Source organism: Impatiens glandulifera, chromosome 1 (genome assembly GCF_907164915.1).
Source record: "Impatiens glandulifera chromosome 1, dImpGla2.1, whole genome shotgun sequence".
NCBI classification, from domain to species: Eukaryota; Viridiplantae; Streptophyta; class Magnoliopsida; order Ericales; family Balsaminaceae; genus Impatiens; species Impatiens glandulifera.
The window spans coordinates 29617855-29689943 of NC_061862.1; the positions used below are offsets into that span (position 1 = coordinate 29617855).

The window sequence follows — 72089 nt, forward strand, 5'->3', positions numbered from 1 at the left end:
AAGTGCAACTGTGGATAATTAAACGTGAGTTATATTTTTAAAATTACTTAAATAATTAACCAAAATATATTTAATTTACTTTCAGAAAATTTATATTATAAATATAAAAACATTTTAATAATTCATCATACATCATTCCCAAATAACCTTAAATTTCTTTTATCAATAACAATATTTTTTTTTTATAAAATACTAAAAATCCAAGATCAAACAATCTCTTAATATGTGCACTGTCCTCATGTAGTTATTTTAAATGAGCATGATGTTTTGTTATAGCTCCTGATATTCTATTTAGGATCAACTTGTAATATGGTTATGAATTATGATAATGTCTGGAGTTTTTATATTTATTTATTAATCCTCAAAATATTTGGTATCTCTAATTTTAAAACAAATAATAGATGTACTAAAACAAAGTTAATATGTACAAAGCTCTGCCTTTTCATTGGAATTCCTGATAAAAATTGGCTATGTTTAGCAATAATAATAATAATAATAATGAATAATAATCTTCAATAAATACAACTATAAATGGTTTAAAAAGAAGGCAAATTTTATCTTCATCTCAAACACTCTGAAACTTATCAAATGGATTCTCCTGAAACAATTAAAGAAAGATGATCAGTAAGAATGAGGATCTATATATTGTGTTATATGCGACAAAGACTGACAAAGATAACCCGATTTCCATTTGCAATCCTTACAGTTACCAAAAAACTCGAATTTCCTATACTTTTTCCCTAATAAATAACTGAATAAGGCTGATTAAGTACTTATGCAAGAACTGAACTGAACTAAACTGATCAGTTTTTAGTCCAATATCCTAATAACCAACAATCAATTAATTATTAACATGAAAGAATGTAACCAGTATCACCCCAGCAGATAAACTAAACAGGAGAAAAATGATCAATTTTGATAAACCTGTCCAATTCAAAACTCTCAATATGTATTCCATTTCTCAAATGCTAATTTAAAAGCTAAAAAAAAAGTGGAATGATGCTATATAATATACTTACATCATTACCAAGAGGAGATTTGCCCAAGCGTGGCGGCTTCCTTTGAGAAGAAGAACCTTCACCACTAGAGACAGAAGACAGTCCCTCATTGACCCCATTAATGCAACCCTAAGATATGCCAGAAATCAATACCCTCGTTAAAAAGGAAACAGGAAATTTGTTATCAAAATGATTGTGTTTTAGTAAATCTATCTGTCATACCCCGCAAGAATGAACATTTTGAACACCATCTTCAAAGAGGGAAGAGTAATATCCTGGATCATAGATAGAGCCTCCAAGAGCATCATCTGAACCAGAGGTATGTCTAGCTATAGCATGAGTTGTAGGACTAAGAAAACTATTTCGGGCATCAAAATATGCATCTCGATCTACATAAGAAACACCCAATCTGTACATTTGAACCCATAGAAACGACGAACTCAATCTCACACAGAATCCAACAATCTGCATTGATAAGGTCAGCTTCACTGATAATATCGCAAATGGCCCATACGTCTCCGAAGAGATATTCCTGAAACATAGAAACAATGACATAGTTGGTGATCACTCGTTCTCTGAAAACTAAAATTGACTGTGATATTTGAAATCAGACATCTTTAGCCTCTAAAAGAATATGGCACAACGAAAGGAACGTGAGACCTCAAATGTCTTCATTGTCACTAAGGATCATGGTAAAGTTTTAAATATTTATGCACCTATTATAAATAGCAAATCAATAATTGATTCCGGTGCCATAAATAGCGAATCCTGTTAGTATTTAGGTGTCTTATCATCGCTTATCCGAATCAAATAAGTCCTTTATGAATAAACCTATTCCTAACAGTTTGCAGGAAGCTTTAGTTCTTCCAAAATGGAAAACTGCCATGAATGAAGAAATGAAATCCTTAGAGAAAAAATGAGACATGGGATTCGTAGATCTACTACTAAGATAAAAAATTAGTTGGATGTTGATGGATCTATACTGTAGAGTATAAGGCAGATGGAAATATTGAGAGGTTCAAGGCTAGACTTGTAGACAAATGATACACTCAAATGTATGGGATTGACTACCCAAAGACTTTTTCAATAGTAGCCAAAATCAACGGGGTTCGTGTTTGTCTCTAGCTACAAACCTCAACTAACCATTACAACAATTTGCTGTGAAGAATGCTTTTCTACACAGAATTAACATAAGAAATATATATGGATGCTTTTCTAGATGAATGGTAAAGAAGAATCAAAATCATAAAGTGTGCAGGTTAAATAAGTCTTTGTACGAGTTAAAACTATCACCGAATAGATAACATGGTTTGGAAGGTTCACCAAACCGATGAAATTGTTTGGCTACAATCAAATCAATTCAGATCAAACGTTATGTTGTTCCTGAAAATCAGCATGATAAGGATACAACTCTAGTTGTCTATGTTGATGACCTGATTGTTACAGAAACAAAACTAACGAAAGAAAAGCCCGATCAAGAAGGTCTCCTTAAATACTTTCTTGAGATTGAAGTGTCTCAATTAGAAGATGGGTTATTCTTATCTCAAAAGAAATTAGGTATTAAATCTTTTATAAGGTCTGAAATTAATAGATGAACCCAGTCAAGTACATGTTCATAAAAGAGAGGAACTAAAGTTGGAAGATTCATGTACTTAGCGCGCTCACTAGGCTTGATCTTATTCATTTAAGAAAATATATATGGGTTTGAAACTCAAATACATGCAAAGTTGTGTATATCATGCAAACTACAAGGGATGCCAATTTGTCCAATTTCAAACATCTATCAATTAGTAATTGTATGATCATTGAATATCCAAATAAGGAATGATTTGTTGCTAAAGCAGCTACACACCAAATTTCAAACATAGGACTGTCACTGTTATCTACATTGGATGGCAAATAACAATGGCATTTTAGATTATTGACAACAGCAATGATAAGGACCTGAGGATTACGGCTTTAGTGCTTATGAACAGGCAAGGAAACTGCCACTTTTCAGATGAGAAATAAAAGGCAATAAATCTCATCAGAAATCATGCAAGTTGCAGCATCATGTTGAGAACATCAGGAATTCTCTCTATGATTCTACTGGGACTATGTTGAGAACAAAGGGAAATAAAGAACATAAACACCTTTAAAATTATTCGAGAGCTAAGGGAACTCACCAAATCTCATGAGTAAAGAGCGTGAACCAGAAGATATCAATTATGATGGAAAAGAATAGAAGGACAGCATAGGCCCTTGAAAGGCTTTGACTGCTACTTTCAATTGCAACCAGTGCAAACAGTCCAATTGACAAATTTATCAACAAAACTCCGTTGTACAATGCTCCCAGAGATCCAACCAATGCACAACCAATCTTTAAAAAGAAAAAAACAGTAATCAGACTCATAGACGAAAGGTAAACAAAGGTATTTTGAGGGATAGATAAAGAGAGGGAAACATACTTGAATGTAAATGAGAATCACGGCAAGGGATTGAATCCTATCATAATCGCGAAGCCATGAGTGTATCCGATTTCTTAAATCAGAACAAAGCATCATATACCCGAATCCCCTAATAGAATACCCAGATCGAAAAGCGAGCTTCCAAAGCGGAAGAATTCAAGATTGCCGAGATACGTAGAGAGAAAGCGGGTAAAGGGTAAAGAGAAACGTCTACATTGATACCAGTACCAGAACAGCGGTTTAAAATGAGCGGGATAGTCTTCTGCTTATTGCCGCCCGAAGTCTCTATCATAAGTTATCACAGATTTCTCCTCCATTTGCTTTCAGTTTCTTTTACCCATCATCACTCGTGATATTTATAACCTGTGGCTGATCGTAGAGTCTCAAGGCAAATCAATGAATTAGAGAGAGAGAAAGAAAAGGGTTCTTCTTTTCTTCACCCTTTATTTAATAATTAATCTTTGACTTCGTTTTCTTAAAGTATAGTGAGCCAAAAGAGAGCTGAGAAAGAAGATTGATGAATATGATCGATCGATCCCTTTCTTTCTCTCGTCGGCTGGCCCTCCTTCAATTCAAATTGACCAAGTCTTCCTTTGTCAGAAGTTTAAACAATAATCAATATGCAAATGCTTGCAGAAGCTAGCTGTAAGTTACGCAATGTGGATGGATGTTAATAATACATTAAGGATCTTTGAATTGAACCCATAAAACAAGGACATTTAATTCTTTCAAATTTCATCTTCTTCTTTTTAAATGTGTCAAAGAAATTGTAACTTTTTAACGAAATTATTGAGTTATTTTAGTTTGAGATTCTTGGGTTATTTGATAAATTTGAATATAAAATATCACCTCATCTAGCCTAACGACAACAAAAGTCTAAGTTCGAACCCGTCAGACAACAAGTTGTGTCTGGTTAAATAGGTTTGCCTAGTTAAACAAGTTGTGTCTGGTTAAATAGGTTTGCCTAGTTAAATGGATTTGCAGATTACACCTAGTGACCACATTTTTTAATTTGAGTGTAAAATGACAGTTTGGACATGTTGGACGGGTATATCAGTTAATGGAACATAACATATCTATTGGTAATGCAATCATTTGAAAAAGGAGGATGACACAACAACTGAAGTGAGTTCTTGAAACAAAAGATAAATGTTTTTCTCTAATACACAAACAGAGGTAGCAGCTGTCTCATGTAAAGATAGATGATTACAATTGGTGAATAAATAAAAAACTATTTCCTGATCTGGGTGAAGAGTGAAGATGGAGCTCCACCACCTGCAGCAGCATTGTTGCTACCAAAAGAAGAGAAACCAGCGCTTGGTTGTTGTTGTGGGTTGCCAAAAGCACCAAATCCTCCACCTATAATTTTATGTTAAAACATAAGATAATATTGACTTCATTTCAAAACACTTCTTAGTGTTTAGAATCTCACATTTTAAAATTAAACTTAGCCATAAAAAAAAAACATTAAAAATCTCACCTGCCCCAGCACCTGCAAATCCGCCGCCCCCACCACCAGAAGAAGCAAGATTAGCAAATCCGTTGCCGCCACCGCCACCACTAGAAGCAATGTTAGCAAATCCACCACCACCGGAAGTAAGATTAGCAAATCCGCCACCACCAGAAGAAGCAAGGTTAGCAAATCCGCCACCACCAGAAGAAGCAAGGTTAGCAAATCCGCCACCACCAGAAGAAGCAAGATTAGCAAATCCGCCACCAACACCACCAGAAGCCATACCACCAAAGCCACCTGTGGGTGTGGCGGTTGAAGGACCGCTGCCGAACCCACCACCACCACCAAAACCAGAAACAGGACTTGATCCTCCAGGTAAGCCACCAAGTTGTCTCGACTGCCCAAAAGAACCGAGAACCGACCCCAAAGCTTGCTGACCAGATCCAATTTGTGATGGCTGACCAAATCCCCCACCAGATGACAGTTGTGGTGAGATGCCAGATCCAATTTGCGCCGACTGGCCAAATCCCCCACCAGACGAAGGTTGCAGCGAGGCTCCAGATCCAAATTGACCAAAGCCCATTGGCTGAGAAGGCTGTGGAGATTGAAAGCTAAATGATGCAGGTCGAAACAGCTCTCCACTAGGAACTGTCATAGTAAATTGACTGCTTGTCGGAGTAGTAGACCCAGGTGTAACACCAAAGGGATTTGGTTTTGATGCAGCAAGGTTGGGAGAAGAACCAGAACCAAGCCCAAAACCAAAACCACTTAGACTCGACAAATTCATTTCATTTGCTTGATTTGTCTCTGGAGCTTCCTCCTCCATCTCGTCTTCATGGGTGACTGCAGTTTCTGAACTTAAATTCTTTCCATCAGTACCAAACCCAGATTTCAAGGAAAATGCTGGAGATTGGAAAGCTATAGCTTGCGGCTGTTCTGGTTTAGAATCAACAGCAGAAACAGATTGAGGAATCGAAAAGCTGTTGAAACTCGGCTTTGAAGGCTCAGGTTTCTGGATAGGTGGAACCAGAGCGGAAGAGCTTGTTGGTGGAACCGGAGCGGAAGAGCTTGTTGGTGGAACCGGAGCGGAAGAGCTTGTTGGTGGAACCGGAGCGGAAGATCTTGATGGTGGAACCAGAGCGGAAGAGCTTGATGGTGGAACCAGAGCGGAAGAGCTTGATGGTGGAATCAAATCTTTCAACAAGTTCTTGTTGTCTTTTTCTTGACTTGTTCCCTTAGGAGGTTCAGTTGGAATGTTGATGGAAGAAACGAGGGAGGTTACACCCACTGTTTTTGCAAGTGGAGTGGAAGTAACCGATGGCTGTGAAAGCAATGATGTTTGAGCACCACCTGAACTGGCTCCAGAAATAGTCGGAAATTTTCCGAAAGATGGCCCTAGGGAAGAAGCCGAGGGAGCTGATGAGGAAGAGAATAATGAATGGACTTGTGGAGATGATGATGATGATGTCACACTAGCATCATCCTTATTTTTGCTAGCGGATATGGTATTCGGCTGCGAAATTTGTGGTTTCAGGCTTGGAATAGCATTATTGGCAATGACTGAATGTGAAAATGGAGACTCCATATTCTTCCGAGTTTCTGATAATGAGGTTTGGGTGATAAAACTGTTTTGCTTCACACTACCAACTGTAGATTTACCAAGAGAAGTTGCTTCTTCATTTGATTCTAATATTTCATCAAATTTCCTGGTCATTTGAAATTTCTGTTCATCTGATCTCTGAGGAAATGAGGGTGCCTGATTAGACTTGTTGATTGAAACTAAATCAGGACCAACAACAGAGGTTAATTGGGAGTTTGACTTGTCTGGAGTCAGAAAGAAACCAGATCTTCCAGGTCTTCGATTGATGGCAAAAGCTTCAGATTGGGGAGTTGATAGAGGAGCACTTGCAGAAGAGTCAATATTAGAAGGCACTCTCATTTTAGGAGATGGTTCAAGAGATTCTGATGCATGCCGCAACTCCTTATACTGTAATAAGCCTGCAAAAAAAAAGAAGCAAAGTTATTTAGAATTTCTTTTCTCAAAATGGATTTATCATGAAACTAAAATCATTACAAGTTTGTTGCTCACTTGGTGCAGCTGACTGAAATTGATTTGGAGAGGCTGGGGTGGTTCTTCGTTGCTCTGAACGACCAAGTCTTGATGACTTGTGTGGCTCATGCATCAATAATGATAATCTATCTGCTGTCCCCTTCTGGTTGTCATCATGCAAAACCATCCGTTTGACTGTTGTTCTTGGAGGCTCAAAGCTACTCCAACTCTACATAAAGTATGCACAAGAAACACTATAAATGTGAAAAATATAGGTCAAATTCCTGAACACAATGGTTAAACACATGAACTAATCTTCCAAAACTCTAGTAAGCAATACTCTACAATAGTAAACAAGGATGAGACTTCTTTGAGATGATAGGAATTTGGGCCTTGTTTGATGATGGGTTATTTGAATTTAAATCAAGTTACCCCTTATCTCATCATCAATCACTTGATCAATCAAATTGTTCAAATCATCAAAAAAATACTAAATACCCTTATTTTATTTTTATAACATTTTAAATATTATAAAGGATATATGATCATTTAACCCAAATAACCCTAAATAGTCCACTTTTTCATAAAACAGTGTTTTTTTCAAGAAAAATACTAAATCAAACAAGGTCTTATAACCTTTTGGCATTTCTGTTATCTGTTTTCTTTTCCCTTGCTTCTCTTTGTTTGTAAATTGTGAATGAACCTAGAGGTCATGCCTATTTTAAAATAAAAGTTGACCTTAAGAAAAAAGAACAAGTCAGGACCACTGTAGTAAATAATAGTCATATTTAATGTTTGTACTGCAATACTGCTCCCACCCTCTTAAGAATCAAATCCTAGAAATAAACATAATAACAAGAAAATGATAGATTGTTTTCCATTTCTGTGGCATGAGAAATCATGAAATGCACATCAATGTTTGGATATATGAGAAGGAAGATTAATATGAAAAAAAAAAAGAAGGAAATTGAGATTTGTAAATAATACTTGATCCAGTGAATCTCGTCTCCTCCTTGCAGTCTCGGGATCAGAAGATCTCATAGCACTTGAATGGCTGGAGTCATTCTTACGAGTAACAGATGATGAAAGCAGTGATAGTCTACTGTTCAGTGGAGTAACACCAGCTTTCCCATCTGGAGAACTGAAAGAGGCATTGTTGCAAGAAATCCCAATGGATTCAAACAACTCCTTTTTCACATTCTGACATTTTGGAGGAGGTGATTCTATACGCAACGTAGTCATCTGTTTAGAGAGGCATTCAGAGAGCTGCTCTGCAGCTGCCAGTTGTAAGCTCATAGTGTTTAATGCACTGTGTAAGGATTGAACATTTCTGCAATTAATGCACCCAATTAGCAAAAAGTGACAGTAAAGCAAAGATGAAATGGAATGGTAGAAAACTAAAGAGAAGTTATATTAATAATAGTATATAGCCTCTTTTTTCAAAATAAATAAATAATATTATATAGTCTCTCTAACATAAAGTACTAATATCCTAATAAAAATCTAATTATCTTCAATCATAACATAATAATATTTTATTTTTTGAAAATTGAATGCTTACATTAATTGATTTATCGCAATGCTTTTAAATCATAATATTTTAACAAGAACTGATGGACCTTGTTTTATAACACATTATTGAGCAGGAAAAAAAAAGAACTCTAACCCTAGAACGTTCGCTTTACCTGCTGGGAGAATCTCTCTGACTAACTTGACGGCCACTTCTATCACCAAATCTTTCTAGCTCAAGAGTGTTAAAATGCCTTTCCAATTCTACAAGTTTAATTGTCAAATCCTAGGAAAGGGAGAAAGCAGTGAGTAGTATGATATCGAATCACACAGATAATCTACTAAATGAAATGATTATCAACCTCATTCACTTTCTGGATTTTACTCCGTTTTAGCTGTAGCTCAGAACTCAACTTTTGGCGGTTCCAAATGTCCCAATATTGTGCATCTGCAGCTTGCTTAATAATGCCTTCCATATAAGTTTTCCTTGATAAAACTAGAAAAAAAGTTTAAAAAAGAACGAAAAAATAAACCATTAGTTTATCCTGGACAAAGTCAGACATTCAGTCGCAAATAAACATGCAGATTCAAAATACTTCTTGGTATCAACAGTTTCAGCAATACCAGTAGCAAATAATTACAAAAGTACCTCTAACTGTGTCATCAAGCAGAACTTCAATCTTCCCCTCCTGATCATCCATCGTACTCTACATAGACAGGGAATTGACATATAAGTTTTGTTGATATCTAATAGTAAGATAATGTAGAGAAATGAAGAGAATCTAAGAATAGAAAGATCTTCATGTAGACAAGGCAACTTTACAATCCAAATTCTGGTGGTGAGCAAGCGACTGGGTTGTTAAATGAATGACAGATAACAATATTCAAATATTTAGATACACTATTGTCTAATGGATTTAGAGATCCTTAAGAATCAAAACACTTGGATATTTGAAAAGAAAAATGAATGAAGCCAGGAACATGCATAAAGAGAATGGAAGGCAAAGTGATAACAACATTAAGCCTTCACATCTTAGTCCATGTTTCGGGCCTGATTTGGTATTATTAGACTCTTCAGGTATTAAAATGTTCCACAGAAAGCAGGTGGGGAGAGAAAGGCTCAGGGGTTTCTTCCTACAAACTTTCGCCTCGATTAAGAAAGGAGGGTATTGCAGGATGGAACTTTTCTTATTTGTTCGGGATTTAATCTTTTTTTTCTGTTTTGTAAACTTTCTTTGATTTCCTTTCCTGTAAAATAGTGAATGCACTGTGTATTCACAATCTTTTAATGCTATAAAAAAGTTGACCCTCTTTAAAAAAAATAGTCAGGTATCACTATAAAAAATGCAACAAGAACCTGCTTCTTAGCTACAGTGTTGTCTTCAAAGAGATGAAATGAGAGACTAATGTCCTTAACCCTCAGATAATACACTGCTTTCAAGTCCCTGGAGACCCCAAAGGAACAATAATACATCCACAAATCTCCAATTTGGAACCAAGGAAAACTATACTTGGAAAGACAAATAAAATAAGTACCATGAAAGTGATAAAAGGAATGTCATTTAAGGCACAAAGATCTTGCAGAAATGAACAATATTAAACACTGTAACATTAGAAAATATCATCAAATGAGAAAGTAACCTTCCACTGTGAGACTCGGTTAGAAAGCGTTTGTAGTCCTTTTTCTAGATCTGCAATTATGCTTGTCTCAAGTGCAGTGCAGGAATCCAAGAAACCACCTGATCCTTCTATACAGTCTAGAAGGGAATCCAGTTCTTTTACCATATCGTCGACCTAGTAAAAAAATATTTAAAAATAAGGGAAACTCTTTCTATTCCCACGAACATTCAGATCCAAATTGCATGACAGTACAATCAATCACTTTCAGATCCTTGCATGCAGAAGACAAATTGGCACAGATAACAAGATACAGTTCAAAGTTATAACCCATGGAACCAAGACAACTAGAATTTTATAAATGGCTAGAACTTGTTTATGTTTCCATAGAAATTATAGGTACCTTTCTATTAGGATTTCCATTTTTTTCTCGCTTTCTTGTTTACTGCGAAATTCCAACTTCTATGTTCAAAGTTATCATCACTAAATGAATCAGCTTCAAATCAGATGATAATCGGGATTCAACTCTATCAGTTGGAATAACACACCAATGCAATATCAAACTTATAGAAACTTAGTCCTACCCTTAAGCTCCAAAATTTAGAAAGGTAGCCCACTCCTTGCGTCTTGGTTTGCATAATTGTTATAAAATAGTAAAATACACAGAAACTATGCAAAGTAAAACATTAGCAATGTTTACAAAACATATTTCTTGGAGACAAAGAAACCGTTTGGAAGCATTTTATAAGATATTGACACATATGGGGGCTTTACATCAAATCAGACTCAAACAACAAATGCAACCCAAGACCTGATTGTGTATAGGCTAAAAGTGAGAATATGAAGAGAACAGTTATGCACAGCAAATAAGAAATGCGCAAAAACATGAATGAAGAAAGGCTAAAAAGTAAGAACATAATTGTCAAATTTAAATGAAAAACAAGTTGCCAGAACAAGTGAGAAAAATGAAATAATTACATTGCTGAACTTTTTGGATAGGTTTGGCTCAGCATTCAACTTCCTTGATGGAAATGTGGTGCCCTGATTATCTTTGCTAGAGTGGTACTTGTCCTTTGGAATATTTCCCAATGCTAAATTGTCTTCAGGTAATAATCTTGAGTTACGCATGGCAGGTACCATCTCAACTTTTCCAGAAGCAACTTTTGTCTGCAAGTGTGCAGTTCCTCCTCCAGATAGATGTGCCCTGCTCAAACTCATACCAGAATTTTCAGATCGCGTGCTGGGAACAGAACTAGAAGGTACATTGGCAAATGAATTTGGAAAAATGGGATGTGGAGATGCTGAAGGCAGTGAAGGAGCAATATTTGATCCACTAAACGATATACCAAAGTTAGATTCAATTTCCGGTCTTTTCTGAACAGCTTGGTTTTGCAAAGCAATAACAGGTTTTCCAATCAAAATATCAGGGTTGGATCCAAAACCAGGTGACTTTTGAGCCCCTGTCCTATTATAATCTCCAAACAAAGATTGAGGCCCCTTCGCACCAGAAGTCTGCACAGAAGATGATTCTACAGTTGGCTGCGCACTAGGATATAACTGTTTAGCAGGGGCTTCTTGCTGTAACTTAATTGGAGTTTTAAAATCAGGGGTTGTTTGATAATCTTTCTTGCTTTCATTTCCAAAAAATGGTCGAGAACCCTGTACACCGAAACTCTTAACAGATGCTGGTTCTAGTTTTACAGTTTGCTGACTACTAGGGTGCAACAACTTAACATTCTCATCTTGCTGCATTTTTAGGGAAACCTCCTGCAGTAAAGAGGTTTCATCTGCTGATTCCCCAGCACCAATCTTCTTCAAAGATGTCTGATCATTCACCATAGTAGGAATTTCACTGCCTCCCTCAGAATAAACACCTTTAATATGTATTCCTTGGGATTGAGAATTCACATCTACTTCTAGCATAGTTTTTTCATCTTCGTGGTTAATTGATGTACTATTGTCCTCTTCCTCATCAAACACAACCTTGTGCCGATGTGAAGCTCCCGAGACACTGTAAAAAAATGGTTAAATTTTGCTATTTTTTTAGCAGAGAAAATTCCAGAACAAATTAAACAAGCTTATAGATGTCTGAGACAATGGAAAATTGAAAAAAACAATAAAAAAAAACATAACCAACTTTCACACCTTGCCACATTGTACATAACAAGCTTTCCCTCTGATGAAAGACACATAAGGATGCATTCAGGTGAAATTTCCTTATATTCGTCTCCAATCTTTACCTCAATTTTCTCATCATGGGAAACCCTGTCCACACACAGACCCAATACCATATTCTCATCGTCGTTTTCTGAAACAAAAAGAGGTATTGAACAATGAGAGTACTCAAGACAACTAAATGGTAAGAAAACATATCTAGCAGTGATAGATGTGTTGTTTAAGATAGTCTACAGAAATTAGGAATTATAAGCTACATACAGCATCAATTAGATCTATCACAGATTTAAATAATAACATTACACACAAAAATAAATGTGGAAAGTAAATGGAACATTACTAACTAGTTGATTAATCAAAAGCAAGCCAATCTTGGCTAGGCACCTTGATACTCAATCTTCGGAACCATGGTCTCTCTTGGAATGTCGATTACTGCAGGTTCCATCGTCTCATTATCTTGAGACCACCCCAATAAAACAACATGATGATCTGTATTCTTGCGATTAGCAGTAAGTGCTAGCTCCCTGCCATTAGCAAAATGTAAGCAATCAATTCTATAGGTCCTGCAGGAAATTACTGAAGCACCAGGACATCAGAACTAACTTTAGAAACATCATAAAATTTGTTCAAGAACTTATGCAAGCTAATTTTTATGTTTGCACAAGTACTCAAAAGAGGAAAAGCATTCGCTAGAGCAGATAACTCTACTACCAGGTGGATTTGGTTAATATTCAGTCACAAGGTCTAATGAAGGCTTGTAGGTTAAATTCAAGTCCAATATGGGTTAAGGTAGCATAAAAGTTACAAAGAAAACTTGATGTTCAAGGATTTGTCTATTCAGAAGCGAGATAAAAGATATGAAGAAAGTTCAAGTTGTGTTAACTCTCTAACAGGGAAGGAATTTTTATGTTACATTTTATTGCACTGAAGAATGAGAGGTGGATAAGGGACCTCCATATTTGGAGTCTGATGGATCTCCAGGACATAAACGTATAGAGATGATCTTACACATGAAGTTTGTTTTTTCTTGGAACTTGAAGCTAAGGGTTATAAACATGAAATGGCTATCCATAGGAACTTGAATTCTTATGGTCTCACACATGATGTGTTCTCTCAAAAGCATGAATAACTACTAATCTAAAAGAGAAGAAAAGTGGTCAGAGTAAAAAAGAAATAGGATTTTGAGAGATGTATAGTACATGTAATGACAATAAAGTTTGTTACAATAAAAGTTACAAAACTTAAGGAAAAAGTAAAAGAAACTTGGGGCCATGGTCAGTTAGAAGACAGCTAATAGACATAGCACAACTCCATTGACCTAGTCCAAGGGCCATATCAGGGGCCACTCCCATTAGTATCAGACATGGCTGGAATGTGGAAACTGCACAAGTCAAAACAATATGACATGGAGGTCTAAAACCTTCAAAAGGGAAAAAGTGGAAATTTCTGGAGCACGTGTTTGATCCTATGGAGATCAAAACAATGCTATGAGAAAGAAGCAGTAGAGGGGATAGTTTTTACATAACACAAGTAACTCTAGTACGAGAATGAAGCCAGCAAGAAATAAAGAATACAATAAATACCAAACCTGATTTACAAGCTTACATACCATTGATCTAAGTAAGCGAAGTGCATATATGGTCCACTTCCACAAGGGAGTATATCTTCAATGATAACTTCAAAGACATCACTGAAGGAAAATGCAGTTGGCTTCAAAGAGGTCTAGAGGAACAAAATGTGAAAAATATGCAGGTAAGAGAACAAGAACTGCAATATCATGAAGTAGAAACAGTAGTAAATATTCTTCAATAAACAGTTCATTACAAATTAGATGAGCTCATCATCCACTTAGTGATATGAATATGCATGAAGCAGTTTTCTTACAACTAACTTTTATATACATGAACAAATGCCAACACTAAAAAGAATTTGTCAAGATCTTGGGGGAATGAATGCTAGAAGTCCATAAATAATATGAATCGCATTGATACAAGGCATAGATGCATACTCAATATTTATTTCATTATAATACATTTAATAAATACCACTTTTATCAATCTGGTAAATAGCTATCACGTTTTCTAAGATTAATACAACTCAAATCTAATGACATCAAACCCTTAATATTCTCTAGAACATAAGGATCCAACCATAAATGTTGGGGGGGAAGGGGGGTCGGTCGAACCTTATTTAATAAATGAAAAGGTCAGTGGCAAATACAGCATTAAAAACAACTTTAATGGAATTTAATTTTAAGGATTACGGACTAACATCTGTAATTCTTCCAGTTTTACTGTTGATGACTTGGATCAGATAATTTTCCTCACTGCCATCCTGACCAAGTTGAAAGCATCCTAGAACTATACAATCTGGACGAACCCAACTGATAGAATCCACTGAAACAACAAGAAATTAGTTCAATAAAAAGCCTTAAAACTATGTACATTAATTGGAGCAACAAAAATATGGAATAAGACATTTGAGAAAATTATAGAACACTTTGAAGTTTAACCCACAAAAACATTTTTCAATGAAGTTAGAGGAAAATGTGAAAGATGAAGGAGGATGGCTTTCACCTTGATGTATATACACTATAAGTAGACACTTACACATAACAAAAAGGTCATTCTTCGTGTAGATCATGAAAATGGTGTATGACAATAAAAATGTACTTGAAACTTCTATTCACATTATGCACACAAAGTACAGGTATATGTCTACTTTCTTCATATTCTGGTGGAATAGGAATGTCCAAAGAATGTAAGAGCTCCTCTTGACTTTGCAGGAGAGAGGGGTCACCCTGATAGGAGTAAAGACGTGATCCCTCTGCATATATAGTGAACTAGAGGAGGGGGAAAGAAATTCTTCCTGAGCTTTTGATCGCATGGTGCTCAAGCATTATTCCTTATATGATGCTTTTGTTTTCATTTATTGATATTTCCATAGCCAAATGGCTGGTTTTGTAGCAAACTCGCTTGGAGATCACAAATAATAACTTTAGCTTCCTTGATGATGAGTCATTTATTGTCAATTAACTTGCTTTCATGATAAAGCTGTTTGATCACATCCTTCATGTTTCTTCTCTTTATGATCGGCTTTTGGCAATCAATTATGATATTAGCTAAACCTGAACGCTATCTCAAGCACATCTGAGGACAAAAAAAAGGTGAATAGACTCCTAGCTAAAATGAGTTGTGCTTCCTTCATATACTTGATCAGGACAAAGAAAATAGACCCTTGTTAAGAAGAAGACGATAAAGTTAAGCATATAAATTTCTGAGAAACAGACAATTAGATTTTCTACAAAATGTCATTATGTTAAACAAGAAACTTGTAAAGTGCTTTAATTCCAAACATTAACAACCATACATGAGTAACTACCTTTTATGATGCAGCTTGTATCCAGATCACCAATCCATGATTTGAATGATAGTGACATATTAAACTTAGCCTTGAATGTTGATGTCAAGATACAAAGCTTATCCTTCCTTGCCACAGCAATGAAATTTCCTTTTGTGCTCCATTCAACTGAACCGAAGAAATAAAAGTAGTCAATGAAACATAAACAAAAACTACTACAAAATAATACTAAGGACAAATAAAAAATAGTATTGCTTCGGATCTTATATCTGTAATCAAACCTAGGTCCATAGGAGTGGCGGTCATTACCAAATGAGGAATGTATTGGTTGTGGCATGGGTGGCAAGGTGCAACACACTTCTCTTGCAGAAGACAAATAGATCGGGATATATGCAACTAGTGGGTATTCAAAACCATAATATAACTGAATTTATAAGTTATAACAATTTACCTCAACTTCCGCCTAAATATAACTTGGATAATCATTTGATGATCCATCACTAAACAATCACAAGTCGATAAATGGATTGTGTTTTTGAAGAATCTGATCATCTTGGTTTTTAAGTCTTTTATATTGAACAACAAGACCTATCAATTATGTTAGTGTGCATAGGAAGTATTAAAAAAAATAAGCACTCATTATCTAAAAGCATTTGAAAGAAACTCCAAAAGGGGCATCTCTCCCTAAGTTATGCCACATCTTTGGTCATTAATCTTTCATCAACCATCATATTTCTTACTTCAAGCAGCCTTTATACTTGGCATGTGCGTACAGTATAACAATGTCATGCGCGAGTCTCTAAAAGCCTCAACAACCCAAGTAGCGTAAATGAGACTATTTTCAAATCTAAAGATCACACACAACTACAGGTCCAGATTTAGAACTGGGTAAAGTGACAATTGTGTGAAAAACAGGCTTCATCATATGAATAATAATATGTATACTATATGTCAATCAAATTGAGAATGATGTATAAGAACTAACCAGCATCAACATCATCCATCACATGCTTAAGTGGGTTCAAACCAACCCCATGGTACAGCTTCCCGTTATTGGTAAGAATAATGTAGGAATGCTCCAGTTTCTTAGTCCATCGCATGTTCTTGATGCAGCTTGAATCGTCAAGCGACAAAGAGAGAAGTGGTTTTTGCACCTGTGATGGCAATATGAAAATATAACTGTTAAGAAACTCACTGTAACATATCCCTGAGATACTGCTCTAACTTCAAGAAGATTCTTAACTGGAACCCTTCACTTTTAAGTCTTTTATTATAACATTGTGCACATTGGATCATCTAAAACTCCTCAGCTCAAAATAGTCTACATGTTAGTTTTCATGAAATGTTCATTAGCCCACAAGGGGTTTAGGTCCTAATAGTGCAAAACTAAACTCAATCAAATATACCATCTATTTATATATGTGAGAAGAACTAAGAAGAAAACTTATTTGATTCCTTCAGTCATAGCAGAGGCTTATGAGAAACGTAATTAAGGAATTGAAGATAAGACAACTGAACTAAACCCTTTGTCAATAAGGAAGACAGGTGATTCACAGGTCAGATTTATGATAAATGAGTTTCTAATCAAAATCTTAACGAGATTTTCAGACTTGAAGAGAACAAAATGAAACTAAATCATTCAGAACCTTCAGCTTGAAGGCCTAGTGAAGCTATCCAAAGGTCCCATCATTGGTGACTAAAGCCCTTGTTACAAAAAAACTCTTTTTATAAGTTCATGATTATGCAACACTAGACTGCATACTTGAAAACACTCACCTTGTCGAGTAGAGAGCTAACTGAAAATAAATGAACTTCACCACCAACGCAGGCAGCAAGATTAGAAGAATCAGCTGACAAAGCTAATATGTGCACCTTCCCAATGTTCACATCCACAATACTCAAATCCTGTATGGATGAGCCACTCCCTTTATCAGACCTCTCCTTGGCTGATTCCACAACATCCTTAGTTTTCGCAACACAAAATCCTATAACAGAAAACATGAGTAAATGAGACTAAAAAACTAAGGAAGGGGAATTGCTACATAAATTAAATAAAGTGCCATTTTTTACTATAGATGATATGGAACCGAACAAATAGCTGACTGACCAGAGGAATGGGCGACAAAAAGGAGACCCAGTTGCTCGGAAACAACTAAAGGTTGATATGGAGCCGTCTGGTTATCGAACTCAGGGCCGTCCCCAAATCTGATAGGAACAGATTCCCCAATTTCTACGAAGTAGTAGTCTCCAAATACTATTCTGGGTCCTTCCACATCCTCCTCCAAATGAACGGTAGTACCACAATCATTCTCCACCATTTTAAGTAGTTCGTTGAAGATAGAGATTCCGTTTGTTCAGTGGACCTGATGAATGTTCGTCCGTCCGTAAGAGGGGTAGTGATGATAGAGGCAGACGAAGAAGAGTACTGCCGCTGAGTATTCACGCCGCTTGTGAAGAAAAGTATGAACTCAGCCGGAAAAATGACGACCAGATGTGGCGGGTTGCGGACATAATAGTATATGAATTCAGTCGGAAATTTTAATTAATTTATTTATTTATACCTAATATGTATTTATTTATTTATTTTTCTAATGTTACTAAATGTTTTTTAGAATTATAAACTTAATATTAAAATTTAAAATAAACATAATAAATGTTATTAAAATATTTTTTTTTTAATGTTAGTAAGTGTTTTTATTGGCCAAAAACAATAAAATTAGAGTCAGAACAAATCAATGTTATTAAATTTGTTAATATATATATAAATAAAAATAAATTTTAAAATATTATTTTATTTAAATTAATATTCAAATAAGATATAAAATTAAAAAAATTATATATGGTCAAAATTAAAAAATTATATATTGTCACCAAAAATTTCTATCAATATAAAATATTAATTTTATTCATTATTCTAATATAGTGGCAATAAGAGGTGAAAATCTTCAATAGAGATACTGAGTTCAAGCCATTAGACGACAATTATACGCATAATTAAATAGTTAAGTTTATTTATGGGTTATGTGTTTAACCTGCGAGGATTAGTCGCAATTGCACACCAATAAATAAGCAGAATCAAGCGTTTTAAAAAAATATATATTAAATGGGTATGAAAATAGTAAAGATTTCAAAATTTTGAATGATGAGAAACTAACACATTATTTACCCAACTTTTTGAGACATCCTTTTACTAAATATAGACTTTAGCCATTTTTTTTATAACTACGCTAATTTTTGTATAAAATACAAATAGATCTCTATTCTTAAGGTAAATGTGGTCGAGATTTTCGATCTGTCAACCATTAAAGACGTCCTTCTCTCTTTCTAAGAAGATTTCCTTACTGAACGGGGTAAGTGAGAGACTTAATCTTGGGTGTTTCATCAGATTTGTAATGATCAAAGTGTTTTCAATGAGCAGGAGTTCACGATCGATGAGATCTGGGAAGCCATTTATGGCTGCGATGGGGATAAAACAACTGGCCCCGATGATTACACTATTACATTCATCAAAAAAATTTGGGAGATCATTAAAGATGATTATTTAAGATAGTTCAAGTATTTTCACGAGACGGACTCCTTTTAAAAAAGTTAGAAACCTAGTTTCATTGTTCTTATTAGAAAGATTCATGAAGCGAGAGAGCTCAAACAATTCAGGACTATTAGTCTTGTTTCTAGTTTTACAAGATTCTGACTAAAACCATTGCAAATAGCTCTATGTCCTCCTACCGAACCTTATCTCCCATAATTAGGTGGTTTTTATTCAAGGAAAACAGATCTTTGATGCATCACTCATCACTAAAGAGTGCATTGACTCCATTATTTGAAAAGGGAGAGGGGTTGTCTTTGCAAATTAGACATCGAGAAAACTTTCAATCATGTCAACTGAGACTTCCTTATCTATATAGTCGTCTCAAACTATTGGAGAGACAGAACTTCTGAAATCATTTTATTCGTAACTTTGTATCAGAACCATTGAATTAGGTGTAGGGTTTCTTTTATGCTTTTTCCTTCCTCTCTAATCGTTATTGGGATTGTTCTTGAGGTTGATTGCACTAATTTGTCATGTCTGAAGGAGATCGACTCAATTCCAAAGATAGTGACGGTGTTGCTAGTCGGGGATATAATTTAAACTCATCCCTCGTTCTTAGCCCCGTAAAATTGGATGGGTTGAATTATCTTGCATGATTGTAAACTTGTTTACTTTCGGTTCAAACCAATAGAATGCAAAAATTCATTAATGGAAAGTCTAAGAAACTCAAGGATAATGATTGGATGATTGGGAATCAGACAATGTCATGGTGAAAACGTGGCTCTTTAATTATATAGAACTAAATATTCAGAAGAGTTATCTATTTCTTGTCACTACTCAAGAAATTTGGAGCTTCATAACTAAGACATGCTCTCATTCTGGAAATTATTCGAAGATTTATGAGATTCGAAATAGAGTTTGGGAGACAGTACAGGGTAACAAGAGACTAGCGGAGTACTATTCTGAGTTGTCAGGGTTATGAATTGTACGAAAGATGCAGAGGCCTATCAAAGGAGTGTAGAAGAAGACCACCTGATTGACTTCCTAGCTAGCCTAGATATCTACTATGATCCCATTAAGGCAGAATTGATCGGAAAATTTTCATTCCCTAATATTTTGACTACCCATGCACGTATGTAGGGGGAGGAGACTCGACGACATACTATGGTTCCTCAATTGGAACACTCTGATCGTTCCGCTCTTTGTGTGATCATTTCTAGAAGACATGGCATACTCGTTATAGGTGTTTCCTCCTACATCCTCACATTCGTGGTCTTGGTCTTGGTCGAAGTCGTGACTCTAGAGGACATCGTCAGCATAGTGCTCACCTATCAATGGAGACACAAACTTATGTTATAGATACTCCTTCACCTGCATCAGAGGCTCCTTTGACGGCTTCTAAGACGAGTGCTCTTTGCAGCTTGCTATCCAACTTTTCTACTCCTTCCACATCCTCTTATTTTGTCCATTTCGATATGGCTTTCGCCTTAACATCCACACAAACTTTTTCTAACTCTTCAATCAGCGATTCAAGAGTCTTTGACCATATGACAAACTCTTTTAGCTTGTTTAGTTCTTATTTGTCTTAACATAATACTATTCGGGTTGTAGATGGATCCCTTGTACCTATTCTAGGAAAATAGTTTATTCAGCTTTCTTCTAAATTACCTTTGAACTTTGTCTTACATGTTCCAATATTCACTTCAAATTTGTTACTTGTTAAACGTATTACAAAGTCTCTCAATTATTCGGTAACATTCTTCCCTTCTCACTATATTTTTCAGGACATAGTAATCGGACAAACGATTGGGGAGGGGGGGGGTCAATGAATTATATGTCTTGGAGAATGTGCCTACTTCTTCATCTATGGTCCACCAAGTATCAACTAGCTCCCTATTAAAGTCTTTGCATTAATGGCATAGACGTTGTGGTCATTCCTCATTTAGTGTATTAGAACATCTTTTTCTACTTTAACTAGACAATGAAGTAAGTCTGACTTTATGTTTGAATCATGTGAACTTGCGAAACACAAACGTTCTAGTTATCTTGTTAGTAATCAAAGGAGAATGACTCCATTTTCTATTATTTATTCTAATGTTTTGGAGCCATCTCGGGTTAATAGTTGTTCCAGTTATAGATGGTTTGTTACTTTTATTAATTGTCATACTCGCCTCACTTGGATTTACTTACTTCGTCACAAAAATGAAATATTTGAATACTTTAAATTATTTAATTATATGATTCATACACAATTTCAAGTTGTTATACAGATCATACGGACCGATAATGGTACAAAGTATATATACCTAAAGGGGTTTTGAGTCTTACTTATTTTCTCATGGAATTATGCATCTTACTACATGTATCAAAACTTTTGAGCAAAATGGGATAATAGAGAGAAAGAATGCTCATCTTTTAGAGGTTGCTAGGTCTCTTATCTTTACTATGCATGTTCCTAGTTTTCTATTGGGAGATGCAGTTTTGACTGCATCATACTTAATTAACTGTTTTCTCTCTATTGTTCTCAAGTTTAAGACTTCAGCATCATTTCTCCCACATACTTCAAAACATTATCTCCCACTTCGTGTATTTGGATGCGTTTGTTTTGTTCATAACTCTACTCGATCACGTGGAAAGTTAGATCCCTGAGCTCTAAAATGTGTTTTTATCGGTTATTCTCCAACTCATAAAGGTATAGATGTTATCATCCTCCCACTAAACGGGTGTTTATTAGTCGTGATGTCACTTTTTGGGAGTTGACTACTTATTGCACCTCCAACTCATGTTTATCTCTTCAGGGGAGAGTTTAGAAAAAAAGAAATAAACATGGAGCCTTCTTTGGTTCTCATCTTTGTCACTCAGGGGGAACATAAAGAGTCAAACCCTCTTCCTTTTCTAAGACAAGAGGAGAGAGAAACACCTTCTAGTGAAGAATCAGGTTTGACACTCGGTAGACTTGATGGACCGAATTTGTTGACATACTCACGCAGACAACATGGAGATGTTATATTTCCCTCTCAATTGTCTAATCTAGAAGTTAGTCCCACGGTTGTACATTCCTCCTATACAAACGATAATCCTTCTCTTTCTGACTTTGATCTTCTCATAGTTGCTAGAAAATGTTCTAGAAAATGTATTTAACATCCTATTTTTAACTTCGTTTCTTATGATTCTTTATATCATTTATATTGTGCATTTGTTTCCACTTTGTCTTCTCTTCCTATTCCTTAATTTTGACATGATGTTATACTTGAACTAAAGTGGAGAAGTGCTATGGGTGAAGAGATGAATGCTCTTAAGAAAAACGACACATGTGATCTTGTGACTCTTCCTGTTAGCAAGTAAACAGGATGCAAATGAGTGTTCACAGTAAAATATAAACCAAATAAAACAGTTGAATAGTACAAGGCAAGACTAGTTGTAAAGGGGTACATAAACACTTGAATTGACTATCATGAGATGTTTTCTCCCATCGTCAAGATGAACTCCATTCGGATTTTAATTTCTTGCGTTGCCAATCTAGGATGAAATCTTCAGCAACTTGATGTGAATAATGTCTTTTTGCATGGAAACTTAGAGGAAGAAGTTTATATGGATGTCCTTCATGGCTTCTCATCTCACATTACAGAAGGGAAAGTGTTTAAGCTCAAGAAAACTTTATATGGGCTAAAACAATCTTAGGCCTGACATTGCATATGTTGTTGGTGTTGTGAGACAATACATGCATGATCCTCGTGAGACTCATATGGATGCAGTCCATCGCATTCTGAGATACTTGAAGGCAACATTGGGTAAGAGTTTATTATTTAAACCTCATGATCACCTAGATGTTCAAGGATATACCGACTCAGATTGGGATGGCTCCTTAGATGATAGGCGTTTCACTTTAGGCTACTATGACTTTGTTGAGGTAACTTGGTAACTTGGCACAGAAAGAAACAAATAGTGGTAGTAAGGTCTAGTGCTTATGCGGAGTATAGAGCTATGGCTTTTGGCGTTAGTGGGCTCTTGTGAACTCGATATCTTCTTGTAGAACTTGGTTTTACACCAACTGGTCCTATGAATCTATTTTGTGATAATAAGACTGCTAGCTGTATTGTTCATGATCCGGTTTAACATGATCGAACCAAACATATTGAGATTGACCGACACTTCTCAAGGAGAACATTTCTAGTGGTCTCCTATGTACTCCTTATGTAAGGACGAACGATTAACTAGCTGATGTCTTAATTAAGGGTCTTAGTAGTAGAGATTTTGTTCCCATTATAAACAAGTTAGGCATGATAAATATCTTCGCTCCAACTTGAAGGGAATGTTAAGAATAATGAGTCAATATTATATAGTATTTATATTTTAGGGTGCTTAGCATATGTTAAGTATATATATTAAGGCCCATATAAATTAAGGCCCACATTAGGGTTTAAGGTTTCTTATCTATATATAGTTGTCTCAAACTATTGGAGAGGCAGAACTTCTGAAATATTTTTATTAGTAATTGTGGAGAAAGTTGATAAAAACATGTATCTCTGAACTCAAGTTCTCAATCATAATTAACAGTGAATTTTACAAGTTTTTCAAGAGCTCAATGGGTCTTAGACAATGGATCCTCTTTCGCCCATTTTGTTTACTTCTAATCTTTTTAAGAGGGCAGTCACCACAAAGCTCTACACAGGGATAAATTTAGGAACATCGAGACGGGCTAAATTCATCACCCAACTTCTTTTTGCAGATGACACACTTTGACTTGCAGGTCCCACTTCCAATAACCTTCATGTTCTTAGGAAGATCTCCATCATCTTTGAGGCGTGTTCGGGACTCAAGATTAATAGAGGCAACTCAGAGTTTTTTTTCATTGGTGATCCAAACACACATGCATTGGATGACATTTTAGGATTCAAAACTGGCCATCCTCCTTCTAAGTACTTTGTTTTCCCTTTTTGAGCCAAGGCTAGTTGTAAGGACATCTGAAACCCTATCGTTGAGAAAACGAATTGTAAATTGACTCTTTGGAAGAGCAAATGTCTCTTCAAGGGTGTCAATGTTGTCCTCCTGAAGAACTCTGTAGAATTATCTTGGAAGAAAATAATTTCAAGAATGAAAATTCTAAGAATTGAATGTTATTAGTAGCAAATCAATGAGAATAATTGATTTACCACTTGATTGAAGATTTGCTGGTGATTGTCAAATCAATTATAATTGATTTGATTTTTATTTTATTTATAAATTTGATTTTTATTTATTGATATTTTATTTTATTTTATTGATATTAATTTTTACTATTTAAGTACTAGACTTCTTAGCAAAAAAATACAAGAAATAAAAAATATTATTTTCCCTCTCTCAAAATTCTACATGGTATCAAAGTCAAAGTTTTGTTCTTAAGCTATAAAATTTAGTCTTTCGTTGCCTTCATTAATGGTTACTCTAGCCATTGATGGATGACTCTAATAATGCTCTATTAATTGTTTTTATTATTTTTTATTTTATTGTTTGTTCGAGAGAATATTTTATTCATCAATATTCAGCGACACTCCGACGATTCAAACGTCACTCGCTGGTATCAACATTCAGCGACACTCCAGCGATTCGAACGTCACTCACTGTCATCAACATTCAGTGACACTCTGGCGATTCGAACGTCACTCACTGTCATCAACATCCAGCGACACTCCGGCGATTCGAATGTCACTCGTTGTCATCAAGTTCTAGTGAAACTTCGATAATTCAAAGCATTTTCACTGTCATCCAGCGATACTCCGGCATTTCAAGTCAGCTCGTTGTCATCAAATTCCAATGAAACTCCGACAATTCAAAGTTTTTTCTATTCCATTTCATTCCATCGGCAACACCCTCTTTAATCTCTACCCAATGCTTTATTGCACTCCTCTACGTTACATCCCACAATCAGGTGACTGACATACTCATCAAGGCGATTTGAGAAGGTATGTGGCAAGTTGGGTAGTTTCAACATCTACTACCCAACTTGTGGGGAGTGTAGAATTATCTTGAAAGGAAAAAATTTCAAGAATGAAATGTTATTATTAACAAATCAATAAGAATAATTGATTTGCAACTTAATTAAAGATTTGCTATTGATTATTAAATCAATTATAATTGATTTGATTTTTATTTTATTTATAGATTTGATTTTTATTTTATTGATATTTTATTTTATTTTATTGATATGTAATTTTACTATTTAAGTACTAGACTTCTTAGCAAAAAAATATGTAAAATTTTTAGAGAGGGAAATAATATTTTTTATTGTTTGTATTTTCTTGCTAAGAAGTCTAGTGCTTAAATAGTGAAAATTACATATAAATAAAATAAAATATCAATAAAATAAAAATCAAATCTATAAATAAAATAAAAAATTACATTCTTGGAATTTTCATTCTTAAAATTATTTTTTCCAAGATAATTCTACACTCCCCACAAGTTGGGTAGTAGATGTTGAGACTGCCCAACTTGCCACATACTTCCTCGAATCGCCTTGGTGAGTATGTCAGCCACCTGATTGCGGGATGTAACGTAGATGGGTGCAATAGAGCCTTGGGTAGAGATTGAAGAGGGTGTTGTCAATGATAGTGAGTGACGTTCGAATCGCCGGAGTGTCGCTGGATATTGATGGAAGCGAGTGACGTTTGAATCGCTGGAGTGTCGCTGAATGTTGATGACAGTGAGTGACGATCGAATCGCTGGAGTGTCGCTGGATATTGATGGCAGCGAGTGACGTTTGAATCGCTGGAGTGTCGCTGAATGTTGATGACAACGAGTGACGTTCGAATCGCCGGAGTGTCGCTGAATGTTGATGACATCGAGTGACGTTCGAATCGTTGGAGTGTCGCTGAATGTTGATACCAACGAGTGACGTTTGAATCGTCGGAGTGTCGCTGGATGTTGATGAATAAAATATTCTCTCGAACAAGCAATAAAAATAATAATAATAATTAATAGAGCATTATTTGAGCCCTCCATCAATGACTAAAGTAACCATTGATGGAGTCAGCGAAAGACTAGATTTTATAGCTTAAGAACAAAACTTTGGCTCTGATACCATGTAGAATTTTTAGAGAGGAAAAATAATATTTTTTATTTCTTGTATTTTTTGCTAAGAAGTCTAATGATTAAATAGTGAAAATTACATATGAATAAAATAAAATAAAAATCAAATTTATATATAAAATAAAAATCAAATCAATTATAATTGATTTGACCATTAATTATAAAAATCAAATCAATTATAGGTTCTTTCCAACACTGTAGATTCTTTTCTCCTCCAAACGTAAGCTTCAAAACTTTCGCTGTAGAGATGAAAAGAGATAACAATAAGAGAGGCTTGAGCTATAGAGAGATCTAGAAAACGTAATGCTCTACAGTGATCAGTAAGAGTGAAAAGTTCCTTAGTTTTGCTCAAGATACGGATTTTGACTTCTTCCAGCTTTCCAACCAGGTATCCCGTCTTCCTCTCTCTCTTTTTTGTGTGTTGTTTTCTAGGGCCTGTTTCCTAGATCGCGGATTTTGCTTTTGAAATTTCTGTTCGTTTCTTTTTTTTTTTTTAATATTTGCTCAAGTTCCTTGGCTTGTTATAGGATTGAATAATAAATTGTTTTCTATCTCTCTAGGAAATCAATGATTAATCTCGTCTGTAGGATACATAGGTATGATTAATCTTTCATGTTTTAAGGCTATAATTTGAATCATATAATCGTCATCATCGCATCCGTACAAATAATCTTTCAAAAAATTATTGTTGTCACTCATTGTGTAGGATAAAGCTTAAAGTGTGGTGAAGAATGAATGAACAAAAACTTTATTTATAGTTGGATTTCGAAATATGACCGCTGGAAAATAGCCGTTGGAATTTGAATTTGAAATTTGAATCTCAATTTTTTTTTTATAGAACATGCCAATGAAATATAGACGTTGGATTTGAATTTAAAATATAGACGTTGGAATATAGTCATTTGAATTTTAAAAAGTAGTTACAAGTTGTTTTTTAATTTTGCAAAAAATAAATATTTTAATGTTATAGGTATATAGATAGAAATGATGCTGTAGAGTATTTTGAATTGAGATATTGTAAAATAGATATATGTATTTTTTAATATTATTTTAGGTATAAAATTTAGCACTTCTGATGCAAGGGCCTTAATCAAAATCAACAAATTTATAAAAAAAAATAAAAAATTTATTGGAAAAAATCCATAATTATACAATTTCTTTATTTGATTTAAAAAAAAAAAATGGGAAAAATGTCAATTTTATGTATAAAGTTGGATGGAGGTGTCATATTTATTTATTAAGTTGTAAAATTCTATTTATATATACAAACTTGTCAAAAATATCAAATTTATTTGACTTAACAGAAATATCTAACGGTGTTAAAATATAATCCAGCTGTCACTGCCAAATCATATCCACCTGTATTTATTATATATATTAATTTTATAGCCAAAATTCTTATTTCAAACTAACCTTATAATTATAAAAACAAAATTAAATTAAATTAAATAACTTTTGCTCTTAATCAACCATGTCTACGATAGATTATCGAAGATCCTAGAAAAACCTTGAAGAACAGATTCAAACAATGGCGGCAAAGGTTTGAGAAAGGAAGGCTGAGCGTCACCGAAAAGTTTTCATTTATAACATCCAAATATTACAAAGCCTAATATTTGTCGTCTTGGTCGTAGAGTAGTGAAGAGAATAACGGTATGATCTACGAGGAGACTTGCGGTGTTCTGAAGATCTTTAGAGGGTGTGGTTCGTGATGTTGTGACCTACACTGAGCACGCTAGGAGGAAGACTGTAATCGCCGCCATGGACGTTGTTTAAGCTCTCAAGAGGCAAGGAAGTACTTGTACTGATTTGGCGGTTGATTCATTATGTATTAGGGTTTATAAGTTTATAGGATCTGATTATAAAATTTGACTATAAAATTAATATATAATATATAATACAGGTGGATATGATTTGTCAGTGACACAGCTGGATTACATTTTAATGCCGTTAGAGATTTAGTTAAGTCAAATAAATTTAACACTATTTGACAAGTTTGTATACATAAATAAAATTTTACAACTTAATAAACAAATTTAACACATTCGTGCAACTTTATACATAAAATTGACATTATTCCAAAAAAGAAAAAAAATCTATTAATTTTATAATAATTAATGATATCAGAAAAAGTAAGCTGTCAAACAAAACAATCAAACCACATAAGAATAATCTGTATTAAATATTGTGAAAAACAATTATTTTTATAAAATTGATCAAAGCTAATTAATCATTTATATAAAATATTAAAACAAAGAATAATATATGTAGAAGTGACTCTTTATAAAAAAAAATCTAACTTTTTATTAAAATTATAAAAAACAACTTTAAATCCGACAATATCACCTACTAAACGGAGAGATGGATACCAGAAAACATAATAATCATAATCGAAATTTATGAGAAACAAACCATCTACTAATATTTATATTTTTTTGGAATACAAATATTTGAGACAGACTAAATAGGAAGATGTCTCGTTAAATCAAATCTAACAGAAAATCACAAATATGAATAGTTAAAATAGTAAATTAAAAATATTTTATTTAAAAAAGTAACAAAAATGAAGTTAAAAAAAAAAATATGTTTCACCATCTCATAGAATTCGACTGGCAGTTTTTTGTTTAGCATTTATCTTATTATTAAATTATGAGAAAAAATAATATATAAATTTAGTAATAATATTTGTAATTGTTAAAGAGAAACTTTTGGATCGTGGTGGCAGGAGGTACAGGTACAGACAAACTGTAATCCCTTTCCCGATCCGGTTGGGGATTTGCTTCTCCACCTTCCTTCTTTCTTTCTTTCATATTCGTTAACATCAGTTTCTTACATCATCTCGTCTCCCAGGTTATTCGCGTTTACCCGCTATTATTCTCACATTTTACTATTATATCACCTGATGATTGCTTCATTTTGATCTATGGATTTCTGAAATCTGTGATAGGAACCATTCGTTGGGTTTTTTTTTTTTTTTTTTTTCTCTTTTCCCAGTTGATTCAGTGATTTGATGTCAGGGTTTCGATATATTATGATCATGAGATGTTTAGATTACTGAACTTGTGCCAGTAGAAATTTAGAATTGGGTTCTGTTATTGTGCGTTATTGGCTTGTGGAAAGTGATGGACTCATATTACTAGAATAAGATGGTTTTAATGCTATAAACATACAAATATCATATTACAAACTTCTTGGTATTGACCATTGCAGGTCTGACTTCGTCTATTCTTCTCCAAAACTTCACATTCATTCTGCTGGAGCATTTGCTGAAAAGAGCTTTCTTTAGAACATAAGAAGAATGGAGAAAGTTGTGGTGGCATTGACAACATTTTTCCTTATTGCCGCTCTAATTCCTTCAGGGATGACGCATCCCGACACTGCCCCTGCATTTCTATGGTCATCTCATCAGGATAAGTATGTTGAGGAGGAATTAGATGTTACTATATTTGACAGGGTTTTCTTAATTTGTTTTTCCATGTTTTTAACTTTATATAATAGAAACATTTTAACCTAGTATATTAGAACTAGAAACATCAATCTATTTAGTTCTGGACTGGCAATGCCCAATCGGCAAGTTTCTTTGAGATTTTGATTCGTAAAAGCACTTACTGGTTGGAGGGGATGATTATTTTCTAAGATCTGTTTAGCAGTGCTATTAATCGACATGCTTAATCATCAGATTTTATGCACTATATCCATAGAATTCAGCTAGAGTACATGAACAATATCACGGAATTCAGCTAGAGTGCATGTGTATGATGATTGGTAGAGACTAGAGAGACTGACATTATTGATTTTAAAGGAGAAAAGCTTTAGGAAAGTACTGGTATCTGTGATGTTTTCTGATTTCTATGAACTTTTTTGGGCACTTTATCTATTCCCCTGTAGAATTTGAGTATAGGATGATTTTGTAACAGCCCAATGAGGGAAGCGGTAAATTATCAAACACTGTCTCTGAAAGATTTGGTGAAGTCTGTCTTGTTCGAAGGAGGGTGGTCAAACTTTCTGGTAAATTTTGTTCCTCATTGTCAATTTCTTATTTCAATACCCATTATACTTCCCTTCATGATAAAGAACTTTAATCTTTGTTTGGTTTAATATTTCCTGCAGTGTCCTCAAATGGAAAGCCAGCAGCCTATGGATGTTGCCGTACTTATTGTTGGGAGAGAGGTATACTTTTCACCTACTTAGTGTGTATTATTTTGCTTGTACAGCAGTTTCTAATTGTTCTACATATTTATGTACCTCACCCTTTGCAGTTGAAATCTCTGGACATTTCAAGACCCACCCTTGGGAGTGCTTCCGTTGTCAATTTGCTCAAGGTAAAATGCCTCAATTGAACCTTAACTGTGTATATTCACCAAATTTCATGAAAGTGACTTGTGTTGCATTTGGTTTATTAAAAGATAATTTTGTTTTCTAACCAATCTCTAAATTGGTTTAGAGTTTCATGTAAATGCCAGGATTCTTTTACTAGTGCCAACTTTTCCTTGGCTTTCCCATATGTCACTGCTTCAAATGAGAAACTTTTTATGGAGAAATCTCTAGTTTCAGAGATTACAGAGAGTTGTGGTAGTTCCTCTAGCCCAACCAAAGTTGTTTTCCTTGATTCATGTTCTTTGGACGGTCAAAATTATGAAAAACTTGCTGACTCTCACTCTTTCAATGTAAGTATACACATAACTAATTTTTTTATGATATTTGAAATTCTTAACTAAGGAAAAAAAGGATCATCACTAATCCTGTCCATATACTTGAGCAGGACTATCTTGTTTCAAGAAGGGAAAAGAGACCAAATGGACAAGCAGACTTGGTAGTGGCTTGCGAGGGAATCACCAATTCTGACCTAGATCTTAATCATCAACAGCATAAAGGTATTGAGCCTATTTGGAAACTAGTATTTTGTCACAATCACAATTTCATTGAAAAATTGTCAAAAATAAAATTGAGAGTGATCATCTGGTATAAGATTTTATAGATTATTTTTGGATCACAATCCAGATTATAGTATGATTTTTGTTGTTTCATTTGGTTTATATATTACTTTTTACATCATGATCCAACTAATAGTATCATTTATTATTATTAATTTTGCTTCATTTGGTATAGAGATTTTTCTCCATCATGATCAGATTATTTTAGATCATTGTGAATTTTTGGAAAACATAACGGATGTAGATATTTCTGAATTACGATCCACGTGTTTTTTTTATAACAAAACAGTCCAATTTATATTAATAAAATTTTGTATGGCTAGTAAAAAATCACCAACCAGAAAATTGACCGCCTTTAACATGCAGGTCATTTGTTAACAGAGCTTCTCAATTCTGTGGATCGGTCAGGAGCAAGATACACAGTTCTTTATGTTTCAGACCCATCTAGGACAATTTCACATCCTTTACCTTCACTTGGAAGATTTCTTGCAGAGGGGACTGGAAATATAGCAGGCAATTCTACATTCTGTGATGAAGTTTGTCAGATCAAATCCTCACTTCTGTCAGGACTTCTAGTGGTAAGTCTGCATCTCATCGTTTAATGCTTTCATATTTGGAAACGGAAAATCGTCAAACTTAAAATTGAAAGTGATTTTTCTTTCCAATTGGTATAAGATTATAGTGTGATTTTTCTGGTTAAGATTTTTAAGATTATTTTCTCGATCAAGATCCTGATTAAAATGTGTTTTTCCACATTATAGTGCAATCCTTTGATTCATTTGGTTTTGATTTTGTTTGGAACACAATGTCATGATTTCATTGCCATGTTTCTTTTGATGCGTCCAAATCTGGATTGGATTTTGATGACACCATCTCTTATTGATTGACATTTCAGGCTATTGTTCTGCTCATAATCTTGATATCGGGGCTTTGCTGTATGATGGGCATCGACACTCCAACTAGGTTTGAAGCACCTCAAGAATCTTGATTCATTTTTATGCACAGAGATGATCATTTTTTTCTTCTCTTGAGTGTTGGCTGATCATAGCAGCCGGTATTATTGGGTTGATGTCTTGGTAAGGTTACCAGACAATGAATAAAATCGATGTGCATTGATATATGCTAGTAGTTTGGAAGTACAAAATATGTCAATTAGAGTTATGAAAGTTCACTCTGATTCATATGTTAGTTTATTCATTTGGGATTTCCTGCCAATTACACGTTTGTAAACCAATATAAATTATTGTGATTGAGACCTCAATTATTTGATATTCAAACTTCTCTTGTTTCCATTTTGAGCCTGTTACTTGTTTAGGGTAGTTGGAGGGATAAAGTTTCTTACCAAAAATAGAGATTCTGATTTAAATGAGGATTTTTAGGGATCGTGCTAACTTCTCTATATAATAAACCCATCAAAGAGAAAGAGTTTTGAATAGAGAAAGAAAAAAGAAATACTTTTTGATATATTATAAATTTTATTATTATTAAGATAAGTAATATCAATTTATTGTGTTTTTTTTTTCAATTAAGATAAATTTAAAATTTAAAATATCACAATAATTTATTCTAGTTTCTTCTATTAAATTAAAAAATAAATCTAATTAATCTAAAAAACGATAAAAGTGTTTATATAGGATTAGGTGAAAATTCAGCGCTTTCCAGACGACGCTTGCCTTGCTGCAATTGCTGCTGAACCAGGTTACTGACGCTTTCCAGACGACGCTTTCTCTGCTGCAACTGCTGCTGAACCAGCCTACTGACGCTTTCCAGACGGCGCTTATTCCAGATTTCCGGCTTCTATTTTGTCTGGCGCTTATTCCAGATTTCCCGCTTCTATTTTTTTTTTTTATATATTTTTATTTTTTTCTGCAATTTAGATTTAGTTTTTTTATTTTTTATTTTAGTTAAAGTTTTTGGCTTGTTTGATCCTAAGTTAGAACGATATTTTAAAATCAAATTTTTAACTAAAATTAAACTTAGTCATAACTTAGACTTAGGATTATTTTTCTCTTATAAATTCTTTTGAACTACAATTTCTTATAAAAACAAAAAATAAGTTAGATCCTTTATATAATTCACTTCAATAAATTTCTTAAAAAAATCAATCTAGACTTAGACTAATTAAAATTTTGATCAATAAATTACTTAGTCTTGATTTTTTAGAATAATTTTATGCGTGGATTATTTTATTAGATTTTCTTGTGTCTTTGTTTATTTATTTTATTTTATTATTTATCTCTCATGCAAACCTTTTTAATGCTTAAAATGGAAAAATTCTAAAATGTAAAGCGTAAGAATTTTTTTATAAAAAAGCCAAAATTAATTAGTAGAGACCTTAGGGGCGTTGTGGGACATAGCGTCTAAAAAACTCTTTCTCACACGTAACCAAACGCCGAACTCACAATCTCTTAATTTCCTAATTTTTGAAATTATGTGGCGACTCTCTAGTCGTGAGGTTAATTAATATTGAAAAAAAGTTAAAAAGGCCTATGACATACTTTCCATTAAAAAACTCTCAATCTCTCCCAGATTCGACGGGAAGGTAAGATATGGAGTTGTCTACAAAGCCTTATTTTTAAAACTTCAATTTTTAAAACTTCAATTTTTCAAACATTAAAACTAATTCCCCTCACGTTTTCAAAAACAATAAATTTTTTTAAAGAGTGTCCCAAAATTTTCAAACTAGTCTATCAAAATATTTTTAAAAAAAATCGATCACAGTTTTCTGGCGACTCTGCTGGGGACATTCGACGTTTGACTCCAAAGTAATTTTGGCCAAGTATTTAAACTTTCTTACGCTTTAATTCATACTCCATGTTCACATTAATTGATTATTTGCATGAGACTTGGAGCTCCAACGTGGAGGTGTGGGTATACATCATTGAATGAAGCTCACACATCTATATTTTATGTGCTAAGGGTAGTCAATGTGAATGACACCCTCAACCCTATTCCTTGAAGGCTTTTGTGTGATTTGAGAGTTGAGAAAAACAATAGGAAAAAACCCGGATTAACCTTCTCTTCTTTTCAAATATCCCCTACTATTGAAAATGAGGAATTTTGAAATAGAGATGAGGGGGATGTCCAATTGAGAGCTCCCCTTACATCGAGAGATCCCTTTTGGGATAGTATCCTTGTCAGTGGAACAACTCTCTCTTAAGCCATTTCCAACTTTAGAACAAAATTTCAAAACGCCAGTTCTACCAAGTCGTTGCCTCGTCTCGTCCTGTCGAGCAACAAAGCCACGTCATGAAGCCCTTTACTTGACTACTATATATGATAAATACATGTATGCATATAGATATTTCTAGGCGCTCAGTTTATCCATTCAATGTTTTAAAATGCCATGAACATGTGAACAATTTCGAAATTTTGAGGCTAAACATAATAGTTTTAAAGGAGTAAAATCGAGGAAACCTAGAAAAGCTAAAAGAAGAATCTAATGTAACTAGTTTTCTTTCTTTGTGTCTTTACTACTCAGATTTTAAGCGTGAAATATAATCAAGAAATACGTGAGACACAAAGACGATCAAGAGAGACGCATGAGACACAAAGACGATCAAGAAAGACGAAAACACTTGAAGATTCGAAGATTAGACTAGATTTCCTTATGCTTGAAATGTAAATCTCTTTATGAAGATACATGAGCGAAATTGTAACGAAAGGATGAGGGGTGCTTGCTTTCTTTTCTTATTTTATTTTATGACTTGAGTTTGCGATTTTATCCATAACACTTAGGATTTTAATAAAATAACTCATTCTATTTTACTCATCCTTTTCTACATGTTATACATTGTGAATGGGTAAATTGAGCGTCTATTGCGTGTTAGGGATTATGTGCATACGAGCAACGCATTGCTTGTTTTACTTGATAAAGGGGTTCGAACTGACTTTGTTTTCTTGAACACATCATACTCATATTCCATCTTTTCACCAGTGACTCTCATTTTATTTGCAATAACAAGAGTTCTAGCAAAATAATCACTCACCGATTCTTCTGTCTTCATGTTTAACATTTCAAACTCTTTTTGAAGAGCTTGCCTTTGTGCTCTTTGCACTCTAACAGATCCTTTATACTTCTGTTTTAAAGATTCCCAAATATATTTTGATGTATCCTTATTTAGAATGGTTTTTAATACCGTTCTATCAATAGCTTGAAAAAGATAATTTTTTTACCTTTACATCTTTCAGCTTTGCCTCATTAATGAATTTTTGTTCTGCATCTGTTGGTTCAAATCCTCTAATAATTGTTGGAATTCCTTCTTCTATTAACCCATAATACTCTTTGGATCGAAGGAACTTCTCCATTAACATACACCAATATTCGTAATCTTGAACAAAATTATTTTCGGTTGCCATGAATTACTTCACCTTTCTTCTTCGTTGCAACATAGAAGACTTTGCTCTGATACCAATTGACAAGTTAAGTTAAAGAATTATAAAAAATGAATTTTGTAAGAGAGAACTTGATGAATTTATTGAAGGAATAAAGGGCTATATATAGCCATCAACTTGCATTTGAAAAGTAAAATAGCTTCCATAAACTAACTATTAACTTCAACTAACTATTGATAGGATAATAGCAACTGGCTCTTACAAGTAAACAAAAATAAATTTTAATAAAAGTACTAATTTTACTTTTTTTTAATGAGTTAAAGCCAACCCATTTGAAAAGTAAATAATACTTGTGAGTTAAAGCCAACCCAAATTTTTTTTTTTTCTTTTTTTTGGGTATAAATGTGACCTAACCTACTAATTTATTAAAATTTTCGATTTAATTTATTATTTGTTTATTTAATTAATAAAATGTGAGGCAAAACTTATATGTATACACTCGTTTTATTCATATATATTTTTTTTATTTAAATAACGTATGGTTTTGATTTTCACGAGATTTTAAAACATATTTCTTTATGACACCGCTACTAAATACTCTATGGTTCGAGGTTTAACTCTTAATTCAACACACTTCTATACTTCTATTATAACTTATGAGTACATATTGTTACTTTCTTTTAAACCATTGTAATATTATTTGATTTTATAAATAAATTGTTTATTTCAAATGAACAAATTCAAATTGGAAAAGGATTTTTCTGATTCTCAAAGAATGAAGGACAAGGGGATTAATTTATTTAATAAGAAAATTATCTACTCCATCCTATGGGTGTAAATGAGCCGAGTGACTCGCGAGTCGCTCGGTCAAAGCTTGATTCGAGTTCGGTCAAAATCGAATTTGAGCCAAACTCGAGCCAGTTCGTTTAAGATTCGAGCCGAATTCGAGCTTAGGTAAGACTCGCTTGATGGCTCCTCGAACTTTTTCGAGCCTAATCATATAATTTTTTATATTATATTTTACTTTTTAATCAAAATTTAAAGTACCCATAAGACTATTTATGGACTTATTACTTATGATACCGATACTAAAGTTATTAGTACATAAAAAATATGAGATTTTCAATATTTTGATATATCAAGATATACTAGAATAATATTATAAATTAAAAAATATATATTTTTATAATACCAATAAGAAAATAAATAAATTTGATATTAATTTAATTACATAAACATAATTTCTGAAAATTAAATAAAAAATATAATTATATTGTAATATTATTTAATATATGTAATCTCATTATATTATATTATATTTTATAAGATATAAAATTATTTTTATTTCACTATAAAATATTTTATTTTTCAAAATAAACCTAATATAGTCTAATATGTTTTCAAGTTTATCTCAATTACAATATACGACTTTCACAACCATTTTACAATAAGACTCAAGAGACTGCCTATTAATAATTCTTCAACAAACTTATATTTAGTTATGAAGCCCTAAATCTCTCTCCGGTAAAATCCTAAATCTTATTTAATTATTTTTTTTAATATAAGAAATTAATATATAAATATATTTAAATTCGAGTCTTTCGAGCATTTCGAGCCGAACTCGAGCCTATGATTATATGATCGAGCCGAGTTCGAGCTTAATATTAAAAGCTCGATCGAGTTCGAGTTCGAGCCGAGCCAATAAAAAACGAGTCGAGCCGAACTCAATCCAGGGCTAATTCGAGCTCGGCTCGACTTCTTTACACCTTACTCCATCCGACTAGTTTCAGATTTAAATTCCGCACAGACATACGGGTAAAACAGTAGTTGTCACATATAAAATTATCAATCAACAAGGTAAATGTTTTCATATTACAACTTTTATTCAAATTGCTTATTTTTTATTAGAAGATTGTGATTTGGTTTTTGACACATAAGATAAAACAATTATTAATTGTTGGTACCAAAAATAGTTCCGAATATTTTAAAGAATTTTTAACCTTTGGACAGTTGGAGATGAAATTACTTCGATCATTTATACACGTATTTATTATTCTAGATACATCACGTGGTCAACTTTGCAAAGATCCCACTATATTTAGATAACGAGAAAGCCCAAATAATTCAATCGGGAATGAATTGAAATTGGAATGTAATATCGATTCATAAAAAAGAAAAATGTTCTTTGTCAATTCATTTATGAGATTATGCAGATCTATTTTTTTTAAATTCGTCTTTTTCGATTATGGCCCGAACACTATAAATACAATTAAATAGATAATATTATTAATATATATATATTTATATTTTATAAGAGTTTTTTTTAATCAAATATAAATATTTAATATTATATAAAAAATTTATTTATATAATTTTTTATTAAGAAAATATAATCCTTAGAATACGGAACTAGAGTAGTAAAAAATCATTCCGAGAGAACGGGGCGGAATTGTAAATTTATTCCTACTTATATATGATATTTCTATTTATTTCCACAGGGGTTTCGGCGGCAATACAGAAGAAGGGGAAAGGAAGAGTTCCTGCTGTGCAAAAAAGAGAGATCGGAGGAGCTTGTTACAGCGACGGCGCGACTCAAGGTCCATTTACAGTTTTAATTACTTGATAGAACGACCATAAGCAATGTAAACGTAGATTGTAATCATTATTCGATATTGATGCAATGAAATGAACGTCTAATTATTTGCTATTTGCTTCTATAATGTTTGATTGATTAAATGTCTTTGGTTGAGATGAATTTAGGAGGAATGATGCTAGACTGAATCATGTGCTTAGATGTTTTGGATTGAGTATTCGTGATTTTACTAGTTCAAATTACTCGAAAATTTATCAAGTGGTGGTTAGATGTCTTGTTAAGAGCTGTGTGAAATTAATAATTGATCCAGATCTATATGAATTGAGTTCTGATTTCATGAAAATGCAAAGTACTGTGACAGATTCTGAATCTTTGAGGCCTGAAAATTTGTTTGAATTCATCTTTGAGACTCAAATATCTAAAATCCAAAACAGGTGCAGAAATGGATTTCTTTAAATTGTTTCTGCCCAGATTTGTATTTAAACTAGTTTGAGTGATTTCTTCTACTTCAAATGTTCTAAAACCTTCTCTTATCTGTTTAGGTTTGTTTAGTGAATATATATGAACATTGGGTTTCAATTCATTCATAGCAAGATCAAAGCTTTATTGATTTAAACTCGAAAGAAATTTTGAAAAACAAAAGGATAGAAATCCAGATTTGCATCTTGTTTTGAGTTCTCTTTGAACTTGGGTCTTAACTTGATGGTATCATTTGAAAAACACATTGTAAACTAATTTGATTAGTTAAGCTCTGGATTATCAAATGGCCAAGGGAATGGGATGCCCCGTTTTCTGGTCAGACTTTTTGTCCAAACTTGCAAAAATCCATAACTTATTTTCATTTTATCATTATAGCTATGATTGAAATTTGAGTTATGATTAAGCGAAACTCAGTTCACAAAACCCTTAAAAACTCCAATGTCCATATAGTTGATTGGCAGATTTTATTACAACATTCTAGTGGCTTTTGTGTCTGATTATTGCCATGATTTGAATTTTGTTTGAAGATGAACAAATTGCTCTTCTTATGATGGTCATCAATCAACAACATTGAGTAACTGCTGCTCGTGATTGAAACAACTCCAAGTATATATAGATCAATCTATTTCATAAAGTAGTTGATAGAGATGAACAACTATGAATCAGAGTCTTTAGTAACAGGAGTGTTTGAATTACCCGGAGAACCTGCAATTATCATCAATGGTGTGCCTCTACTTCCATCAAAAGATATAATTCCAATTGAGGTAATTTCTAATGCAGAGTTAAGTATAGTCACTGAATTTGGAGAATGGTTGGAAGGAAGAGGAGTTAGAAAGATATTTGAAGGGAAATTTTATGACGGAAAGGTTACAATGTATGACAAGGAAAACGGTTGGTATAGAGTTGTGTATGAAGACAATGATTATGAAGATTTGGATTGGCATGAGTTGGAAAAAGTGCTTCTGCCATTGGATGTAAATGTCCCATTGAGGACATTAGCAATGAAGGTCATCAAGAAAAGAGACAAAAACACCAATAAGCATAAGTTGTCGGGGAAGAAAACTGTGGCCAACAAGTCTTGAACCGATGGAGATTATAACTTTCATATTTCATGTGTTTCTTCTCCCGTATAATCTTCACAATAATCTCGCAATCGTGTTCTATTTGCAAAACATAACATTGCAATTAATTGGTCAGAAGAAGTCGATCCACTAGTTCAACATATTATGTCAAAAGCTGCATCAAACATGAAAGAAAAATTACATTTAGAAACACAAAGATTGGTATCATATTAAAGTAATTTTTTATCTACATTTTATTATGTTACCCCCTTCTTTATCATTATTTTTATCTTTATTGTGTAAATTTAGAAAAAACTTAAGGACAATAATTCTAATAATATATATAGGAAACCTAAGTAGAAAAACCATCATATTCAAAAAACCATAATACTATTTTAAAATTATAAATATTATTATAAATTGGTATACGCTAAATTTTGATGTTTACACCATTTTTTTTAAAATATAAATTGCTAGCGCATAATATCTGCTAATTTTTACTATAAAAAAAATAACATTTTAAAATAAAATTTCAGTTCTTATTTGATAATTAATTGCTAACACATAAAATATGATATTTCATCCTCAAATAACTTCTTAGTCCAAAAATATTATCATTAACCTTCAAAAATATTAAAATGTGTGTTAAATTAAAATATTGGTTTAATTTGAAAATTCGTAAACTAACATCAAGAATGTTATAAACAAGAACAAATTATTATCTTTATCGGCAAAAGGTCTCGTGGTTTTACTTTTTTATTTAAAGATGTTTTCCATGTAAAAAATAGTGGTATTTTATGTTTGTGTTATTTTCCTCATAAATTAATTTAATCACATTATCAATCTACATTTTATTGGTGTTTAATATATTAACTAACTTTAACATATTTAAACTTAATAAATAAATATTTATTCTTATAATATAAAATTCAAGTCTATTTATAAACATTATGAATAAAATAAAAAATTAAATATGAATTTTATAAATTAAATAAATGTCCTATTTATAAATTAATAACAAAATTAAAGTAATTTTATTAAAAATAAAAAAACTAATTAATAAAATTAATATTAATTAAAAAAAATTCCAATAAAAGATGACTCCTAAAAAATCTCAAACTATTTTTAATTATATTAAATAAAAAAATAATAATATATCAATTTCAATATTTTCTCCTAAAATAAAGTATACACTATTTATAATCAAATATTATAAATTCATCAAAACTAAAAAAAATATTCAAATTTAATTTCTCCTGTATTTATGGGATTCTATCACATCTATAAATACAAAATCTATATCTCTATTATTGAATTTTTATTTATCCAAAATTTCGAGAATAATGTCGATACCAAAGAGGCAAAACTACTTGTTTATCGACTACAACAACAGTGGTGACGAAAGCAGTAATAGCACCAGCGATGATAGTAGTAGTGATGAAGAAGACTCAATTTTCTTGGGTGATGTCGACGAATTTATGGCAGAGGTTGAGTCTAAAATTCATCCTCACTTCAGGGAAATCGCTGCGTCTATTAAAAAAGATGATGTCTTTGGCCTCAGTGTTGCCCTAGGTATAAGAGTACAAATTTCAATAAATTTATGTTTTATTTGTTGATATTGTTTATAGTAAACTTTTGAATTTTGTATAAAATAAAGTGACATTATTGATATTTTTAGTATTAATTTAATTCGTTATAGATAATTTCAATGGAAATATTGATGAAGATTTGATAGACGGAGAAACTGCTCTTCATTATGCATGTCAATATTACCGTCGATCCTGTTTCGAGGTAAATTGTATATGATCAGTGTTGAACCAATATATTCATTAACTATTAATTATGGATTAATGTAGTTACTACTTCAACGGAATGCCAATATAGAGGTTACAAATACAGTTGGATCAATTCCTCTTCACATTGCTTGTGGATTAGGTTAGTTTTTCTTCATCATTCTAATATTGTGTTTATATTATATATATTATTGTTATAATGTTATATTAATATTTGTTTATATTATATATATATTGTTGCTGTAATGTTATATCAATATTTGCTTATATTATATATATATATTGTTGTTATAATGTTATATCAATATTTGATTGAAGGTTCGTTTAGGATGGTTCAAACTATACTCAATTCTACTACTAATCGAGATATTATAAATAGAATGGTTCAATCGGTTAATAGGTTTGGTGAAACGGTAAGTTAGATTCAAATACTTAATTTGTCATCTTTTTATTAATTATCATTAATTCTAATATATTTTTTTTTGTCACAGCCTCTCCATGAAGCTGTAGTTGGTAGAAATATTAATGTTATTAAATTATTGTTTAACGTTGGAGCTAATACTAATATAAATGGTATAAATAAAATGTTAAAATCTGTTGATATATCTGGAAGAACGGTAAGTTTTAATTAATGAAATATTTATATATATATATATATATTTAAATTGTAATTTAAAATTCTTATTTTTTTTTTGTTGGGTAGCCTCTTCATCAAGCAGCAATTTATGGAAATGCTAGAGTAGTAAAATTGTTATTAGAATGTGGAGCTCGTACTGATATAACAAATTATGATGGAAAGGTTAATTTTTAAGAAAATATTTTTATTTCAAATATTTTACATAAATTATATTCTGTAATTTTATATTTGCAGATTCCATGGGATTTGGCTAAACCTAATTCAAACATTAGAAGAATACTAGAGGATGATGAAGATTAAAATGTTTTTATTTTATTATACATTTTTATAGACACTTTTTTTTATCATATTTTCTCTCGTTTTGTACTATTTTTTTTATAATTAATAATTATGCCTATTTATAATTAAGATAATTTTATATAATTTATTTATTTTATTTATGTTATCTTAGCTAGTTTATTTAAATATATATATATATATATAATATTATTTCAATTCAAAATTATAAGAGTTGTGAAACATCTACAAAGACACAAAACATTCCATAACCCTTATCATTACATAATTTATTTTTAAATTTAAGAAAGTTTAGCACAACTCTCTATAATCATAATACACTCACATCATCTGACTCTTAATATTTGAACTATTTTAATTAGTTTACTTATAAAGTATTTGTTGTTAGAATAAAATAATATATTATTATTATTATATCCATGGAAGAACTCTATCTCTTTTTCTAGCTTAATTGTTATTGGAAGATAATATCATATTTATATCTTAATTATTAATCTTTCTTAAATAATTAATTAATTGAGAGAGAGAGAGACTGAATGAAAGATCATTATCATCTTTCTCTATGCTTGAATTTCTTTTAACTGGATTTGAGAAATTGCAGGAATCCCATTATTCTTATGTTAGTAAAACCCTAAAAACTTACTAATAAATATATAATATATTAACACTGTGAGTCTTCATAATTATATTCTTGAAAGTATAACTCTATAATATGTGTTGAAGTTTTTATATATATTAATTCATGTTGTAATTATAGAAAGATATAACACTTTTATCTTGATTCATTCACTAAATGCCATCAATCTTGATTCCTTGCTATAACATATACTAATGTGCATAATATATATATATATATATATATTTATTTTTTACTCATTTAACTATTTTTAACCTATTAAGATATTTTTAATTATTAATTTATGTTTTAAACATAATTTGGATAATTTAACAAAATTTTAATATTTTAACTTAATTTTAAATTAGTCAAGATACATACAAAAGAAAATTAATTTATGTGTATTATGCTTTAAAATTAATTTAATAAAAAAAGTTATAAAATATTATATTAATTAAAATAAAATGAACAGTCCTATATAATATATATATATATATATAAATAAATAATATTTAAGAAATATATATTAAAAAATAAAATCCTTCAGTCTCTCTAATACATCTTTATCATTCTTTTTCTCCTCTCTTATTCACCCTCATACTTTTTCCTATTTTTTTTTATGCCATTTTACTCCATATATGTTTGAGAATTTAATCGGTAGAAATAAAAACAAACGTTTGAAAGAGTATGAACCTAATAGTGTGAACAATTTGTTGGGATATTAGGAAATGAAATAATCCTCTTAATACAAGAACAACAACATCAAAGAATAGCGGAAAACAAAAGAAAATAATAAAAGAACACAAACACAATATTTATAGTGTTTTTATCCAAAATATGTCTACATCTATTTTCAAAGCACAGGAGACTCTCAACTTTATTATCAATATCGTTATAGGAGTATTACAATAAATCTCTCACTATTAGAACTCATACACAACTCATAAAAAGCGATGCTTTCAAGATAAATACTTGACTTTTAAGGTGTCCGATTGCACCTTAATTTAAATAGTTTTAAACTCTGTCAACATCAATATCTTGTCTAAAACTTTCCAAAAATCTTCAAAATATTGTTTTCATATTTTCCTAATTGTATTATCATAATAAAAAAATTATTTTCCTTTTGTATCAATCTTATTTATTTGTATTAAGATTATACACCAAAATATATTTTCATTTTATTTAATATATTCATTTCTTATACCAAGATCATATATTATGAACATACTATAATTGCAATATTATAAATTCATTCTCAACATATTTATCGTACCAATTTTATAATATTTTATAATAGATCTTATCATCAGCTTAAAAATTTAAAAACAGTTAATTTTATTTTTTATTATTTGTTTATTTTCGTGTAATATGTTAATAATATTTCTCCCTTTTTGTCATGTTTTTATATATGCATGAATTTGAGTTTTTACATTACATCATAAATAAGTGATTTTTAATTTTTTCGGTGTATTCAATTATTTGTTTAATTGTATTTTTTATTTTTATATAATTGAAAATTATTTCATAAATTCTCTTATTAATTACATCATTTAATTCTTCAAATAAGGATAAATAAAATTTAATAAAACACACTTAAACCAGATTTGAGATTCTATTTCTAAAATCAAGTCTTTTAAAAAAAAAATATTGTTAACACATATAAAATCTGGTTGGTTCTACTATCAAAAGAATAACATTTTAAAATAATGTTTCAGTTCTTATTTTATAATTAGTTTGAGTTACTTAAATCATTATTTCAGGCTCACAAAATAAAAATAAAATCCAAGCTTGTCTAATTAAATAATATTATATAATGAACTGGAATGCTAATTGGATTTTTTTTTTATAAACTATATCATAATAATATTAATGACTATATTTAAATAAACATGAGTAATTAAAATATTTAAAATTAAATGTTACTTATAATTTATATTTCATTTATATGCCTAAATATACATTACCTCCATATTTATTAATATATAGAATATAAACAAAATATTTTAGTTAATAATTTAATAAATAAAAAAATATTAATTATTTGAAAAGTATTTAAACTATGTAGAACTTATAGTTTTATTCCAAATAAAATTATGCCTACATTATTTCAGTTTATAATATATATATATATATATATATATATATATATATATATATATATATATATATATATATAATATACTTTATTTGTTTAGGGCTGTCCCAAAATAATGTCCCATTTGCTGTCTCATAGTAGAGAGAAGAGGGTGGAGAGAAGAAAGAGAAAATTAAATAATATATATATATATATATATATATATATATATATATATATATATATATAATTTTTTAGGGTTTAAAATTTAGGATTTAGAATTTAGGATTTAAGATTTATTTCATATATATATATATATAATCTTTTATTTGTCTAATTTATCAAAATTATGTTGTTTTGATAGATGAAACAGCAAGTGGACATTATTTTAGGACATCAGATCCTCACCCTTTGTTTAGGCATATTTTAATTTTATTTTAAATAAAATTTTATAAATGTAACGAATTTTTTTCTATAATAATTACTGTGGCAACACCAAAGTAAAATTATGAAAAAAACAAATCACCAAATAATAAGTTCACCAAAACTAAATAAAATATTTAAATAAAAGTGTGAACCCATACATCCGCTCTAAAATTTAGATTTATTAATTTATTTTAATGAGAATTCAGATTTGAAAATTTAACATTATATATAATTTTATTTTATGAATAATTCTGTGTTAATTTTATTTCAAAATTATCTGATTAAATGTATTTGGATTAAGAGGTATCCTGTAAAACTGTATAAACTTACTTTCAAATAATGTATATAAATATAATAATATCAAAAAATAAATAAAAGTAATACAAATATCTTTATATATAAATAAAAAGGTAAACAACCAATCATTAATTGAATAATAAAATGTTAACTTGTTTTTAGCAACTAAAGCTATAACTGTCTCAACTAACTTTTTAAAATTTTAATATTTAGCTGAAAATTAGTAATATCTTGTTACTAATTATTTAAAAATTAATTTTATTTATCTTATAACTGAAAATATAATTTTTCAAATTTAATTTCTCCTATATTTATGAAATTCTATCAAATTTATAAATACAAAACTTATCTAATCTCTATTATTAATTTTTCATATTTTATTTATCCAATTTCAATAACAATGTCTATACTAGAGAGGCAAATTACAGTAGTGACAATAGTAGTAGTGATGAAAGTAGTAATAGCACCAATGACGATAGCAGTAGCAGTGATGAAGAAGACTCAATTTTCTTGGGTGATGTCGACGAATTTATGGCAGAATTTGAGTCTAAAATTCATCCTCAATTCAAGGAAATTGCTGCTGCTATTAAAAAAAATGATGCATATAGTCTCAGTGTTGCTCTAGGTATAAGAGTACAAATTTCCACACATCTATGTTTTATTTGTTGATATTGTTTATTGTAAACTCTTGAATTTTGTATAAAACAATTGTGACATAATTGATATTTTTAGTATTAATTTAATTCGTTGTTATAGATAATTTTAATGGAAATATTAACGAAGATTTGATAGACGGAGACACTGCTCTTCATTATGCATGTGAAAATTACAGTCAATCCTGTTTCGAGGTAAATTTTATATGATTCGTGTTGAACCAATATATTCCTTAATTATGAATTATAGAATGTAGTTACTCCTTCAAAGGAATGCCAACATAGAGGCTACAAATAGTCGTGGATCAATTCCCCTTCACATCGCTTGTGTATTAGGTTAGTTTTTTCTCATAATTCTAATATTGTTGTTATATTATACATATATTATTTTATAATGTTATATTAATATTTAATTGAAGGTTCGTTTAAGGTTGTTCAAACAATACTTAATTCGACAACTAATCAAGATATTATAAATAGGATGGTTCAATCAATTAATATGTTCGGTGAAACTGTAAGTTAATTCAAATATTTAATATGTCATGTTTTTATTAATTATTAATATTTTAATCTATTTTTTTTCACAGCCTCTACATGAAGCCGTAGATATTAATGTTATTAAATTATTGTTTAATGTTCGAGCTACTAATCTAGATGGTATAAATAAAATGTTAAAATCAGTTGATATAGCTGGAAAAACAGTAAGTTTTAATTAATGAAATATTTATATATATATATATATATATATATATATTTATTGTAATTTAAAATTCTTATTTTTTGTTGTTGTGTAGCCTCTTCATCAAGCAGCAATTTATGGAAATGCTAAAGTAGTAAAATTGTTATTGGATTTTGGAGCTTCAACTGAAATAACAGATTACAATGGAAAGGTTAATTTTTAAGAATATATTTTATTTCAAATATTTTATATAAATTATATTCTTTTAATTTTATTTTTGCAGATTCCATGGGATTTGGCTAAACCTAATTCAAATATTAGAAGAATACTAGAGGAAAATGATGAAGATTAAAATGTTTTTATTTTGTTATTTTGTTTTACATTTTTATAGACACTTTTCTTTCACATTTTCTCTTGTTTTGCACTACTTTTTTTTTTATAATTAATAATAATGCCTATTTATAAAATAAAAAATTGAGCACAACTCTTATAATTTTGAATTGAAATAATATATATATATTTTAAATAAACAAGCTAAGATACCATAAATAAAATAAATAAATTATATAAAATTATCTTAATTATAAATAGTAGTAAAAAATTGAAACAACTACAAAGACACCAAACATTCCATAAACCTTATCTTTCACATAATTCATTATTTTGTTATTCTTGTATCACATTAATTTTATTATATCACATTACTTTTTATTAAAAAAAACATTATTATGATATTTTAATAAGATATTATTTTTATTTTTTGAGTTACATATAAAAATTTGTTTTTAATTTTTGTGTTTTTTTATTGGAAAGAGAAATGAGTAATAGAAAAGAAAATAAAAAAATACATAATATAATTTATTGACCAGAAAAAAATAAATAATATAAAAATAGAGAAATTAATTAATAAAAAGAAATAAATTAATTAGTAAAAGAGATAAATTAATTAATTTGTGAGAGAGAAATTAATTAATTGGTAAAGATAGAAAAATCAATTAATTAATAGGGAGAGATAATATTTAGTGTTTAAAATGAATATTGACTTTCGCAGTCCTAGATTTGCGTTCCCTATCATTTCTCATATCTATATATATATATATAATGATGCTTAATTTTTAAAGTGTCCGGATTGCCGGGTCGAGAGCTGTGGTTAATTTGGATACTTGGGTCGGATTGTGGGTTTACCCGTTTTTAAATTTAAAACGGTTAAAAATAAAATTAAAAATGCTAGAGGTATGTTTCGAACTTGCAACCTAACAAAACAAGTACAACTCTTTAACCAACTAGGCTACAAAGACTTTATATTTTAAATTCAACACCAAATTTGATAAACGCGAGACGTTTTAACATTAATATAAGTTCAACTTTTTAACTAACTAATCTATATATATATAATGATGCTTAATTTTTAAAGTGTCCGGATTGCCGGGTCGAGAGCTGTGGTTAATTTGGATACTTGGGTCGAATTGTGGGTTTACCCGTTTTTAAATTTAAAACGGTTAAAAATAAAATTAAAAATGCTAGAGGTATGTTTCGAACTTGCAACCTATCAAAACAAGTACAACTCTTTAACCAACAAGGCTACAAAGACTTTATATTTTAAATTCAACACCAAATTTGATAAACGCGGGACGTTTTAACATTAATATAAGTTCAACTTTTTAACTAACTAATCTATATATATATATAATGATGCTTAATTTTTAAAGTGTCCGGATTGCCGGGTCGAGAGCTGTGGTTAATTTGGATACTTGGGTCGGATTGTGGGTTTACCCGTTTTTAAATTTAAAACGGTTAAAAATAAAATTAAAAATGATAGAGGTATGTTTCGAACTTGCAACCTAACAAAACAAGTACAACTCTTTAACCAACAAGGCTACAAAGACTTTATATTTTAAATTCAACACCAAATTTGATAAACGCGGGACGTTTTAACATTAATATAAGTTCAACTTTTTAACTAACTAATCTATATATATATAATGATGCTTAATTTTTAAAGTGTCCGAATTGCCGGGTCGAGAGCTGTGGTTAATTTGGATACTTGGATCGGATTGTGGGTTTACCCGTTTTTAAATTTAAAACGGTTAAAAATAAAATTAAAAATCCGTGAAAAAAATTACGGATAATATTATTAAAAAAACTACTATGAACAAAAACCCGTGCATTTAGGGTTTATTAAAAATGCTAGAGGTATGTTTCGAACTTGCAACCTAACAAAACAAGTACAACTCTTTAACCAACTAAGGTACAAAGACTTTATATATTAAATTCAACACCAAATTTTATAAATGTGGGACGTTTTAATATTAATATAAGTTCAACTTTTTAACTTACTAATATATAATAATGTTGAGTAAATGGATACTTGGGTCGGATTATGTGTTGACCCACCCATAAATTTAAAACGGTTAAAAATAAAATTAAAAATGTTATCCGTAATTTTTTTCACGGTTTTTTATATTATTACTCGTGCAAATGCACAGGCTAAATGCTAGTTTTATTTATATGCCTAAATATACATTACCTCCATATTTATTAATATATAGAATAAACAAAATAACTTAGTTAATAATTTAATTGATAAAAAATTATAAAAAATATTAATTATTTGAAAAGTATTTAAACTATACAGAACTTATAGTTTTATTCTAGATAAAATTATGCCTTATATTATTTCAGTTTATAATATATATATATATATATATATATATATATATATATATATATATATATATATATATATATATATATATATATATCCTATTTGTTTACGCATATTTTAATTTTATTCTAAACAAAATTTGAATAATGTAACCAATTTTTTTCTATAATAATTAATGTGCCAACAATAAAGTAAAATTATGAAAAAAACAAATCACCAAATAATAAGTTCACCAAAACTAAAGAAAATATTTAAATAAAAGTGTGAACAACTCTAAAATTTAGATTTATTAATTTATTTTTAATAAGAATTCAGATTTGAAGATTTATCTTTATATATAATTTTATTTTATGAATAATTTTGTCATGTTAATTTTATTTAAAAATTATCTTATTAAATGTATTTGGATTAAGAGGTATCCTGAAAAAATGTATAAATTTACTTTCAAAATAATGTATATAAATATAGCTATATAAAAAAATAAATAAAATTAATACAAATATCTTTATATATAAATACAAAGGTAAACAACCAATCATTAATTGAATAATAAGACGTTCTTTTAAAATTTTAATCTTTAGCTGAAAATTAGTAATATCTTGTTTACTAATTATTTAAAAATTAATCTTATTTAATTTATGTTACAACTGAAAAATATGCTTTTTCAAATTTAATTTCTCCTATATTTATGGAATTCTAATATATAAATACAAAACCTATCTCTATCTCTATTATTTATTTTTCATATTTTATTTATCCAATTTCAAGAACAATGTACTTGATTATTGAGGATATTAGTAGGGGTTGGCAGTCTAGGACCAAAAAAGGGCCTATTTTTTTTTTTATATATATGCTAAGTATTGGTAAAGATTTTTAATTTCTTATTCTTTAATTTTTTTTTATTATGTTAGATTTTTTGGCCCATATAATTTTTTATAATTTTTCTCTATAGCTCAAATAGAGAAACAAACAAACTAACATTATCAGAACAAAAAATTGAAAACACTACTGTTTGTCTCACTGTCTGTCTCTCTCAGTCTCTGTATCCTACATCGACAACGAAACTGACAACGAAACTCACAACGAAACCGACAACGAAACCGACAACAAAATAATTTCGACGGTGGCTCTGTTTCGCTGGGTTGAGCCTTGAGGTAAGGTTTAACCATTAAAAGTGAAAATTCAACATCAAGGTTTGATTGTTATTTATTTTTATGCTTTGTTTTGAGATTGTGTATTTGTGTGGTTAAACCGTAAAAATCTTTGAAAATAGTTTACTTGTTTGATGGCGCCGAAAAAATATTTATCTGGATATGAAAAACGAAAAAGGAAAGAATTAGAAGAACAATTTGTTAAATCTCAAAGTGGTGCGCTTGACAAGTTTGTTAAAAGAACAAAAGCTTCTGAAAATTTAGACTCCACTGAAGCGATAAATGCTGAAAAAATTAATATAGTTAATGTAGATGAGAATGTTAAGGAAATAAATATCATTCCCGAAAACGATAGTCAAACGAACAACCATTCTATCTCTCTCGTGGATAAACCCCTAGTAGATATATATGATCCTATAAATTGGGATAATCTTGATAATAAAACAAGAGATTTATTGGTTGAAAAGGGTCCTAGACGGGAATTAAATCTTGAGTTTCCTTATGATCATATTTTTAGGCGCTTTTCTTATTTTCACTATTCTCAAAAGTTAAGTAATGGAGAAGAAAAGGAAATGGTTGGTTTATTCAAAATCAGTGGATAATGTGTTTTTCTTTTGTTGTAAGTTATTTAAATTAAATCACAATAGCAGCTCACTTGCAAATGAAGGATGCAGGGATTGGAAAAATATTAGTAGGATTCTTGAAGAGCATGAGCGCAGCGCTGAACATTACAAAAATATGAAAACCTGGTGGGACTTGAAAAAAAGGTTAGAACAAGATGAAACTATTGATAAAGAATTGCAACTTGAGATCAAGAAAGAAAGGGACCGGTGGAGGCAAGTACTAGTAAGAATATGTGCTATTGTTAAATGTCTTGCAAAAAATAATTTGGCATTTCGTGGTTCAAATGAAAAACTTAATCAAAGTTCTAACGGTAATTTTCTAGGATTAGTTGAGATGATTGCTGAGTTTGATATAATAATGCAAGATCATGTTAGACGTGCTATGAACAATGAAATACATTATCGTTATCTTAGCCATAAAATTCAGAATGAATTGATCATTATGTTGGCTAATAGTGTACAAAATTCTATTATAAAGAATGTTAAAGAGGCCAAATAGTTTTTCTAAGTTAAAATTATTGAAAAATTATCTAAGATCTTCGATGTCTCAAGATAGATTGAATGAACTTGCTATTTTATGTATTGAAAAAGATTTTTTGGAATATATTGATTACGATACAATTATCAATGATTTTGCATCTAAAAATGCAAGAAGAAGTCACTTTCGTTGACAATTTATGTTGCATCTTTATAGATATTGGAAGGTTATTGAAGATCAACGGTGAAACACAAGTGAAGTTTATGCGTAGGGCCCAATTTCGTGCTTTTGCCTAAAGCCTAAAAAATCTCAGGAACGACACTGATAATAGTAGTGACAATAGTAGTAGTGATGAAAGTAGTATTAGCACCACGACGATAGCAGTAGCAGTGATGAAGAAGACTCAATTTTCTTGGGTGATGTCAAAGAATTTATGACGGAGTTTAAGTCTAAAATTCATCCTCAATTCAAGAAAATCGCTGTTGCTATTTAAAATGATGTCTATGGCCTCAATGTTGTCCTAGGTATAGGAGTAGAAATTTCCATAAATCTATGTTTTATTTGTTGATATTGTTTATTGTAAGCTCTTGAATTTTGTATAAAACAATTGTAACATAATTGATATTTTTAGTATTAATTTAATTCGTTGTTATAGATAATTTCTATGGAAATGTTGACGAAGATTTGATAGATGGAGGAACTGCTATTCATTATGCATGTGAAAATTATAGTCGATCCTGTTTCGATCATTAAATTTTATATGATCAGTGTTGAACCAATATATTCATTAATTATTAACTTCAAAGGAATGCCAACATAGAGGCTACAAATACGTTGGATCAATTCCTCTTCATATAGCTTGTGTATTAGGTTAGTTTTTCCTCATAATTCTAATATTGTTGTTATATTATATACGTTGTTTTGTAATGTTATATCAATATTTGATTGAAGATTCGTTTAAGATTGTTAAAACTATATCAATTCTACTACTAATCGAGATATTATAAACATAATGGTTCAATTAGTTAATATATTCGGTGAAACTGTAAGTTTTAGATTCAAATACTAAATATGTCATGTTTTTATTAATTACCATTAATTCTAATCTATTTTTTTTTTTGTCAAAGCCTCTACATGGTATAAATAAAATGCTAAAATCTGTTGATATATCTGGAAAACAGTAAGTTTTAATTTATGAAACTTTTTCATATATATTTAAATTGTAATTGTTGTATTTTCTTTTGTTGGTTTTTTTTGTTGGTAGCCTCTTCATCAACAGCAATTTATGGAAATGCTAAAGTAGTAAAATTATTATTGGAATTTGGAGCTTCCATCGAGATAACAAATTATTCCACCGAAATAACAAATTATTCCACCGAAATAACAAATTATGATGGAAAGGTTAATTTTTAAGAATATATTTTTATTTATTTATTTTTTCAAATATTTTGAATAAATTTTATAATCATGGGATTTGACTAAACCTAATTCAGAAATTAGAAGGATACTAGAGGATGATTAGAGGATGATGAAGATTAAAATGTTTTTATTTTGTTTTACAATTTTATATATACTTCTTTTGTCACATTTTCTTTTGTTTTGCACTACATTTTTATAATTAATAATAATATTCATTTATAAAATAAAAAATTGATAACAACTCTTATAATTTTGAATTGAAATAATATAATTTGTTTTAGACTAACTAGCGAAGATATCATGCATAAAACAATCCTTAATACGATATAAAACTAAAATTGACTAAAATATATCCTATAGTATAGTAGAGGATATTAATTTTTTTTTATCAAAATAACTTTGGCTAGAGTTATATGGATTACCGTTATGTTTGGTTAGAGGGACAAACAAGTATAACCTATGGTGTTTGTTATACTATTGTTATAAATTTATACTCCTATATAAATTATAAATTTATACTCCTATATAATTAAATATCATATATAGTATAAAATAGTCCTTAGTCCTTAAGTAAAACACTATTCTTATATCACTTATTTTTAATTTCTTGTTATATCATATAACTTATTACTTATTACTATATAATATATTAAATATATTTTATTTTGTTTTAATAGTATTCTTATATATAATAATTTTTAATATATATTTTTAAATAATTAAATATTTTAATTAAAAAATATTTATTTATTTTTATTAGGAAAATTTTATTAATTATTATTTGTTATGTTTACTGATATTATAAATAATATTGTTTATTTTATATATTAATTTTATTTTAAGTCTATTTTATTACAATTATTAATAATATTTAAATGAAATAATATAATTTAGAATTTATATTATAATTAAATTTTTAAATTTTAATTAAAATTACATTATTTATTAAATAATAACGGTACAATAACTTATAATAATAAATAATATTATTTATAATATAACTAAATATAAAAAACAATAATTTTAATAATTTTGAATTCATATTTATACAAGTTATACTAAATTCTTATACTATATACCAAATACAAAATTATAAATCATAAATAAATTATACCATTTTTTTTATAATCATACCAAACATCAATCAATGACCTATATAACTTATAGTACATGTATTATTTATACCTCGTTACAATTTATACTTTAATATAACTCATATCTTATATAATTTATAACACGTAGTATTTATACTGAATTTTTATTATTACTTCAAACAAAGATAATTATATAAAAAGGACTTACTAATTTTGGTATTATTAATTAATTATAAGTTCTATATTTATTAATTAATCTTTTATTATTAATTTATTTTATCACTTAATTATAAATTATGTTTATATTGTTAAAATATCTTGTAGGTTGCCTAATAGTTGTAATAGAGAGATTAATTAATTTTGTTCGAAAAAATGTTTAAGTAATACACATAATTAACCTAAAAGAAAAACGGGAGGAATATCAATTTTAAACATCCACTTGTATAAATGTGTCAAATTTACTTATTAACTTAACTAAACGTGTTAATTTTAGTTAACTGAAATTTTAAACGGAGTTTATCATTCTGCCACGCTGTTACTCCAAGTCATACCTACATGTTATTTTTTTTTCTTAAATTCATTTGATCAAGTTCAAACAAAATATAATAAAATATAATTATTTTTCCAACCTATAACCCTATTTCTTTCCTACCACATTTTACATTTTCATCTTCACAGCCTACCGGAACCTTCATAATTGAACTCTTTGAAACCAACGCCACCGGATTCACTGTTTATGTAAATCGAATTAAAGATTTTTAAAAATTAGTTCATAATTGATGTAATCGAAGGTAGCTAGTTGTTCTAGAGCACAAAAGGTCTCAGCCTAAATTGAAATGAACCCCTAGTTTAAGCAATTCACAAATTTATTTTCTATTTTTATTTCAGTTTTCACACTCTTTAATAAATCAATAGTTCTTAATTCTCATAAACTGTGTAAGTATGAAAATGTTGAATCCATTAGTCTTGATCTCTTCATATTTAAGAATTCAACAGCAGCTTAACTGGAAGTGATCAATCAACTCTGGCTCGACAAATTAAGAGATATTGAACTGTACGTAACCTCAACTTCTTTAGCTTGTTCTAGGGTGGGCATATGTATTTTTGAAAATGGTCTAGAACCATGACCAACATAAGTTAGACTTTGGCTGAGGGTTTTGAATGTAAAAGTTTTGCTGGAGAAGAGAAGTGTTGGGTTTTTTTGTTTTGTTTAGTCAATGAGGAAAAGCCCAGCAAATAGGCCTATCTTGGCCCCCCACTTAATTCACTTATTTGGGAGCAAGATAAAAAGAGGATAAAGTTTCTTTTGCAAGAAATAAGAAAAAAAGAAAGAGAGAGAAAATCAAGAAAGAAAAGAGGCAAAACTTCAAATCCAGTAGTCTTAGTGTTTTGATGATCGCCGGAGTTTGCACCGTCGGATCGTCCTAAATTTTGGACAAAAGCTTCACAACTTCTAGACCAACATTCTGGACGGTGTAGATCGAATTCTGAGGTCTGGAGGTCGGGGTTTTGTTGCCGGAACAGTATTAGTTATTTTTGTGATATTCTTCCTTTCTTGTTCTTTGATTGTTTCTATATCCTTGATGTGCCATGTTTCCAAGGGTATTATGAATTTGTATGCCTCTAGTATTGTCTATAGAAGACTTTTGTATTTTGTTCTTGCTGGTGATAGTGTATTTTAAGCGGCACTAGGTGTCCCGTGGTTTTACCTATTGAGGGGTTTTCCACGCTAAAATTTTGTGTTGTTTGTGTGTGCTTGCTTGGATTGTTATTCACCGTTTTAGGGCTGTGTTGATTGTATTTTGCATACCTATTTGTTAGCTTCCTCACAGGTTTAAACGGTTTGGGAAAGTGTTGCCAAACGAAGGATAAATTCCGCATTTTGTTGTTTATCGTTGTGATGCATTTCCATTAAAGTGGTATCAGAGCCTTCGTTGCTTATTTGTGAATTGAACTGTTTGAACGATGTAAACTAATACAAGTATGATGATTAATTTGAATGGTTCTAATTATCATGTTTGGAAGGAAAAAATGGAAGATCTCATATATGTGAAAGATTATTACTTACCTGTTTTTGCTACTAATAAACTTGAGAATAAAACTGATGGAGAATGGACTATTTTGCATAGACAGGTTTGTGAATATATTCGGCAATGGGTGGAGGATAATGTGCTGCATCATATTATTGGGGAGACACATGCTCGTACTTTGTGGAACAAGCTTGAACAGTTGTATGCTTGAAAGACTAGGAATAATAAATTGTTCTTGATTAAGCAATTGATCAAGTTACAATACAAAGATGCCACTCCTGTTACAGATCACTTAAATGCATTTCAGGGCATTGTGAATCAACTTTTAGGAATGGGTATCAAGTTTGATGATGAGATTCAAGGTCTATGACTACTTGGTACATTACCGGATTCTTGGGAGACTTTTAGGGCATCCTTGTCCAACTCTGCACCGGATCGTATTATCACCATGGAATTGGCTAAGGGCAGTGTTATGAATGAAGAGATGAGAAGAAAGTTACAGAGTTCCTCTTCACAATCAGATGTCTTGGTCTTTGAAAAGCGGGGGAGAAGTTAGAGTAGAGATCCGGGTATAAAGGAAATCAGCGTGGTACTAGCATCTCCGGTAAAGGGAAGTATACTAATGTTGAGTGTTACTATTGTGGTAAAAAGGGGCACACAGTAAAGTTCTGCAGACATGCAAAGAAAGAGAACAAGAAGAAAAACTACAATAACCAAAACAACAATCAAAGGAAAGATGATGATGGCAGTGACAAGGTTGAAGTGAATACTATCACTAATGATTTCTTTGTTTGTTGTGATGATAATTTGGTGAACTTTGCACATGATGAGGCGAGTTGGGTTATTGACAGCGGAACTTCGTGTCATGTTACATCACGAAGAGATTTTTATTCATCTTACACTCTAGGTGATTTTGGGGATATCAAGATGGGTAATAGTGGGCTATCAAAGGTTGTTGGCATTGGAGAAGTCTGTTTGAAATTTGATACTAGGATAGAGTTGGTTTTACAAAATGTAAAACATGTCCCAAATATGAGATTAAATTTGATTTCTACAAGTTTACTTGATGATGATGGGTAAAACAACTACTTTGGTAATGGTTTGTGGAAACTCACTCGTGGTTCTGTGATCGTGGCAAAAGGTAAAGGGTGCTCAAAGTTGTATGTGGTACAACCGAAGATCTCTAAGAGCATTGTTAATGCTGTGGAGAATGCTGACATGACTGAGATATGACATAAGAGACTTGGTCATATGAGTGAAAATGGCATGGCTTTGTTATCAAAGAAGGAAGTGTTATCAGGTGTAAATGATGTCCAGTTGAAGAGGTGTTCTCATTGTCTTGCAGGTAAACAAAACAGAGTTTCCTTCAAGAGTCATCCTCCCTACAAAAGAGAGAACATACTTGATTTAGTTCATTCCGATGTTTTTGGTCCTATGAAGACAAAAACACTTGGTGGTTGCTCATATTTTGTCACATTCATTGATGACCACTCTCGGAAGGTATGGTTTTATACTTTGAAGTCTAAAGATCAAGTTTTAGATGTGTTTAAGCAGTTTCTTGTCTCAGTTGAGAGAGAGACTGGAAAAAAGCTCAAGTGTATTCGGACAGACAATGGAGGTGAATACATTGGGCCATTTGATGCTTACTGTAGAGAGTATGGTATTCGGCATCAAAAGACTCCTCCAAAGACACCACAGTTGAATGGCATAGTAGAGCGGATGAACAGAACATTGGTTGAGAGAGTCAGATGTTTGCTTTCACATTCAGGGTTGCCACGTTCCTTTTGGGGTGAAGCGTTGAACACGATGGTACATGTTATTAATCTAACCCCATGTGTTCCTTTACAGTTTGATGTTCCTAACAGGGTTTGAAGTGGCAAGATGTTTCTTACACTCACTTGCGAGTCTTTGGATGCAAGGAATTTGTGCCTATTCCCAAAGATGAGAGGTCAAAGCTTGATGTGAAGTCTAAGCTTTGCGCGTTCCTCGGTTATGGCGATGATGAGTTTAGATACAAGCTTTATGATACAGTTCAGAAGAAGCTTGTTCAAAGCCGGGATGTTGTGTTTATTGAAGATCATATTTTGAAGGATGTTGAGAATATAGAGACAATTCCTCGACATAGTGATGATCTTATTGATTTGGGTCCAGTTCCTCTACAACATGTTGACACACAAGTTGGAGATGATGTTCCTATTGATGACCATGGTGCTGATGATGTTGATGCTCAAGAGAAAGATGTAGATGAAGTTGTTCATCTAGAGTTACCAGTTCTAGACATGCCACCATGTATTCCACTCAGACGGTCTATGAGAGATCGTCATTCTTCTGTACGTTATTCTGCAAATGAGTATGTTCTTCTCACTGATGAGGGAGAGCCTGAGTGTTATGCAGAATCTATAGAAGATGAGCATAAGAAAGAATGGGCTGAAGCTATGCAAGATGAGATGGATTCCTTGTATAAGAACAATACTTATGAGTTGGTGAAGTTTTCTAAAGGCAAGAGAGCATTGAAGAACAAGTGGGTTTATAAGGTGAAGACCGATGAGTTCACCTCACAACCCAAATACAAAGCTAGATTGGTGGTCAAAGGATTCAGCCAGAAAAGGGTATTGATTTCGATAAGATTTTCTCTCCGGTTGTGAAGATGGGTTCTATTCGAGTGGTTCTCGGTTTAGCGGTCAGTCTTGATCTTGAGGTTGAGCAGATGGATGTCAAGACTGCTTTCCTTCACGGTGAATTGGATAAGGAATTCTACATGGAGCAGCCTGAAGGCTTTCAGGTAGAAGGTAAAGAAGACTATGTGTGTAGACTTCAGAAAAGTCTATATGGGCTGAAGCAGACACCGAGACAGTGGTATAAGAAGTTTGAGTCTGTTATGGGGGAACAAAGCTACCGAAAGACTACTTCAGATTATTGTGTTTTCTTTCAGAGGTTTGGTGATGATGATTTCATCATTTTATTGCTTTATGTTGATGACATGCTTATCGTTGGCAAGAATGCAGGAAGAATTTCTAAGTTGAAACAGCAGTTGAACAAGTCTTTTGCAATGAAAGACTTGGAGCCAGTGAAACATATTCTTGGGGTACGGATCACTCGAGATAGAGTTGCCAAGAAGTTGCACATGTCACAAGAGCGATACATTGAGAAGGTGCTTGATAGGTTCAACATGGACAAAGATAAAGTGGTTAGTTCTCCTCTTACTACCAACTTTAAGCTAATAGGTAAAGATTGTCCTACTTCAAAAGAGGACATTGAAGATATGGATAAGATTCCATATGCCTCAGCGGTTGGTAGCTTGATGTATGTTATGGTGTGTACAAGGCCAGATTTAGCTCATGCAGTTGGTGTTGTTAGTCGGTTTCTGTCAAATCCTGGTAGGAAGCATTGGGAAGCAGTTAAATGGATTCTCAGATATCTGCGCGGTACTTCCAAATTGAGTATCACATTTGGAAATGAAAAGCCGGTGCTTATGGGATACACAGATTCTGATATGGATGGAAATAAGGATAACATGAAATCCACTTCTGGATATTTAATGACATTTGCAGGGGGAGCTGTTTCATGGCAATGAAGATTGCAAAAGTGTGTGGCCTTATCGACAATAGAGGCTGAGTATATGGCAGCAACAGAAGTTTGCAAAGAACTATTGTGGTTGAAAAGATTTCTGAAAAAGCTTGGCTTCAAGCAACAGCGCTACGTGGTTCTTTGTGATAATCAAAGTGCAATACACCTTGCTAAGAATTCCATGTTTCATAAGAGAATGAAACATATTGATGTGTGATATCACTGGATTAGAGAATCTCTTGAAGATGGGCTGTTTGAACTTGATAAAGTTCACACTGATGATAATGGTTCCGATATGTTGACAAAGGCATTGGTAAGGGAAAAGTTGAAGGTGTGTTGTTCGATCGCCGGGATGACGAACTCTTCCTCATAGTCAGGAAAAGGGGGAGATTTTTTGGGTTTTTTGTTTTCCTTAGTCAATGAGGAAATGCCCAGCAAATAGGCCCATCTTGGGCCCCTACTTAATTCACTTATTTGGGAGCAAGATAAAAAGGGGATAAAGCTTCTTTTGCAAGAAATAAGAGAAAAAGAAAGAGAGAGAAAATCAAGAAAGAAAAGAGGGAAAACTTCAAATCCAGTAGTCTTAGTGTTTTGATGATCGCCGAAGTTTGCACCGTTGGATCATCCTGGACAGCTGCTTCACAACTTCTGGGCCAACATTCTTGATGGTGGAGATCGGATTCTGAGGTCTGGAGGTAGGGGTTTCGTTGCCGGAACAATAGAAGTTATTTTGGTGATATTCTTCCTTTCTTGTTCTTTGATTGTTTCTATATCCTTGATGTGCCATGTTTCCAAGGGTATTATGAATTTGTATGCCTCTAGTATTGTCTAGAGATGACTTTTATATTGCTCTCTTGCTGGTGATAGTAGATTTTAAGTGGCACTAGGTGTCCCGTGGTTTTACCCATTTAGGGGTTTTCCACGCTAAAATTCTGTGTTGTTTGTGTGTGCTTGCTTGGTGTGTTACTCGATGTTTTAGGTCTATGTAGATTGTATTTTGTGTACCTATTTGTTAGCTTCCTCACAGGTTTAAATGGTTTGGGAAAGTGTTGTCAAACGAAGGATAAATTCCGTATTTTGTTGTTTACCGTTGCGGTGCATTTCCATCAAGAAGGGGATGGGGGTTGCAGTATTGGGGAATGAAAAGAGATGGTTTAGAGGTTGGGAAGGGTCATTTTTCTTATGTCTTGTTTGAACATGATATAATGCCAAGTTAAAAAAGACATTTAAATATGATGCGGCGACAGAGACAGCATGTTAAAATTATAACTCCGTTTAAAATTTCTGTCAACTTGAATAAAATTGACACAGTTAGTCAACTTCATAATTCTAAAAATAAAATTTTGACACTTAATATGTAAATTTGACACATTTATACAAGTTGATGCTTAAAATTGACATTCCTCCCAAAAGATAACTATAACCCTAAGAAATATTTTTTCCCAAAAAAGTTTTGAGGTTCGAAATTTTTGTGTGTCAAAAATCTTTTAATAAAATATTATTTTAATTCCTTTTTTATAAAAATGTGGTTTTAGACCTTTTAAAATTAATTATAAGAATAATTAATTTTTATGATAAATTTAAAATAATTTATTAAATTTAAAATAATCAAATTACAATTTATAAGAAATTTGTGATTTTAAGTTAATTTAAAATTTTATTTTCTTTTATAAAGGAGCATTTTTTTTAATTTAAAATCAATAAAAATTTCTATGCATATATAAACGTATACTTAACCAAATAATCTTTTAAATTCGATATTTGATGAGTAATGATAAAAGAGCAAAATATTTGCAGAGAATAATGTGGAAGGGTGACTAATCCCGATAATTAAACATAATTTTAAAATGTTTATTTAACTCTTTTTTTCTCTATTAATAATTTCTCTCTTCTCTTATTAATAATTTTTTTTCTCTTTATTAATAGTTTATCTCTCTTTACTTATTAATTTGTAAATATATAAATATATTAGTTTTAAAATATATATTATATTTGATAAATATATATTTAAGAGAAAAAAATTAAATAAAAATTCTTATTTGTTTTTTAATTAATTATTTATCTCCTTTATTAATATATATATTTTTGTAGTTAATAATTTATTTATTTATTTAATTTTAAAATGAGTAATAATTGGGAATAAATAAATTACAATATTATATATTCTCACTTATAATATTATCTTATCTTATCTCTAAGTGTTTTTCTTACTTAAACTCTCTCTATTTTTTTGTTTCTTTTTCTTTTTTTCTTTTTAAAAGTTTTTTTATATTTTTATGAAATGGTGTAGAAAATAAATTAATAAACTCGAATCAGGATCTTAGGGTAAGTATTCACTTCTGACGTAAGAAGTATAATTATATATATAATACATTAATAATTTTAAAAGGTGATTTATAATAGTTTAATAATAATATATATGTATAATTTAAAAAAATTATTTATAAGAGATAAGTTGAAGAGAGAAAGAAAATATTAAATGTTTTTTTATGATGATATGTACAGTTTTTAATTAAAGATATAAAAATTGCTACACGTATTATTTCTTAGTTCTTAGGTGACATGTACAATGACATATCATTCTTTATAAATTTTTCGCTCCCTTTATCATTACTAATGTTTGATAATACTCGGGAAATAGATTTCGCACTATATCATTCGTACCCTTTAGAAAGATCTCTACTTTATAAAATCTTGTTTTTGAAAAATTAGTTTTATTACCTTTTATTTAACCAATTATTTTTCAAGTCCTAACATGCACATATTTTTCTTGCATTTAAAATTGTACAATTATATTTAAATGTTGATACATGCAATTGATGACGATGATTATCGAGAAGGGTACCTGTGATTAATGTTGAGGTGCGGGGAATTCTCGATCGGGGCTAGAAATCCTCGGTTGGGTGCAGGTGAATTCTCAGTCGAGGCTAGGATTCCTCGGTCGAATGTGGATGATCCTCGGTCGGGTGCGGGGGAGGTTCTCGGTTGGGGCTAGAAATCCTCGATCGAAAAACATTCCAGACTTGTTTTTTTGATCGAAAATTAAGCACGGGCTAAATTTTCCTTGGTCGGATGCAAGGGAAGTTTCGATTTTCTCGATCGAAAATCGAACCAAAGTCGAACCCTTGTTCGGACGATCTAAAGGCATGGGGAGCTTTGTGTAGTCCCATGATCATTTATAACATTATCCCGATACATCATTCGATCGGGATGATGCTTCATTTGTTCAAACAATATTTTGAGTAAAAAAACATGTTTTTGAATTTAAGGATTTAATAGAGTGTAAGGAGTTTGTCAATAAATTCCTTACACCTCATAGGATCAAATGAAATCAAAATATGAACACTAGTTGTTCCTCTTAACCAATTCAAGAAATGAATATATTTTTTTATAAAAAAAATAGTTTTTGATTAAACATGATCAAGATTGCATGGAATTGGTCTGGATATACTCTTAACAATCTTTAAAAAAGGTTTTTGGTTCGATGTTCTAACAATAAACCCAATTTTGAAAATTTTCAAAATCAAATTTTGGTATTTTGATTTGGATTGATTGATTCCAATTAGTTTCGACATAAAACTTGTAAATAATCTTGTGATCGTTCTCCAATCAAGAAGGGAACAATCAAGTAGTATATAAAACTTTTCGAACTGAAATTTAAAAATTTTAATTTGAACTCATAACAGCATTATTAGAATTTTATAGTGACTTGAAAAATACTCCTTAAATCTTTTAGCAACTTTGTGATTATCTAGAATCGAGTTTTAAAGCCTTAACAAAATTTTAAAATTTTTAAGAAAAGCTTGGAAATTGGCGGATTTTGTATGGAATGGATTGAGGGCTTGTGATTGCGAACCTTGCCTTCGGTTTTCCTAAGGGGGTATTTATAGTTTCCTTAGGTCGATTGATCGATCAATCATACAAAATGATATTAATGACTTTTGTCTATTTTTCATCCAACTTGATCGTCTAGGCGATGATGAAGCCTATGATCCTGGATGAAATGATCATTGTATTAGAGTGATTATTTCAGTATTTGAATTAGACGATTTGATTGAGTATCGGTCGAGTTCCACTTTTAAAAACATAAGTTTTGGACGATGATTATTGTTGTTCGTCGCGATGAAGAAGACAAACCCGAGCGGAATTCTCCCGATTTTGGGAGCAGTATATCACAATCATTTTTCAGCCTTAGGGCTAGTTTGAAATTGATTTTTCTTTCATCTTTTTCTATTTGTTTCAACCTACAAAATATACAAATTATTTTAAACAGACATAACATATATTTTCCCTATTTTTTATTTTATTTTATTTTAGGGGTTTTATAAATAATTTATTTGGGATAAAATGTATATAATATTTATCCTATATTATTTATTTTAATTATTTTTGATCCCTTGAAATTAATTTGAGATAAAATGATTACAACATTTGTCTCAAATCATTTTATTTATTTTTTTGACATTTATTTTAATTAATTGGAATTTAATTACAACAATAATTATTCCAATTAATTATTTAATCATGTTTTTTGACCTTAATTTTAATTATCTTGAATTTATTTATTTAAAATAATTATTTTAAAATTTATTAATTAGGTAAATAAAATTCTAGTGTTTACAAAGGCATAGGTAATTAGTCGTTTTTATAATTCATTAACCAACATATTAATTGATTAAAAATATATAAAAATGCATCTTCATTTTTTAAGATATGTAGATACTCTTATCCTCTATATTAGTTTTTATGATACCAAATATAAATCTTATTATATTCTCCAATTATACAAGCATATCTTTAAAATATTTTTTTAATAAAGTTATGTTAAATTCAAGACATGCATTTCTAATTACAAAAATTAAGATATTTTTAAATTTTAATTTCATCCCTAACTAATACTTTATAAAAAAACATTTTTAAATTGCACATTTTTCTAAAATCTCATTATTGACTTATTCATCGTTGAATCAAGATTTTAAGTAATACATTCATAAGAAACAAATTCATAGCCTATCAAAATTATAAATTCCCGAGAAAAACAATTAACTCCCCGACAGACTTTAATAGTTTTTCAGAACGAATCTCGAAAAACATTATAATAATAGTATTATAAATGATACGAATCATACGACTATATGTTTGAAAAAAATAATATAATAAAAATATTTTTAAAATATATTATATATTTATTAAGATATTGGTATGTCACAACTAATTAGGATAACTCAAGTGTCAAGAATTTTGTCTATGTATCGAATCTCATTAAAAAACATTGATTCAACCTGTTAACTTCGTAAATATTTAATAAAATATCGTTTAAAAATTTTAACTTTCTAAATTCCAAAAACAAAAATCTTTTCAATATATTAACTTTTTAAATTAAAAAAAATATATCGGTCAAAATATTAACATATTAAATTAGTAAAAAAAAATATTAATTCAACATTTTAACCTTCTAAATTAAAAAAAAAATTATCGATTAAAAACGTTAATAATGTTGTAAATGAATAATAAAATATTATGTTTGAAAAATCATGAAAAAAAATTAAAATTACAATTTCGAGTTAAAAATATTAGAATTGAGAATTATATACAATGAAATTCTAAATTTAAATGCTATGCCAAATCTAAGAATTAAAATTAGATCTCCTAATTTCAATTCTTATTTTACTTTAAATTTTATGATTACCAAACACATCTAAGTTTATTTTATATTATATAAGATGACCCAAAACAAAAGATGTTTATTCAAAAAAAGCATTACAAAGAATTAAACAAATAATTTGTTAACCTTTGATTTAAGTTTTGAAATCTCATCTAAACACCGTTCAGCATCTTTACTAGCTTGTCGTCTTTTATCCTCGAATTCCTTAAGTGAGATAATTTTTTTTTCTCGGTTTAACCTTATTTGATTTGGTTTGTAGTTAGCAGTCCTGTCATATTCCCTCCTAGTTCTATCTAAGTCCAATATAAGTTGGTCATAGATAACTTGGCTTTTTTCCGACAAACTATCTCGATCACCAATTATCATTGTTTTATGCCGGTTGACCGTCAAGAATATCTAAATTTTGGAATGAAGGAAACAATTAAAGTTAGTATAAAGAATGTAAATTGTATATAAATAAATATTTGAAGTAAATTATAAATCAAAAGTGATAATTTAGGTTTCAAAAATGACTCTCACACTTTGCATTTTCATGAAATCAGAATTAAATTTATATAGAATATTGGATCAATTAATTTCACACAAATACTCAATCCAATGATTTGTTCTAAATTCTAAGCATTTGATTCAATCTAACATCATTCATCTTAAATTCATCTTAACCAAGGACAATTAATCAAACATTATATAAGCAAATAACAGCAAGAAGTTAGACATTATATGTTCATTTATTGCATCAACATCTAATGATGATTAGAATCTACGTAACTAGTGCAAGAACTAATTGAAACCATCTAAGTTATTACATCGATTATGTTTGTTCTATCAAGTAACATTAAAACTCTAAATGTACCTTAGATTAGTTGAAGCCCTATATCAAGAGACAACTCCAAAGGGTAGCTTCTTCCTTTTCCTTGACGTCGCTGCAACAAGATCCTCCGACCTAACATTGTAGAAGCAAATAATAGCAAGAAGTTAGACGTTATATCTTCATTTATTGCATCAACATCTAATGATGATTAGAATCTACGTAACTAACTAGTGCAAGAACATGAAACCATCTAAGTTATTACATCGCTTATGTTTGTTCTATCAAGTAATATGAAAACTCTAAATGTACCTTAGATTAGTTGAAGCCCTATATTAAGAGACAACTCCAAAGGGTAGCTTCTTCCTCTTCCTTGACGTCGCTGCAACAAGATCCTCCGACCTAACATTGTAGAAGCAAATAATAGCAAGAAGTTAGACGTTATATCTTCATTTATTGCATCAACATCTAATGATGATTAGAATCTATGTAACTAGTGCAAGAACATAACCATCTAAATTATTACATCGCTTATGTTTGTTCTATCAAGTAATATTAAAACTCAAAATGTACCTTAGATTAGTTGAAGCCCTAGATCACGAGACAACTCCAAAGGGTAGCTTCTTCCTCTTCCTTGACGTCGTCGCTGCAACAAGCTCCTCCGACCTCTCTTTTTTGCACAGAGGATCGACTCTTCCTTTTCTCCCTCTTCTTCTTATTTGATTTTGGGAATTTTAATATTTTAAAGCTTGGGTTCTGGTAATGTGACAGTTTGTTGGCAGTTAACAGTTAACGTTAGTTAAAATGAAGACTTTGTTTATTCATTTTAAAATTTATTATGTATTAAGACTTAGTGTTAGGTAATTGGTAGATCCAAACAGGACCTGAAATTGACACAAAAAAGAAACGGGTTTTTAAATTATCCGAAATATTATTACTTCAAACAAAGATAATTATATATACAAAGGCTTACTAATTTTGGTATTATTAATTAATTATAAGTTCTATATTTATTAATTAATCTTTTATTATTAATTTATTTTATCACTTAATTATAAATTATGTTTATATTGTTAAAATATCTTGTAGGTTGCCTAATAGTTGTAATAGAGAGATTAATTAATTTTGTTCGACCGCAACAATTAAATTATTTGTAAAAAAAATGTTTAAGTGATACACATAATTAACCTAAAAGAAAATGGAAGGAATGTCAATTTTAAACATCTACTTGTATAAATGTGTCAAATTTACTTATTAACTTGACTAAATTTGTCAATTTTAGTTAACCGAAATTTTAAACGGAATTTATCATTCTGCAACGCTGTTACTCCAAGTCATACCTACATGTTATTTTTTTTTTCTTAACTTCATTTTATCAAGTCCAAACAAAATATAATAAAATATAATTTTTTCTTCCAAACCTATAACCCTATTTCTTTTCTACCACATTTTACATTTTCATCTTCGCAGCCTACCGAACCTTCATTATTGAACTCTTTGAAACCAACGCCACCGGATTCACTGTTTATGTAAATCGAATTAATAATTTTTGAAAATCAGTTCATAATTGATGTAATCGAAAGGTAGTTAGGGGTGTTCATCGGTTCGGTTTTCGGGTTATTCGAGTTCCTCAGTTTGGTTTATTCGAATTTTTATGTTTTTAGCCAATTCGAAAACCAAACCGAATTCGAATAAATTTTAATTAAACCGAACCGAATTTAATATTCGGTTCGAATTTCGAATAATTCGAATTCAAATCGATTTTTGTTTTTTAATTTTTGGAACTAGTATAACTCAAAATAAATTGAACCAGCCAAGAATCAAACCGAGGTCTATACCATGACAGGGTATTATTTTATCACTAGACCACTGATGCTTTTGTTTACTTTTTCTTTTATTATAATTTGATTATTTTGAATTTTTTTTTTAAGCTAAGTTTGGAAAAATAAATAATAAAAAATGAATTCGGTTTTCGGTTTGGTTCTTGAGTTGAAACTCAAACTCAAAAACTAATTCGAAAACCGTATTTGAATTCGAATTGGTTTGAAATTCGATTCAAAAACCGAAAATTAAATTCGAATTCGGTTTATTCGAATTCGATGAATTCGAATTCGGGTTCGGTCGGATATTCGGTTCAGAGCAAATATTGAACCCCTACAGGTAAGGTAGCTAGTTGTTCTAGAGCACAAAAGGTCTCAGCCTAAATTGAATTGAACCCCTAGTTTAAGCAATTCACAAATTTATTTTCTATTTTTATTTCAGTTTTCACACTCTTTAATCAATCAATAGTTCTTAATTCTTATAAACTGTGTAAGTATGAAAATGTTGAATCCAGTAGTCTTGATCTCTTCATATTTAAGAATTCAGCAGCAGCTTAACTGGAAGTCATCAATCAACTCTCGCTTGACAAATTAAGAGATATTGAACTGTACGTAACCTCAACTTCTTGAGCTTGTTCTAGGGTGGACACAGGGGCGGAGCCAAGTGCAAGCTGGCCCGGGCTGTAGCCCGGGGAGCCTTATGTATTTTATCAATAACGACGGTCAATTACAGTCGTTATTTGTTATTTTCCGTCGCTAAAAGGTTATTTTTCGTCGCTAAAAGGCATTGGTGACAGCAAACTATTAAACTAGCCCGGATAGATTTTTTTAATAAAAAATTAGCCCGGGTAGGTTTCAAACCCTGGCTTCGCCCCTGGGTGGACATATGTATTTTTGAAAATGGTCTAGAACATCACCAACATAAGTTAGACTTTGATGGCTTAGACTTCGGCTGGGAGGCTTCGATCGGAGGAAACTTCGGCTGAGGGTTTTGACTGTAAAAGTTTTGCTGGAGAAGAGAAGGGGATGGGGGTTGCAGTATTGGGGAATGAAAAGAGATGGGTTTAGAGGTAGGGAAGGGTTATTTTTCTTATGTCTTGTTTGAACATGATATAAAGCTGATATAATGCAAGTTAGACATGTAAATATGATGCGGGCAGGGACAGCATGTCAACCTGAATAAAATTGACACAGTTAGTCAACTTCATAATTTTAAAAATAGAATTTTGAAACTTAATATATAAATTCGATACCTTTATACATGTTAGATGCTTAAAATTGACATTCCTCTCATGATTCAAATATACGTAACAATAACAAAGAAAATTAATTTAGGTGTACTACATCTTTAGAAAATAATTTAATAAAAAATAGTTATAAAATATTATATTAATTAAATTAATAAAACGAGCAGTCCTATAATATATATATATATATAATGTTTAAAAAATATATTTTTTTTGAAAATGATTTATTTAATAAAAAATCATTTAAGCATAACAATAAAAACATGACATGAAAAAAGTTTGGTACAAATTGATTATATCAGAATAATTTATTGACTAGAAGATTTTCAAGAAGGACAATAAGATCTTCATACGAATCCACGAGTTTTCCGAATTTAATCTCAGACATACTCATAGGAGTGTTCATCGGTTCGATTTTCGGGTTATTCGAGTTCCTCGGTTCGGCTTATTCGATTTTTTATATTTTTTAGCCAATTCGAAAACCGAACCGAATTCGAATAAATTTTAATTAAACTGAACCGAATTCGAATTCAAACCGAATTCATTTTATTTTTATTTTTGGAACTAGCATAACTCAAAATAAATTGAACCGGGGTCTATACCGTGACAGGGTATTATTCTACCACTAGACCACTGCTGCTTTTGTTTTCTTTTTCTTTTATTATAATTTGATTATTTTGATTATTTTGATTTTTTTCTTAAGCTAAGTTTGGAAAAATAAATAATAAAAAATGGAAAAATAAATAATAAAAAATGAATTCGGTTTTCGGTTTGATTTTCGAGTTGAAACTCAAACTCGAAAACCAATTCGAAAACTGTATTTAAATTCGAATTGGTTTGAAATTCGATTCGAAAACCGAAAATGAAATTCGAATTCGGTTTATTCGAATTCGATCGGATATTCGGTTCAGACCAAATATTGAACACACCTACATCCTCATGATAAATTGATAATGACATTGTGAATAATCCTTAACGATCTACTTTCGTTGTTAAAAGTTCTTCAATTTCTTTTCAACCGAATAATCTACCAAAAAATTATAGGGATAGAGACTCATCTACTAAGTCTCGCATTTTTAGTCGCCCCAATTCATGCCTCCCAATAGCCACTAACAGTTTCCGGCATAACTCGTTGTATTCCAGTCAAATTTCACAAAAGAGTCCATATACTTGCAACAACGTGCCAATGTAAAAGTAGATGAGAAGTTGTCTCAACCTTTTTATAACACATACGACTAACAATAATCATGTCTTTTTTCATACATCTATCGTCAGTGAGAATTCCACCGTGAATAACACTCCAACCAAAAAAGAGATCTTAGTAGGCATCTTAGACTCCCATAATTTTTCCCAATAAAGATCAACCAGACTAACCTTATTGAACAAAGTGTAACAATGTCCCACATGAAAGTTATTCAGATCACGTCACCGCATAGAATCTCGAGAAGACGAGTTTAACCGTTTATTTCTAACCATTAACAAAAGTCTATCGTTGGACATGCTTTCCTCACTGTTCAATCTTCTTCTATATTTGATACGATTAACAAAACCACTAGACCGAATGTCAAACATATCTTTGACCGATGATGAATCTCTACAAATAGAGATAGTAGCAAGCTCGAGGAAAACCTTCGCCAAACATATACCACCACACTAAGTATCGTCCTAAAAACTAATCGAACTTCTATCACCCACAATAAAAATCGAATGCTCCCGATAAACCTTCCACATAGCATAAATACCACCCCAAATGTTACAACCCATGGGTCTATAAGAATTTTTGGTGAACCAACCAGACTTATCCTGACCATATTTACATTTAATCAATTTAGCTCAAATACTATCTTGTTTAGTTGCAAATCTACTACAACATTTGGATAATAAGGCTTTATTAAAGGAAACAAGATCGTTGATTCCCAGCCCCATGTTCTTTTATTAATTTAACCTTATCTCAACTCACTAAATGAGAAAATGAGAAATCAGACGATCCCCCATAAGAATTTACACATAATTCTCTCCATATTCACGATCATAGAATTAGGAATTACAAATAGAGACATCATATAAGTTGACATTAAAGAAAGAACGTTCTTGATAAGAACTAATCAACCTCCCTTAGAAATCATCTTACTTTTCCATATGGGAAGTTTCCTCTCCATCTTACTTATGATCGGGTCCCAAGAAGTTTTAGAACTAGCTTTAGCCCTTAGAGGGAGCCCGAGATACATAGATAGAAAAGTTCCAATTTAAATCCCAGAATACAAGCCAATCTAATATTTCTCCTAGACGAAACTGAATTAGAGAAGAAGATATCAGACTTACCCAAATTAATGCGCAGTCCCGAACTCGCTCCAAATAACCAAAGAATATCGTGAAGGTACTTGACATTTCTCTTAGTAGCCTGGATCATGCAAAGAGTGTCATCTGCAAACAATAAATGAAACACA

At 31.0% G+C, this 72089-nt stretch overlaps 6 protein-coding genes across 6 annotated transcripts; 4 read left to right on the top strand and 2 right to left on the bottom strand.

Annotated features, from left to right (window-relative positions):
* Nucleotides 1–423: 423 nt before the first annotated feature.
* On the bottom strand, nucleotides 424–4000 carry LOC124920641. Its single transcript, XM_047461175.1, has 5 exons — nucleotides 3446–4000; nucleotides 3164–3357; nucleotides 1221–1530; nucleotides 1020–1127; nucleotides 424–598 (listed from the first exon to the last, which is right to left on the bottom strand). Exons 1-5 carry the CDS (start codon nucleotides 3539–3541, stop codon nucleotides 566–568), a joined length of 741 nt encoding a protein of 246 aa, XP_047317131.1. The 5' UTR covers nucleotides 3542–4000; the 3' UTR covers nucleotides 424–565.
* A 498-nt stretch (nucleotides 4001–4498) lies between these two features.
* On the bottom strand, nucleotides 4499–18094 carry LOC124921429 (nuclear pore complex protein NUP214). The gene is made up of 17 exons (XM_047462092.1): nucleotides 17717–18094; nucleotides 17386–17594; nucleotides 16595–16763; nucleotides 15631–15777; nucleotides 14521–14645; nucleotides 13859–13971; nucleotides 12634–12773; nucleotides 12220–12382; nucleotides 11053–12085; nucleotides 10099–10251; nucleotides 9107–9164; nucleotides 8820–8953; nucleotides 8634–8743; nucleotides 7936–8278; nucleotides 6988–7177; nucleotides 4926–6896; nucleotides 4499–4804 (listed from the first exon to the last, which is right to left on the bottom strand). Exons 1-17 carry the CDS (start codon nucleotides 17925–17927, stop codon nucleotides 4677–4679), a joined length of 5397 nt encoding a protein of 1798 aa, XP_047318048.1. The 5' UTR covers nucleotides 17928–18094; the 3' UTR covers nucleotides 4499–4676.
* An 11278-nt stretch (nucleotides 18095–29372) lies between these two features.
* On the top strand, nucleotides 29373–32430 carry LOC124920722. Its single transcript, XM_047461275.1, has 8 exons — nucleotides 29373–29614; nucleotides 30118–30208; nucleotides 30311–30370; nucleotides 30460–30522; nucleotides 30664–30867; nucleotides 30963–31074; nucleotides 31501–31712; nucleotides 32030–32430. The coding sequence occupies exons 1-8, from the start codon at nucleotides 29499–29501 to the stop codon at nucleotides 32120–32122; spliced, it is 951 nt and encodes a 316-aa protein (XP_047317231.1). The 5' UTR covers nucleotides 29373–29498; the 3' UTR covers nucleotides 32123–32430.
* Nucleotides 32431–37974: 5544 nt separating this feature from the next.
* Nucleotides 37975–39823, top strand: LOC124922199 (dirigent protein 17-like). The gene is made up of 2 exons (XM_047462932.1): nucleotides 37975–38066; nucleotides 39070–39823. The coding sequence occupies exon 2, from the start codon at nucleotides 39190–39192 to the stop codon at nucleotides 39622–39624; it is 435 nt and encodes a 144-aa protein (XP_047318888.1). The 5' UTR covers nucleotides 37975–38066; nucleotides 39070–39189; the 3' UTR covers nucleotides 39625–39823.
* A 1123-nt stretch (nucleotides 39824–40946) lies between these two features.
* Nucleotides 40947–42333, top strand: LOC124922884 (inversin-like). The gene is made up of 7 exons (XM_047463535.1): nucleotides 40947–41175; nucleotides 41303–41394; nucleotides 41460–41538; nucleotides 41715–41809; nucleotides 41888–42013; nucleotides 42100–42195; nucleotides 42268–42333. The coding sequence occupies exons 1-7, from the start codon at nucleotides 40947–40949 to the stop codon at nucleotides 42331–42333; spliced, it is 783 nt and encodes a 260-aa protein (XP_047319491.1).
* Nucleotides 42334–46274: 3941 nt separating this feature from the next.
* Nucleotides 46275–47427, top strand: LOC124922917 (ankyrin repeat domain-containing protein 39 homolog). The gene is made up of 5 exons (XM_047463537.1): nucleotides 46275–46368; nucleotides 46500–46591; nucleotides 46984–47097; nucleotides 47191–47286; nucleotides 47359–47427. Exons 1-5 carry the CDS (start codon nucleotides 46275–46277, stop codon nucleotides 47425–47427), a joined length of 465 nt encoding a protein of 154 aa, XP_047319493.1.
* Nucleotides 47428–72089: the final 24662 nt, after the last annotated feature.

Bases quoted from the DNA above. Each gene is read 5' to 3' on its own strand.
- LOC124922884 (XM_047463535.1), top strand. From the start codon at position 40,947: ATGTCGATACCAAAGAGGCAAAACTACTTGTTTATCGACTACAACAAC. The intron at 41,395-41,459 runs GTAAATTGTATA...GGATTAATGTAG, and splicing joins ACCGTCGATCCTGTTTCGAG to TTACTACTTCAACGGAATGC. The intron at 41,539-41,714 runs GTTAGTTTTTCT...ATTTGATTGAAG, and splicing joins TCACATTGCTTGTGGATTAG to GTTCGTTTAGGATGGTTCAA.
- LOC124920722 (XM_047461275.1), top strand. From the start codon at position 29,499: ATGGAGAAAGTTGTGGTGGCATTGACAACATTTTTCCTTATTGCCGCT. The intron at 31,075-31,500 runs GTATTGAGCCTA...TTTAACATGCAG, and splicing joins TAATCATCAACAGCATAAAG to GTCATTTGTTAACAGAGCTT. The intron at 31,713-32,029 runs GTAAGTCTGCAT...TTGACATTTCAG, and splicing joins TTCTGTCAGGACTTCTAGTG to GCTATTGTTCTGCTCATAAT.
- LOC124921429 (XM_047462092.1), bottom strand. From the start codon at position 17,927: ATGGTGGAGAATGATTGTGGTACTACCGTTCATTTGGAGGAGGATGTG. The intron at 17,595-17,716 runs GTCAGTCAGCTA...TTTCTGTTATAG, and splicing joins TTTTGTCGCCCATTCCTCTG to GATTTTGTGTTGCGAAAACT. The intron at 4,805-4,925 runs GTGAGATTTTTA...ATAAAATTATAG, and splicing joins ATTTGCAGGTGCTGGGGCAG to GTGGAGGATTTGGTGCTTTT.
- LOC124922917 (XM_047463537.1), top strand. From the start codon at position 46,275: ATGGCAGAATTTGAGTCTAAAATTCATCCTCAATTCAAGGAAATTGCT. The intron at 46,369-46,499 runs GTATAAGAGTAC...TCGTTGTTATAG, and splicing joins TAGTCTCAGTGTTGCTCTAG to ATAATTTTAATGGAAATATT. The intron at 47,098-47,190 runs GTAAGTTTTAAT...GTTGTTGTGTAG, and splicing joins TTGATATAGCTGGAAAAACA to CCTCTTCATCAAGCAGCAAT.
- LOC124922199 (XM_047462932.1), top strand. From the start codon at position 39,190: ATGAACAACTATGAATCAGAGTCTTTAGTAACAGGAGTGTTTGAATTA.
- LOC124920641 (XM_047461175.1), bottom strand. From the start codon at position 3,541: ATGATGCTTTGTTCTGATTTAAGAAATCGGATACACTCATGGCTTCGC. The intron at 1,531-3,163 runs GTGAGTTCCCTT...TCTATGTTTCAG, and splicing joins CTCTTTACTCATGAGATTTG to GAATATCTCTTCGGAGACGT. The intron at 1,128-1,220 runs GTATGACAGATA...GGCATATCTTAG, and splicing joins AAAATGTTCATTCTTGCGGG to GGTTGCATTAATGGGGTCAA.